Source organism: Quercus suber, unplaced genomic scaffold (genome assembly GCF_002906115.3).
Source record: "Quercus suber isolate HL8 unplaced genomic scaffold, Cork oak 2.0 scaffold_71, whole genome shotgun sequence".
Taxonomy (NCBI): Eukaryota; Viridiplantae; Streptophyta; class Magnoliopsida; order Fagales; family Fagaceae; genus Quercus; species Quercus suber.
This window is the reverse complement of record NW_027069536.1, coordinates 1,779,810-1,846,467: the sequence shown is the minus strand read 5'-3', so window position 1 is coordinate 1,846,467 and position 66,658 is coordinate 1,779,810. Positions and strand designations below refer to the sequence as shown.

Below are 66,658 nucleotides of genomic sequence, written 5' to 3'. Positions count from 1 at the left end.
ACTGCTTCTGCGTCTTTACAATGGCCCTACCCCAGCACGTTGAACTTCATTGAATACAGAACCGTCGAATTGATTTTCAGTTTCGAACTTGGTGGAGTTCCAAGTTGATCGTTGTTCACAGTGATTCGCCTGGTCTGGAGGGCGAGGTGGGATGGTGCGGACATATGCAGCTCTGGCTTCTGCACTCCGAATAAATCTGCTGAACTGGGATGTGCTGTCGCTGGTTCTCATGGATTTCTTCGTGACCAAATTGCCCAACAGTTGTGGCAAAGCAGTTTAGGTCTTTCCTTTCAACAACTGTTTCCACCAAGTCTTTGAAGCTTGAGAAACACGGACTGGGATCAAATTCTCCACGTATCAAACTGAGTCATGCTGGGAATGGATGGGCATGACAAGTGCGTGAAGCACATCCTCTGGCCTCATGACAGTGGTCAGCATTCTCCATTAGAACCATACGCGCTAAGATTAATTTTGTTGGAATGGAATTCCTGATGGCCTCCACAGGAAGTTGGACCTTGGGCTGGACATGCATTCCACACCTTCTTCATAATTTATTTTCCTCGGATGGTATTCTCCAAAATCTAAGCTTCTTGAATTGTGGAGAAATCTATAACAGACTTCACGGTTATGATCCAGTTGGAGTAAAAGGCCACTAGAGCATCTTCACCGGTTTACCACATAAAGGGATTGAAGAATCAGCTCCTTGTCTCTGGGGCTGAACAGCAAGCTGAGTAAATCATGCCGCCAACTTGGCAGAAAATCCAGTAGAGTATCCACAGTGCCTCCTCCATTCGGCTTTATTGGAGATGAAATAAAAGGCATGAAGTTGGAAGGCAGCCACGGGTCAAACAGATTCGGATTGGGAACCATTACCAACCCTCCATCTTCATACCTTCTTTCAGCACTTCCTTCCTTCAAAGTGTGTTAGCTTCAATGGCAGAGAGTTTCCATCTTCCTTTTTCTGTTGCTGCCGTGGAGGGGATTGCAGCAATGAAGACCATTCAATTCGCCAAGGACCTAGGATTGACGTCGTTCATCCTTGAGGGTGACTCAAAGAATGTTATTGAGGGCCTAAAATGTAAGAGTTCTTCACTTACTGAATATGGTCATTGTTAGCTGAAGCTAGAGAGGTGGCTTGTTAGTTGGACTTTGTGGAGTTCCAATTTGTGCCAAGACAAGCAAATAAATCAGCCCATAACATTGCTAGACATGCGAGACATGTTAGCGAGTTTACGGTGTGGATGGAGGATGTTCCTCCACACATTGTTTCTGTAATTCAAGCCGATTCGGCTATCCAGCAATAAATTACAGTCTCCTTTCTCAAAAAAAAAAAAAAAAATTATGAGAAACCCAAAAAAACCCATAGTCAGTAATAATTTTTTCTAACAAAAATAATTAGGTAAAGCGGTAAAAGTAAGAGTAGAAGTGTAGCCACATAAGAGCATTAGCATTGGAAAATGTTAATGTTACTCTATTTTACCATTTAAAACTTTATTATTATATCATCCAATTTTACAATACGTCTTACATCCCAAACTTCTATTTCACTCTTTTCCTCATTAAAATATTATTTTTTAACCTTTCTTTATTATTTATTTTCAACTGTTTTTTCCTGAGCTTTTCAATAGTCACACACACACAGCCACACACAGAGCAAACCCACACACAAAGCCACACATAGAGCAAATCCATTCAAACCCACACACACAGCCACACACACACACAGCATCCTATCACCACACACACACCGATCAAAAAAATCATCATCGGAGCAAACCCATTCAAAAAAAATCATCACCGGAGCAAACCTATTCAAATCCATTAAATCATCACCGGAGCCACCGGAGCAAACTCATTCAAAAAAAATATCTCCAAAGCCACCGGAGCAAACTCATTCAAAAAAAAAATCATCACTGGAGCAAACCCATTCAAATACATTCAAAAAAAATCATCACCGGAGCAAACCTATTCAAAAAAATTATCACCGGAGCCACCATCGAAGCTCGCCATCAACCGATCTCAGCCCACTGATCCAAACCCAGCTCGCCGATCCATGCTGATCCAACCTCCAACTTCAAAAATCCAAAACCCAGCACCGGTGCAATGAGAGAGAGGCCGTGCGATGAGAGATGAGAGAGAGGCCATGTGAGATGGGTGAGAAATTTCGGAGATCTGAGTGAGAAATTTTAGCAATGAAGCTTCAGAGATGAGAGAGTAGATGGAGAAACAGAGAAGGAAGAGAGAGAAGAGAACAGAAAAAATGAGAGGGATGAGAGAGAAATTTCGAGGGAAAATGAGTAAAATATTATTTTTTTTTGCAATACTGTGAATAGTACAATTCTATGTTTAGAATTGTACTGTAGCAGTATTGCAAAAAAATTTGCAATACTGCTGTTTACAATTCTCTGATGCAAGGGTTTTTGAGGCTTAAAATGATAAATTTTTCTTAGATTTTGCATTAGCATTCACCAATGCTAATGCTCTAAGAAAGTAGAAATATCATATAATATTCTAAGAATCTAAATATCGACAATATTTCCTAAAGGTACCTCATATCTGCAGTAAAAGAGTAGAATAGCATATTATAAGTTTAAAATTTTGGAAAAATTATTAGTATTCCTTGAGATACTATTTCCTCTCATGTGAATGGTTAATTCCACAATGAATTTAATTATGAATGTCACATATCACACATCCGACTAAAACTAAAAAGAAGCTGAAGGAAATTATTCTTCACCATTAAATACTAGTTTAGAGAGAAACTTTTTAAACTCTTTCTATATCTATTTATTGGATATAAATTTTGAAAATCTAACTATTGGATTGCACTCTCTTATTATATCTTTAATGCTTAAAAAATTCTAATAAGATCAAACATCAATAACTATGTCATCAATCAAATATTTAAATATCAAAATTTTGAGATCTAAAATTTAGCATAAAAATTAATTTTATTAATTGAATAGTAAATAAAATTTAATTTAAATGAAATTTGACATGTATGTTAAGAATATCTGATTCAATAATTAGATTTTTAAAATTCACATCAAATAAAAAGTTATATGAAAGATATAATAAGAGAGTGCAAGAAACAAATTGAAACCGTGCAAAGCCACAGCGGCAGGATACATGCAAAGAAACAAGATAAAGTCACAGCGGCAAGAAACACATGAAGAAACAAGACAAAGCCATAGTGGCAGAAAACACATGAGGAAACAAGAGAAAATCAAAAATGGTAGGAAACACGTGAAGAGGAAACAAGCCAAATTCAAAAACCGTAGAAAACGCAGGAAGAAGAAGAAGCAAAGAATGGGAAATGGAGCAGTTGGAGCCTTGTTAACCTATAACTCAACCAATGCAAGGAAGGTAGGGCCCACAACTAAAGAGGAATAGATGGTGTGGTTTGCTGGGAAAGCTTGTAATTTCCCCTTTTTATTTCATTTTAGTACTATTACCTTGGCTCCGCCTATAGTTGTGGTTAAGGAGGAGGCGATGGAGGTCAAGTAGTGGTTTTTTTGGAAGATTGTGGGTTTTGGTGATTTTTTTTTTTTTTTGGGTGTGATTTTGATTGATTTTTGGGATAATTTTTTGCAAATTTGGTAGGATTTGAGTTGTGGTCATGAAGGCCAGCAGTTATGGGCGGATTTTGGTTGTTAAAAGTTTTTTTTGTGGGGTTTATGGGTTTAGACTAGGGATGATAATTTTGACCTGCTCCTCCCTACTTCACCCCACATAGGTGGTAGAGTGGGAATGGGGTGAGATTTAATCTCCCACCACGAGATGGGGCAGGGATGATTTTAGATATTTTAGCCCCATTGTGATAATAGCTATAATTGTAAATTTTCATACCCTAAATCTCTATTATTTAAACAAACAAATCAATACTACCTATATTTAAATGCATGGATATTAAGATTTTTCTTTTTGTTGTGATATTGTCTTGTTAAAACACTTGGATAGTATTATTCAGTTCTTGCTAAAAATTAGTTTAACTTGATGAAATTCATTTAGTTGTAATTTCAAGTATATTTATATTAATGAAATAGGTTTTATTAAAAAATGTTGCAATAGTTGTAGGGAAAATTAATATAAAGTATAATTTTTTAGGGTGGGGTGGGGATGGGGCAACGAAGTTTTCGCCATCATATAGGGTGGGGCGATGGTGAAAATCCCATCCTTTGACCCGACCCCTCCCCATTGTCATCCTTAATTCAAATACAGGGAGAAGAGAGACAATGAGAGAGACAACAAAATCAATAATTTTTAATTTATATGATATATTATTTTATTGTGTTGAATCTTAAAATAGAAGATCTGATGTATTGTAAAGTGGTATGTGAAAATAAATAAAGTAGATTTTGGCGTGTTAAAATAGCATTTGGCATAAAACAGCGGATGCGCTCTAACTATTGACATTTAGCACAACCTATCTCAGACATTAGGGGGAATTTTGTCATTTAACATGATTTTAGCAACTATTTCGTTAGTTGACATGTTTTTGAAACATTTTAGTAAACTAGCATCTCGAGCCTTAAAGACTCGAGTTCAGTGAAGAAACTCGAGTCTCTCAATGAAGAAACTCGAGTCTTAGAGAATCGAGTTCCAAGCTAACTGGATAAATAATCCACGTGGAACTCGAGTCTCAAGTTCCATAGAGCATATAGAGAAAGAAGCAATATCCAATGGCAGGACGGCAGAAATTTGAGTCTTAGAGGCTTGAGTTCCACACGAATTTTTTCTTCCACATCAGATTTCCATCACTTGAAACTCGAGAAGAAGAAGAAGAAGAAGAAGAAGAAGAAGAAGAAGAAGAAGAAGAAACCCATATCCAACAGTAGGACAGCAGGAACTCAAATCTTAGAGGCTTGAGTTCCATGTGAATTTTTTCTTCTTTCACGTCAGATTGCCACCACTTGGAACTTGAGTCTCGAGGCTTAGAGACTCAAGTTCCTTCATTGAACTTGAGTTTCATAGCCTCAAGATACTAATTTGCAAAATAGTTTTGCAAACTTAACAGCTAACTAAATTGTTCCAAAAATAATGTTAAATGTCAAATTTCCCCAATCATCATATGTATAGTTACTAGAAGAAGAGAAAGTTTTGTATGTTCCTGAAGCATTGTTTGCTATTGTACGCTCGACTTTGTACAGCAGCAATAAAGTCAGACAAAGTGGATGTGAAGGATAGCTTTGAACTCAGAGAGGACTAGTGGAATGAGATGAGTTTTTTTTTTTTAAATATGGCTGATATGGAAAAATGTAAAGTTACGAGGCAAGTTTTAAGGGAGTAAAAAAAAAAAGTCAAATATTGGCCAAAAGTTTTAGTTTTATAGTATATAAAATAAATAAGTAATAAGATGTAACCAAAAATCCTCAACTTGGCAAAAATTTTATTAATTTTTTTTCAACAAAAAAGTTTAGGTACAGGGGTAAAACCGTAAGAGAGCAGAATAGCATATACAATTATGAGGGCATTGACGTTGGGAACTAGTGGAATGAGATGAGTTTTTTTTTTTTTTTTTTTTTTTTTTTTTTTTTTAAAATATATTATTTATTGTATAAAAATATTATTTTAATATATTGTATTGTAAAATAAAAATTAAGATGTGAGAGTATTGTAAATAATATGATATAATTAATAAAGTAATTTTATAAAATGGTAAAATAAAATGAGATAAATTTTGACATATAAATGCTATAATTATCCATAATGATTTTCCCTACTCAGACTCATCCATCTGTCACATCGGCGGGTATCAACTATCAACAGTCTACTATTATTGAAGTTGAAAGTTGAAACAGCAGCATTAACACACAATAATTATTTTTCTTTCAACAGTCTTTGCAAGCATAAAATACAAGTTAAGAGGAATTCCTAAATTTTGGGCCACTGAAATCATATTAAAATAATAAGAAGATACTAAAGCACAATTGATTATGATTTTATGGGTGCATTTTTCACATTTATATCATGTGGTCTAGGAAGTCTCAACTAGAGAAACTGTTACGCCCCAGGCCACCCTCCCCTGAAAAGTCTACTAATATTTTGTGATGCTGAGAGCCGGGAATAATAGTTATAGACTTGTAGGTGAATTGTTTCCTTGTTTATAGGCTTATACCGAGCAGGTAGGTGCTATTAAGCTTGTATTCAGGTAGGAAAGTTACTCTAATCATCATCTTCTACCCATTTTTCCAGGAAATAAAAGTAGAGAAACTATTACTCATGAATTTAAGGAAGGTAATTGGAATTAATATATATANTTTTTTTTTTTTTTTTTTTTTTTTAAATATGGCTGATATGGAAAAATGTAAAGTTACGAGGAAAGTTTTAAGGGAGTAAAAAAAAAAAAAGTTAAATATTGGCCAAAAGTTTTAGTTTATAGTATATAAAATAAATAAGTAATAAGATATAACCAAAAATCCTCAACTTGGCAAAAATTTTATTAATTTTTTTTCAACAAAAAGTTTAGGTACAGGGGTAAAACCGTAAGAGATAGAATAGCATATAAATTATGAGGGCATTGACGTTGGGAATAGCATATACCGCATAGAGAAAATTTAGCATAAAAGTCTTAAATTCTCCACACATTTGGACTTATAAAAATTAATTATTGAAAAAATTTGCAATAGTGCTACAGTCGTAATTCTAAATGTAGAATTGCGTTGTAGCTAATTCTAAAAAAAAAAAAAAAACTAATATTTTATTTACTTGCTTATCAATTCTTCTGTCGGATTTTTGGATTTTGAATTTTTGTTTTTATTTGGGTTTGGAGATATATTATTTTATTGTATAAAAATATTATTTTAATATATTGTATTGTAAAATAAAAATTAAGATGTTGAGAGTATTGTAAAATAGTATGATATAATTAATAAAGTAATTTTATAAAATGGTAAAATAAAATGAGATAAAATTTTGACATATAAATGCTATAATTATCCATAATGATTTTCCCTACTCAGACTCATCCATCTGTCACATCGGCGGGTATCAACTATCAACAGTCTACTATTATTGAAGTTGAAAGTTGAAACAGCAGCATTAACACACAATAATTATTTTTCTTTCAACAGTCTTTGCAAGCATAAAATACAAGTTAAGAAGGAATTTCTAAATTTTGGGCCACTGAAATCATATTAAAATAATAAGAAGATACTAAAGCACAATTGATTATGATTTTATGGGTGCATTTTTCACATTTATATCATGTGGTCTAGGAAGTCTCAACTAGAGAAACTGTTACGCCCCAGGCCACCCTCCCCTGAAAAGTCTACTAATATTTTGTGATGCTGAGAGCCGGGAATAATAGTTATAGACTTGTAGGTGAATTGTTTCCTTGTTTATAGGCTTATACCGAGCAGGTAGGGTGCTATTAAGCTTGTATTCAGGTAGGAAAGTTACTCTAATCATCATCTCTACCCATTTTTCCAGGAAATAAAAGTAGAGAAACTATTACTCATGAATTTAAGGAAGGTAATTGGTATATTAAAGTATATAAATATAATATATATATATATATTTTTTTTTAAAGTTCAGAAGAAATATTGATATTCTTGGAAAGGTTAGGGGGTTACTTTCAAAATTTTATAGTGGAAGGGTAATTTTGTAAAATCCAAAAAGTGGAGGGACCACGTATTTTTTTGGGTGCCGCTGCTATTGACCAATAGTGTTTATGATATTCACTTAATAGTGTTTTGTTGATAAATTCCAATTAGCTAGTAAAATATTTTCTTGTCCAACATGTGTTTTGGGATGATAAAGAACGATTATCATAAAATAAATGACATAAATTGAAAAACTATTGTATCTTAAAAAAAACGATTAAAAAAAAAAGAAAAAAAAAAGAAAGAAGGTGTTTCATTGTATGTGGTGGCTATTAGGGAGTACAGAAAATGGGGCCGGGCTGATTATATTGGCTGAGGCTAATTTATAATGGGTCAGCCTAGGCAAATCGGGTTGAATTTTGGGTTTATTTGGGTAAGAGATTGGCTTGGATTGTGTGAATCGGATTGACCTGGGCATTTGCAGATTATGTTTGGGTATTTCTATATTGGGTTTTGGCCTTTTTAATTGAGCTTGGGCTTTGGACTAGGTGGACCTATTAAGTGAACTAGGTTGGGCCTAAATACATTAACAGGTGCCACTTGAGTTGTGTCTAGGGCAATCGGTTTGAGTTTGACTCAAACCCAGTTTAGGTTGGTTGACCAGGCCCGATAATGTAATCAATTATTTATTTATTTATTTTTGGCATCCTCTCTCTTTTTTCTTTGAAGATTAACTAAAGCTTAAAGGGATTTTAGAAATCTTCATTTTTGTTTTTATTGAAAATTCAATTTGGAAAACCTCTTTTTTCTATGTAAAATCACCTTGAGAAGTCTTCTTCGTTAGCCAATTAATATCTATTTAATTTAGAAAATTCAATAGATACCTGGCTTTCCCCTCCCCCTTTATTTTAAGGTATGAGTAATGAAAAAAAATCTTGATAACTCCAACTCCAAAACCAAACACGGTTTGTTTCTTCATCAAAACTTGAGCTTCTCTCTAATATCTATATGCCTTCAGCAATATAAAGGTTTATCCAAACACCTAGACTAGCTAATTCTCCAAAAAAACATAGATTAGAAGGTCAAAAGTGTTGTTATTATGGTATGGGTAGTAGAAAAATGTTGATTACTCCAAATCCACAACCAAACGCAGGCTATAGCCCTGGCCCTTAACTTTCCCCTCCCCTTTATTTTAATACTTTTTTTTTTTGCTAGGTGAAAAACAAGGTCAAATAATTTAGAAAGAAATTCCAAATTTTGGCTACCTTGCACGGAAACCATACTAAAATAATAAGAAGATACTAAAGCACAATTTATTATGCTTAATTATGATATCTTACAAAGGTAGTTTCAAGATTGATTGATAGTAGTTTAATTCCTATGCTGGCAAGCGTTATTCTATATATTTTTTTGTCAACAGTCTTTGCGGGCTTAGTACACATAGGTACTTGTTTATCTCTTTAAGGATAAATCTCAATGACGGACTTCATGCCAAACGATGACACAATTTTGTAGTAGCTAAAGCCAGCCTCCAAGAACAGCTTCTCCCATTCTTTCTTGTTTCTCTCTTTTCCAGTTAGCAAAACCATCATTAGTGCATCAAAGAGGAGCTTTGTAGTGGTAACATCATGTTCATCCTTCTCTTGATTTATTACTACGTCTATGACAATTACCTTTCCTTCCTTACCTTGGCTCGTAATAGCCTCCTTGCAATTTTTCAGTATGTTGACACATTCCTCATCGCTCCAATCATGCAAAATCCACTGCCAAATAGTAATATAACAATCAAATTTGAGAGCTTCATATCTCTAGCATTTTTAAATTTAGCCAACCACAAAATTATGTTAAATAATTCTTCGAAAGTCTTTCACCTATGGAAGTCTTGAAATTTATCATTTATATTGTTCAGATTTACCTACCTAATACCTACTTAATTATCTTTCTATCTAACTGTTTGTAAACACATATGGAAAGTAATTGTGGTTAAAAAGCTTTTTTACATCATATGAATGGTACATCCACACACACATGAAGAAAAATTCCTATTACCACCTTCGAGCCAANCTATCTGGCAAGTTGGCAACAACATGTGGGAGATCAAACACAGTGCATTTCATGTGAGGAAATGCCTCAGAAATAATCCTTGCCACTGTCCCAGTACCACCTCCAACATCAACCAATGAACCTAAACCCTCAAAAATGGGCTTGTAGTCCTTAACAACCAAGTTCATCAGTCGGGAATCACTGGCCATTCCTTCATTGAAAATGTTATTGTATTCTGGGTTTTGGTTGCAATAGTCCCAGACACCTTTCCCGTGTGCTTTCTCAAAAGGTGTAAGCTCACTCCCCCGAAACCAATCTCCCAAGAACTGCCATGGGCTTACAAGTGCAGGATCAAGCATTGCCAGAACAAATGGTGATAAGCTAGTGGCATTATCTTTGAGGATAAGCCTAGAAGAAGGTGTGAGAGTATAGGCTTCTTCTTCTTTTTCTTTTTCTTGATTTTCATGAACTATTGTTTTAGCGAAGAAGCCAGAGTGCACCAATAGACGCATAAGCCTATGCAAGCAGCTAGTTTTTTTGGGGTGAATATGAAGCTTAGAGACCAACTCTTGGAGAGTAATGGGTTGGCCATGGTTGTGGATTGTATCAGGAATGCCTAGCTGAATTGCACATTTAAGTGACATGGAATCTATGTAGCTAAAAATGTGTTTATACAAATGACATTGAGCCTGAAATAACTCACTCACTCCCTCACCATGAATGAGATCCATCTTAGTGCTGACCTCCTTAATTCTAAGCTTCTTTTACTTCTACATGAGGTCCAACTGCCTTCTTATAGATAGATTGGTTGTAGATTACCGCTGCATTTCAATGTACAGTAGGTTGGTGCCAATTCATTACAGGACAAATAAGAGTTGGGTAGAAACGTCGTTTTGGGTGGGAGTTTCAATGTACAGTACGTTGGTGCCAATTCATTACAAGACAAATAAGAGTTGGATAGAAACGTCGTTTTGGGTGGGAGTGGGGCTTTCCGAGTTTCGCATGTGTGAGTGTGTACGCGCGCGCAATGTATGCGTGCGTGTGCTATAATTTTATTGCTATTGGTTATGATATGTGGCTTCTTTTTTGATGAACTAAAAGGGAGAACATGTGTGACTCACTCCCTTAGGCGTGACTATAGAGGCACTCCCATTAAGGAATGCTAGATTGAGTCATAACTACTATGACTAGGGTGCCACATACCTCACTTTAGCACCTCAAGAGAGCTAGTAGTAAGGCGCAAAGCGTGAGTGCTCCCATCTCCCATCCCTGGTACCCGCCAGGGTTTGAACGAGGGATCATTGCGCATGCACGCGAGATCCTTACTGCTAGGCCACCCCTCCTAGGGCCATGATATGTGATTTCTCACCTAAGTTGTTGCTACAAAAATTATTTTCATGATTATTAAAAGAGTAATACTACCATCACAAATTTTTTAATAACATTTTTACAAATGATTAAGGTGACAAATATTTACAGGTTCTTATTTAAGCCCACTACTTAAAAATCATTTTTTTTTTATCAATAATCAATCACCACATCCAACAAATTTTATTATATACAATAATAAAGTTGAACAAATAAAAATATCTTGCTTCTCATGATCAATTCACTAACTTTGTCTCGAGTAAAACAAATTAAGACCTTTATACATGTGTTTCTATGTTTAATTTTTACACCATGCTTTAGAGCAAATCAAAAGTTGAACTAGTGTAAAGTTAAAATATCCATTTCTTTACATGTATTAATCAAAGAGAACCTTCACATGCAGATTCAAAAGTTGACTTAAAATTTGAAAGTATATGATTAGACGGTTAAACTATGATTGTCGACCATGTTTTTTTTGAGGATACACGGCAGATTCTCGACCATGTTTTTTTTTTAGGATACACGGCAGATTGTCGACCATGGTTTTTTTTTAGGATAAGGATAAACGGCAAAATTGTCGACCATTTTTTTTTTTTTTTTTGGATGGGAAATTGTCAACCATGTTAAACACATGTAAGTTCTCTAAAAATCATTTACTTGAATGAGGTCCCAAAAATCAACACTATTAAAAATATACTTTTTTATTTGGATACAACTTATTTTGTTAAAAATTGAAAATTGAAACCTGTGTAAGAAAAATAATTTTTAAATGTGTGAATAGTGCCGTAGGACCCATTTTTAATGAAAAAGTTGTTGAAAAGTGAAATTTGTGAGTCCTATAAACAGTGCACAGAGCCCATTGATGTGCACTGTACACGAGAGAAAAGTCAACATCTGCAGCTAAAAAGAAAAAGAGGAAAATGCTGAAAAGTGAAAACGCAGATGCGCAAACGTGGATCCAAACGCTACCTTAATGTCTAGTAAACCAAAAACTAAGAAAGTGTAATTGAATTTTATTTTTCAAAATTTGGTAAACATTATAAAATTAATAGGGAACTAATTCCTATATATATTATTTTTTTAAAAAAAAATTAGAACTAGAATTAATCAAATCATGGGTTTTTCAAACAGAAAAAGCAATTTACTCTTTAGACAAAACAAATTACATATGAACCTAAACAAATCTACAGCTAAATTGATTTATTTATTGGAATTAATTTGAAAAAAAATTCATGAGTTGCGAAACATTCCATAGAGATATTTGGGAAACGAAAAAGATAACTTTGGTTCGAGTTTCAATTTTCCTATCTACATTTTTTTTTTTTAATGAACAAGAATGGTAGGAGCCTAGGAGGGGCAACTAAAGTTGCTTCTCTACTTGGGTGATTGGCCCATCCACACAGGAAACCAAATTATTAGATTTTTCATATGAAAAACAAAAAGAAAAAGAAAGAATGACAAGTAAAACCCCAAGTTAGTAATAAAGAAAAGTTTTTCTCTCTGGAACTCGTCTACTCAATTACGAGAAACCCAAAAAAACTCCAAGTCACTGGGATGGCAATGGGGCGGGGCGGAGCAGGAGGATGGGATCTTCATCCCAACCCCGCATGGTTGTTGCCCTTCCCCGTCCTTGCCTCGCCCCGAGGTGCGGGGCAAACTACCTTATCCTATCCCTGCCCCTAATACAATTTTATATATATAAATAAATTTTTTGGTACAATAATATAAATCACAACAAAACAAAATGTTTTAAAATTCAAGCATTTAAATAAACCAAGTATTTAAATAGTCAAATACGTAACAACATAATTCAAAATTTCGTACAACAAAATAAACATTGTCTTTGCATGAATAGAATCATCTAGGATAATTGACTAGTTTTTTAACAAAATAAACATAGAAAAATAAACATTGTCTTATAACAAATAAAAATTGACTAGTTCTTTAAGAATAAGTTTCACTTTCTCCTAATGTAGTGACACCACTTTCTTCTTCATCATCAAAATCATCAAGGATCTTTTGGAATGTATTAGCTTCAATTCCATCTACAATAGATGAAAGGCCTAAAAAAAGTAAAACAAATTCAATCAAACAATTGAAAAATACAGTGAAGAATGTAGCAACATAAATCATTAAATAAATTAACTAGTAAATTTGATTACCTTTGATTTCAGCCTATAACCAATTTTGAGCACACATCAATGCCTCCACGGTCTTTGCATGAAGTTTACGGCGATGTGGACTTAGAGCAACCACATCAGTCCATGGATAATCTTGCAAAATACAGAAGGCAGCTCTTTTTACACATTTTGACCAAAAAAAACACCCACATTGTAAAATTGTGCAAAATTGTGCATAAATATACAAGAGCTACAGTAACCATGCATATATACATGGTTACTGTAGCTTTTCTATACATTATTTTAATAATTTCTAATTTCGCTCCTTTTTTTCTCTCTCTTCTCCATATGTAAAACCAACACCCTCATCATCTGCTTCTTCCTTTGATGCACACACTCCCACAGACAAAATAAAAAAGCAACCCCAAAAATAAAAAATCAACCACAAAATCAACAACAGACACCACAAAACCAAACACGCCCATACATGGACACACCAACGGAGACAGAGAGAGTGGATCGGCGCTTGTGGCGAATCAGCGTGCTTGGATCGGAGTTTCAAATTAGCGTTCTTGGATAAGAGTGCTTGGATCGGCGTGTCTGGATCGACGTTCTTCTCGTCATGCTTGGATCGGAGTTTCAGATCGGCGCTGTGTTTGGATCGGAGTGTAGCTGTGTAAATAATTTTTTTAATAGTTTCAAATTGGTGCTTGTGGTGGTTGATTGGCTGAACCCATAGTGTTCGGCCATGGTGGTCTAGGCTAGGTCGGATTCGGGTTTAGAGAACTAGAAAGAGTAGGGGTTTAATTTATGTGGGTTTCTGCTTTTGTGATGGTTATGTGATGTTCGATCATGGCCATGGAGCTCTAGCCATGGAGGTTTGGCTTTGTGATGGTGTGTTCGTGTGTGGAGGCAGGGGGTTTGGGATGAGAGAGGGCAGAGATTTGAGACGAGGGAGATATAGATATTAACGAAGAGTTATATAATAAAATAATAATAATAATAATAATGATTATTTAAATAAATTGACGTGTATAATAGACAAACTGATGTAAGTGCTTTGTAAAAATGAGAGTGTAAAATAGAAAAAGTAGGTTTTAGATGTGTAAATTTACAAAAATTTTGCATCCATTGATGTGGATACTCTTAGTAGCCTACCACTTGTGCTAAATGCTGACTCTGAAGCAATAGTTGACATTGGAATGGCTAGGATATCCCTTGCAATACATTGCAAAGTAGGATACTTAGGCCCATTAGATTTCCACCATGCCAAAATATCAAACTCCAAAGTTCTTGGCATTAGATCATCCTCAAGGTAATACTCCAACTCCAATTTAATATTCCCACCCTTTTTTTTCTGACTAAGATATCTTTCAAATTCCGTAAGGGAGTCATCAACTTGTGGATCCTCACTTACACATGTGCCACGAATACCTTCCCTACCCATTCTCCCAGAAGTATAGTCACGAATCATTTCATAGCAAGTATCTCTAATTCTTTGAATTTCATTTTCAGCTTCATCACCATAAATAAGAGGAAAATAATATTCCAACAATTTAATCTTATATCTTGGGTCTAAAATGGTTGCCATAGCCATAACACCATGAATCACATTCCAATGATAGTCAAATTTTTCTAACATTTTAAATGCCATACTCCTAATTATATCACTTGAGCTTGTGAACGAAGAATTCAGAGCAATTTTTATTTCACACACCTTAGGAAAAAAAGATTAGCTGTAGGATATGAGGTACCTGAGAATAACTCTGTAACCTTGTAAAACAATGCCAATCTCTCACGTATACTACTTGCCATCTCCCATTCTTCCTCTTTTGGAATACACTTATAAGATGACTCCCTTTGGCTCAATCGAAAAAAAGACATCTCGATACTCTATAACAGTAGAAAGCATAAGATAGGTTGAGTTCCAGCGAGTCTTACAATCAAGGGCTAGTTCTTTGGTACATTCAACATGTAATTGTCAAGCTGTATCTGTAAATCGTTGCCTTCTTTTTGTTGATCCAATCCAAAATCCCACACTCTCATGAACCTTCTCAATGCATGATCCAATAACATTCAAACCATCCTGAACAATCAAATTAAAAACATGTGCTACACAACGCATATGCAACATTGATCCACTCATAAAAAGGGTACTACGTTAAAGCTTGTCTAGTATAATATTTATAACTGCATCATTGATACTACAATTGTCCACTGTCATAGTAGATAACTTCCTATCAATGTTCCATTTCAACAAGGTTTATAAAAGAACATCAGAAAGCACTTCTTTTGTATGTGGAGATGGCACATAAATAAACCTAAAATAAGAAATTTAAATTATTATAACTAACAGTGAAATAAGTTCATACAATATTTGAAAAAAATTTAAATATAAAAAATGAATATATACTTAAAAAAATGTACCTCACAACTCGGCTTTGTAATCTCCAGAAATCATCAATGAAGTGTGTCGTTATAACCATAAACCTTCGCTTTTTGTTTTCTGAAGTCCACATATCAATGGTAATAGCAATTCTACTCCGATTCTTTTCTATTTCATGCATTGATTTCTCCCTTTCATGATCATAGATGCTCATAATGTCCTTGATTGTGTTCCTACAAACCATCTTGAACAATGTTTGAAGAGAAGTTGAATATCTTCTAAAGCCAATGTGATCAACTACAGAAAGGGGATACTCATGCAAGATGATCATACATGCGAGTTCTTTTCTTGATTCATCTTGATCAAAATGATAAGCATTCACACCTACCATTGAGTCCACGTTATGTTGATCCCTCACCAAAATTTTTTGTTTCATATCCCTAATGTCCTTAAACTTTTTCCTAGGACATATTTTTAAGTGGTCATGAAAAATGTTTAGCACCATTTTTAGACCCCCCCCCCTACAAGCAATCTCGTACAATAGTTGCACTCAGCTTTGTCTTTCCCATCAACTTTCCTTTTCTTAAAATGATTCCACACAACTGATTTCAACCTCCCTTGTTCCTCAGTTATCTCATTGTTAGGTTGGGCTTGGGCATCTTCTGGCCTATCCAACAGAGTTGAACAAGGAGCTGTATTATCTTCATCTACCATCATTGGAGATTGATGGCTGCCGATGGGTGTGATAAATGGATTGGAGCTACCATTGTTTTCACTTGAAGTCATTCCTAAAAATTTTTTTATGATAATTTAGTAACTTAGCAATCATAAAAAAGTAATATACATACGCCAAAACCTAAACCAAAAGTCTCCAATACAAACAATGTAGAACAATGTAAAAGATAAACTTATATCACTTATGAAAAAATTCAGGTAAATTAAACCATGTGTAATGCTTTCACACATTTCAAGGAAAAATACTGTTGATAGAAAGATATAGATATAAGTATTTAACCACATTAACAAAGATAAAGTCTTTAAGATTATCAATCAAATAAGTTTTAAAAACTATGACTCTATCACATAGTAAAGAAAAAAAATAAGTTGGATATAAAAATATAAATATAACCGAATAGAAGATCCCCCCCCCCCAGTGCAAAATACGTAATGAAACAATGTGTAAAAACATGAAACAATGTGGGGCCGAATATATCAACAAACCTACTGCCTACTATAGTCAAATATATGAAACAATGTGCAAAAAACATGAAACAAACCTACTACCTATTGGAAGTCTGGAAGCACTATGTACGGTGACTAGCCTTTTTTCCTTTCAACTGTGCTTCTTCAATAGCTATAAAAAGAAATACCAATTTTAGATAGAAAAAAATAACCAAAATTTAAATTGAAAAAAAAAAAAACTGATTTAAGAAACACTAAAACAAAAGGAAGATAGTGAATGAGATGAACCTTGAAAAACACGTATGGACTATAGAGAAGAGGGATGGGTTAGAGGCAACAATAGCAATAGGGTTTTAGAATAAAAAATATTTTATCTCATGTCTTTTACTCTTGTGTTTCGCTTTAAATAGTAGTGATTTAGGGTTTACTAAATTTACAATTATAGTCCTTATTAGTGCGGGGTGGGGCAAGGCGGGTTGGGGATAAAAATACTAAACCCATCCCCACCCCGCCCCGGGGTGCAGGGACAAAATATTGCCCCATCCCTGCTCCACCACCTTTGCGGGGTGGGGAAAACCCACACGGGGCAGGGTGGGGTGGGGTGGGACAAAATTGCCATCCCTATACTCAAGCCTTAGTTAGCTGCCTTGTGAGTTTTTTGCTCCATCATCGGCCATTTTCTGCCCCCTTGTGGGTCTCCTGTCTCCAGTTTGTGGGTTTTTCACTGTCCTTTGTGGGTATCTTGTTGTTTGTTTTTTTGCTATAAATTTGTCACTTTAACAATATTGTTTAACCAATCTAATTCTTGGAGCAAAAAAATACAACGTTAATTGGCAATTGGTTAAGGCTCTATAAGTGGGAGGCGTTGAGATTTTGCAAACTTGGGAGCTTTCTGTTCTATTCTCAATGGTCTTCAACTTGGGCATAAATAGTTCCAAAGAGGTCAATGTATTTGGTTTTATTGTGATTGTCCTTTCTTTAGCTTAGATAAAGAGGTTGTTAAGTCCAATCCTCGCCATGAGAGCTTTAGCTTGGAACTGTTGGGGCATTGGGAATACCTCAATAGTGAGAGTTCTCAAGGTTTTAATAATAGAGAATCAACCTAATTTGGTCTTCTTATCAAAAACAAAAATTGACGAAGAGAAAATGGTTGTTGTGAAAAAAAAAAAAAGAAGTTAGGTTTTAAGAGAAGAGAATACATAGCAACAAAAGGAAAAAGTGGGTGGAATTATGATGATGTGGAAGGAAGGATTGAGCATTGAAATGGAGGATGATTGCAAATGGTGGATTAAAGTGAGAGTTGAAGGAAGGATTGGGTTTACTATCCCCTTTACTACACAATGTTCAAGTCCAGTTGATTGTAGAAAAAAGGAGTGTGGTTCTACCTTGCTCAACTGATCGAGAATTAGGCTCGACCGATCGAAAATCGCAGGTCCATTTTTTTTGCAGAATTTTAAACAAGCCCAAGCCCATGAAAATGTTTAGGGTTTCCTCTCATCTTCTCTACATATAAAAGGAAAAACCCTAGCCACGTTTCGAAGACTTTTGGAAGACTTTTGTGTTACTCTTTGTGAGATCTGAGAGGTTTTGTATCTTCTAACTACACAAGAATCTACGAGCCAAAACTCCAATCAAGCATTGGTAGAACATAGTTGCTGCATCAAGATCATTACTGAAAGTGATTTGAAACCTTTGAGTGGGATCTCAAAGTCACAAGCAAGGCGGCCTGTGTTGGTGTAAATCAAAGAAGAGAAGGAATCCGTGGATTTGGAGCTTGCACGTGATTGTGTCAGTAAGTTACTACATGAGGTAACAATAGATTTAGGGTTAAATTTGATTGTAAAAACTTTAATTCTCTTACAGTGGATTTACTTTACCTTGAGGAAAGCTAGGTCAAATCCTTCCTAAGTTTTTACCTTGAAACGGTTAGTTTCATTGGTTTTCCTGGGTCATCATATCATGGTGTTATTTACTTTTCTGCATCTTTGCATGATATGATTTATTTGTGTTTAACCTAGATCTAAAAATAAATCTAAGTAATCACTTGGTTAATATATTAGATTAAACAATTTGTTTAAGGAGTCTAAACGACCAAACAAAATCATTTGGGACATTGTGTTTTTGCTTGGGTGGGAGTAGATGTGACCTACTTTCTACAAACAAATGATGCTAAAGGGGATATAGAGGCGTTGGGCAATAGAACTGATGCTAAAAAACTAGGATTAAGATTCGAAAGTCGAGGACATTAATGCCTTAGGTGTGAATTTTGAAAATCTAACTGATGAATTTCATGTTCCTTATATTCTTAACATGCATATCAAATTTTATTCAAATCGGATATTATTTACTATTCGATCTATAAAACTTATTTTTTATACACAATATTAGATTACAAAAACTTGAAATTTTAATATTAGTTGATAATATGGCAATTGATCTTTGATCTTCTTGCAATTTTGCAAGCATAAAGGATATAATAAAAACATGCAATCCAACGGTTAGATTTTCAAATTCACACTTAATATAAAAATATATAAGAAGTTTGAAGGGTTTCTCTTCAAACTAGTTCGGAAACTTTGTTCAAAGTCTCTTTGTTAGCAAAGTGGGGAAAGTCCAGCTCTGGACTAGGTTTACTTGCACCTGAGGAGCTTCCTCCCTTTATCTTAAGGGTCCGTTTGGCTGGAATGGTGGAAAAGTGGGAGTATAAAAAATGGTCAGAGGATGGAAAAATAGGAGGATAAAAAAGATTTTAATTTCCCTCATTTTTATTTGGTTAGGAGTGGAAAAATGGAGAGATGGAAAAAGTGAGTTTATATAAATTTACGCATATACCCTTGTTAAAAAATGGTGCCCAATTAAAACCAAAAAAGCGATAAACAACCCAAAAAAATCAATCACCTAAATTTATTAAAAAATAAAAATCATGTCCATAAATAATTAAAAAAAAAAAAAAGAATACTAGACAAGCCTGCCTAGTAAATAAAAATAAAAATAAAAAAAAGTGTGAAAAAAAAAAGCAACGTGGATGAGGCCCATGTGCAATTGCACATGGACATTTTTGTCTAAAAATGATGCCCAATTTCTCTCTTCAGTTTTCTCTTCATTTTGGAGAGAAAACTTTTTGATGGGCCCGGGTAGAAAACACATGGGTCCCACTATTTATTTTCCTTCCTTCCCACCCAACCAAACACACTCTAAAAAAGTTTTCATTTCCATTTTCTCTTCAAAGTTTTTCATCTACTCTATTTCGCCACTAAACAAACACACCCAAAATGTGGTTACTTTTGAATGTTTTATCTCCTAGCTAGGTTTCTGGGCTTTTGTTCTAGCATGCTAGCTAGTTTTTTGTGTCCAGTTGTTGGTTGTTTTGCTGGCTTTGCCTTTATCTGTTGTTGTTTTGTTATTGGTTTTTTGTTTGTTTTTTAATATAAAATTTTTATATTCACTGAAGAGTGCTCAAATCACTATTAGCTCTTATATAATAGAGAAATAATTACTTTTTAGCCAACTAATTCCAAAATTTACCTACATCAAGTTATACAAAATTTTGTATAATATATATATATATATATATTAAAACATAGTTGCTAAAGTAATTTTGTAAATTTACTCTAGTAATATTCATTTGTGTTTAGTTTTTTATCATTTCTTTACATGTCTTGAGAATGAAGGAAAAGAGTGGGTAATGATTGTTGTGTGTGAAGAAAAATAAATAATTAAATAAAATCAAGAAAAAATATATTTTAATGAAATGTAATATAAAAATAATATAATATAGAGTGTTTTGAAACATGAATATGTAAACTAGAAAAAATAGTTCTTACGTTAAAATTATAGACATGAATTTTTGCATGAGCTAATGCAAATGTTCTGACGTCTACTCTTCATCCATTGATTATAAGACAAATCCATTTAATTTCATTATGTATAATAGATTTTAAATAGGATTTCATGAATTTTTGTTTTAAAAAAACTTATTTTGATGAAACAATTGTCACAAATTTTGTTAATGTAATTTCTGTAAGCATAAATGCACTTGAAAAATCATTTAATTTTTTTATATAGTCAAATATTATTATATGACAATTTTATCATTTTTTTAACGTTATATATTATGATTAATATTGCCTCTGTAATCTTCTCATTGCATTACTTCTTTATCTTCTAATTCGGTTTTGATAAGGTTCTAACAATAAAAAAATAAAAACTCAATTTTTATATATTTTCATTGACTTGTAAGAATTCATATTAATCTTTGTTGGATTTTGCAATGTCACCTGAATGAAATCACTCACATTCTAATCAAAATTAGTATTATTTATATTTTATCAATATCTTAAGTAGTGCAAGCCAACTGTAAGCTAGAGGTAGCTTGTAAGAGGAGCTTAGATATTATCTTTTTTTGGTAAACTAACTTAGTGCTTGCTCACTCCCAAGTGCAGGAGATCGTAGCAATATAATTCTCAGAGTACCGAGATCGAATCACAAGGAGCAGGATAGATTCAAAGACAATATAATTAAACAAAATTTGGGTAAAGAAGAAAAATACTTTTGTTTGGTGATTGTTAACAAGAATAATAATAAAAACTGATTTAAATCAATAATGTAAATAACAGGGTATCAGAGTGTTTTCCTATATCGATATGAAATTCTTTGTGATCTAAAAAATTATATATTTCATAATTGATTGTTCTTATACAATTAAAAAATTATAATTCGGTTGAACTGAGACAATTCAAGAACGCATGATAACCTCGATTAATAATGTGGTTAGAAAAGTTTTCATAAAAACTCATTCACTTTAAAACCTGATTTCTATTTGAAACTATTAGAAATTCATCTAAACAATAAGAAAAACATGATTGAACTTATTGAAAGCATGGAAGAACTAATACATCAAAAGAAATCTAATTGAACAATCAAATATATCGTTGATAAAATCCTAGAAAGAATCACATTGAATATTCATACCGTATAGAAGAAACATAACCCCTAGCTCTAGCAAAGAGTTTAGGCTGCCATTAAAGAAAGGAAAATACAAGTTTCTCTCCCCAAAATTCGTTCTTACAGCCTCCCTTCTAAAACCCTAATGTCTAAGTGTCCAAAGAAAATAAAACTTTTACTATTTTAATTTTCATCCAAGTTTACAGCAATAACTTGTGAGTTAATTTCGGCCTTCCAAAGTTGAGAATTTGGAAAAACTCAAAACTGGAAAATTGTAGATATTTAGGTCACAGTTCCAAGTCATCTAGCCTTGTGTCAATTAGATTTTTGAGGAAAGAGATACGCCCAAAATACTGATCAGTGCACAAATTAGATTTTTCCTTTTCAGATTCTGCCTCTTTAATTTCTTTCCTTATTTAAAGCTTCCAATCATGGTAGACGATCCAAGCACTCCAGCTGCACCTCCTCAAACATTTAAGCATGGTCTTTTAGCTCTACTTTAATTCTAGTTTGACCTACATTCTCTCATAAATTCCTGTAAACTCATCTTTCTTACATGATTTCCTGAAAGTAGAAAATTACACACAATGAATAACATCTTATTCAAGAAATTATGTAAAGATAAATAATAGGGACTAATGCAAATCATGGCTTAATTATACAAATTAAGCGTACTATTAAGGAGATAACGCCCACATAATTATATAACAAGTATACATTTTAAGGCGTTATCACTTAGATATTATCACCAACTACAATAAGATATATTCTCATCACTCACGGCACATTCATATATAGAGATACATATACAGATACAGACACAAATAGATACCAGTTACCATAGGAGCTAGTGACAGAGCCAGAATTTTGATTTAGGAGGCGCGGTTTTACTGTTGGCTATGTGCAGCGATTTCAACCTCTAATTCTGTTACTTAGCTGCTGTGACTTTTTTTTTTTTTTTTTTGTAGGTAAGAACAAAATTATTTTTGTTTAGAATTTTTTAAAGGGTAGGGTTATTTATTTTGGATAAAATTAGTTAATTGAGCTTAATTTTGTTTTTAGTTTTACTGGTAATTTTTGTTGTTGAGCCTTTTTTTTTTTTTGGCTTGTATATTTTGTTTTAGATTTTAGATCTATAAATTTTTTATGTTCACTAAAATAAGGAAAATACTAGAGCTGCAAGTTTTTTATAAATTACTTATGTAATAAGTGATTACTATTAAGTAAAAAAATGATGTGAGTGATGTGTCTATATGCAAACCAATAAGAATTTGTTACCAAACAGTTTATAAAAATGTTATAAAAAAGTTTGTAAGTATAGCATTATTCTTAAAAGAATCAATGAAATTGTTAAAGGGAAATAAAATGTAATTTTATATAACAAAATTGCTAAAATTAATACACATATATATAATAAAATTTTTTTTTTTTAAATTAGGGGGGCCATTGCCCCCCCTAGTCCAAGGGTAGTTCCACCCTTGATAGGAGCCACACAACCACCACCTTCAACCTCCCATCATCAAAAAAAGGTAAGTATTTTTTTTTCCATGTGTTCACTCACTCATTCCTTATAATTCTCATTTTATCACATCTTTGACCATCTTAATTAATCTTCTGCTGGTATGTAGACTCCAATGAATTCCACCTCTTTTTCCACTCACCGGTGGGAGTATGATGTCTTCTTGAACTTCAGAGGTGAAGATACCCATTACAATTTTATAGGCCATTTATATAAGGCTTTGTGTGACAAAGACATTTACACCTTCATGGACGATAAACTTCGAAAGGGAGAAAAATTTCAGAGGAACTTCTCAAAACCATCAAAAGGTCAATGATATCGGTTATTATGTTCTCTGAAAATTATGCATCTTCCAAATGGTGTTTGGATGAACTTGTTTGGATTCTTGAGTGCAGGAATTAACTAAAGAGTAAAAAACCAACTCTTTGCCATTAGTTCCCCCCGGCCCCCTTCTTGGGACCCTATCTTGGCCAATTTTACCAGTTTTTTATAGCATAGATCCATCGAAAATTCGTAAGCAAGAGGGAAAGTTTGGGGTAGAATTGCCTAAACATGAAAAAAAATTTCAAGGATAACATTGGCAAGTTGCAGATTTGGAGGGCAACTCTAAAAGAAGTTGGCAATTTGTCTGGATTCCATTACGATAATGAGTATGTATCTCATGATTACTCTCATGCTTTCATGCGTTTTGTGTATTTTAATGGTTTGTCATAACCACTATATGAAATTGTTCTATTTTGATAATATATTTAGCTATGAAGGTAGTTGCCAGTAAGGCTACAAAGAAAATTTTAATCATACCAATTAAGAGTTTCTTCCATGTATTTTTTTGAGAAAAGTTTTAAGAAAAATTTCTTAATCGTTTTGATCAGGTATCATATGTGGGTTTCTAATAAGTTTGGTTCCTCACCTAAGAATAAAACTGATAAGTGGGGTTTCATGCAACTACTTGATATAAGAATAAAACTTATTCCTATCCAAAAAGACAAACTAATAAATTAAAATATAGTTGGTTCCCAAGTCTATGAATTATGTACTTACCATTTACTTTAATTAAAAATGTACTACTCACTTTTCTCATAAAGGAAAAAAAATGTACCACTTGTTAATTCTAACGCCCTAACCCCCTCCTCCTCCTCCCCCCTTATTCATGTAGCAAAAGGGAAAAAGATGAAAAAAAAAAAAAAAACTATATACCTAGAATTTTGCTTATCTTCATACTTACTGTTAGGTTTTAAAAACTTAGGATTTGATATATTTAGAACTCTAATGTGTAATGTTGGCAAACCATGATCAAAACAATATGTTTATTCTTGTTTAGGCTTGCTCAAAGTTGTGTAATTCATGTAAAGTTGGAATCGAGAGACTGCAAATGTATTAGTGCATTTCAGTCTGGCTTGATCAATCGAAGGTTAGACTCGATAGAGAAAGTCTGCCAGAATGTTTTTCTGTAGAATTTCCAATTCAGCCCTATCTCATTAAACGTTTATGGTGTTTTTGCCCTAGGTATATAAGGCAAAACCCTAGCCACGTTTTGTGAGTTGCTCTGATTGTATTGTTGCTAGTATTTTGCAGTTTGTGTGAATCTCTTGTGAGATCCTTGAGGAGCTTTCCTTTACATAAACTTAGGGTTTTCAAGGTAGAGATATTATCAACACCTTGATGATCAACTCAATTGCTACCATTGGAGCTTAAAGAAACACAAGCAGGAGTGCTTGTACTTGATTGGAGAATCCAAGAAAGAAGGAGTCTGTGGATTCGAAGTTTGTACATGGTCATGTCAGTAAGTTCTATCGATGGGTAGTATTAGGAAGTCGAGCATGGGTGTTTGTAAGTCTTATTGTATGAACTTCAATTCTTTCAAGATAGTGGATTCAGATTTACCTTAAGGATAGCTAGGTTAAATCCTCCCCAGGTTTTTATCGTATGGTTTCCTAGGTCATCATATCTTTGTGTTTATTATATTTTCGCTGTTATATATTTGATATGATTGTTTGATTGTGATAACCTAGATTTGCATAATTTGACTAAGTTAATCACTTGGCTAATTAACTAGATTAATCTGGTTGTATTAAGGAGTCTAAAAACCTAACAAGTGGTATCAGAGCGGGTAGCTCTCTTGTTGTAAATTTTTTGATCTCTGAGTTGATCCTTGACCCCTGTTGTCATGGAACATGGACAATCTCTTGTTGTTCCTCCTTACTTTGATGGGAATAACTATGCTTATTGGAAAGTAAGGATGAAAGCATTCCTGAAATCTATTGATGAAAGGGTTTGGAATTCCGTTGAATACGGATGGGAGAAGCCCACTACTCCTGTGAGTGAGTGGCAAACTTCTCAAAAAGAAGTAGCTGGGTTCAATAGCAAAGCTACGAATGCCATCTTTAACTCTGTTTCTATGGAGGAATTTAAGAGAATCTCAAATGTTGAGGTTACTCACATTGCTTGGAAAATCCTCCAGACTGTGCATGAAGGCACAAAAGCAGTTAAGATTAATAAATTGCGGCAATTAACTTCTAGATTTGAAAGCATTAGGATGTCTGACGATGAAACTGTTGATGAATTCTATGCTAAGCTGAATGATATTGTTAATTCTGCATATAATTTGGGTGAAATCTATGATCAACCTAAAATTGTTAGGAAGATTCTTAGATCTTTAACTGAAAACTTTAGACCCAAAGTGATTGTCATTATTGAGAGCAAGGATGTGGACTCCATCCCTGTTGATGAGCTTGTAGGATCTCTTTAGTCTTATGAGCTAGACCTATCTAAAGCTAGCAAATCCAAGTCAATGGCTCTTAAGCCAGTTGATGATGTTGAGGATGGTGGATTTGATGATGAGCTCTCTACTATAGAGATTGCTTACCTTGTCAAGAACTTTAGAAACTTTCTTAGGAACAGTAACAGAAAGGCAAGAAATACAAATACTGTTGAACCTAGAAATTTTAAGAAGAATGATCCCGTTAAGTTTAGCAACACTGAAAACCTAGAGAAAAAGTAGGTCAATCTTTCAATAATTCTTTGGGTTCTTAATGTTTTGGATGTCAAGGGTATGGTCATGTTAAATCTAAATATCCTACATTCTTGAGGTCTAAGGGTAAAGTTATGGCTGTAACCTTTAGTGATAATGAGGTTTCTGATGATGAGTCTAGATGTGACGAGGATGGAAACTTCATTGCTTTCACTACTACTGCTGTAGTCAATGAAAGCATTTCTGTTGAAGAGAACCCTTCTAATGGGGAACTCTCTGAGGATGCAGATCTTCAAGAGGCCTATAATAAACTTTGCAAAGTTGCTGCAAAGGATGCTATGAATGTTGAACTTGGCCTGAAGAAAATTGAATCTCTTGAGCTTGATAAGAAGAATTTGCTTGTTAAACTGTTTAATGCTAATGAACTTTTGAATAATGTGAAAACTGAGAATATACTGTTGATTAATAAGGTTAAGAAATTAGAAATTTATCTGTTGGTAGATCTGCTAGTTCTAAACTTGATCAAATGCTGAGTGTTCAAAAGTATCCTTCTGACAAATCTGGTTTAGGTTTTGTTGATAGTGTCTTTGTATCTACACCACATTCCACGAACTTTGTTCCTTCATCTTCTTCTGAACCTTCCGTGAGTGCGATTGTAAGTGAAACTGTCAAACCCCCTATGAGTGAGGTTGTCAAACCTATAAAAGTTTCACCATCTAGGAAGATTATGATTGATCTGAAAGAGTCTAAATCTAAGGAGTCTACCCTTTCTCAGGACAGGATGCATGGTAAATTTGCTTGGGTTTGTCATTTTTGTAGAAAATTTGGACACATTCATCCTAACTGTTACAAGCTTCAAGCTACTAAGAGAGCAAATAAACCAAAAGTGTTTGTGCCTCAAGCACAAGATCTTATGGCACTCATTGGTGAATTGGTAAAGGCTTTAAACCTTTATTCCAATCCTAGAGTTGGAAATCACTCGAACGTGAATAGGAACTCCAATGCTCGTGGTGCATCTAAAAGGTTTTTGATGCAAAAGACTCAATCTAATTAAGTCTTTCTGACATGGTCCTTGTGCTTCATTGCTCTACTCTTTTGTGACCATTGTTCTTTGGTTTTTGTGTTGTTTTGTTTCTAGGATTTGCATTACATAACATTCATGCATTTCATTCTAGGAATTATTTTTGTTTTCTCTTTTAAATTAAAAAAAAAAAAAAAAAAAAAGGAAAGCAAATTGTGTTTGACATTATTTTTCTTGGTTTTTGAAAACAAAGTTGGTCAATTTATTTACACATAACATGTCTTGTGTACCTTGTTTAGCTTTGTAAAGTTGTGACTTACAACTATGTGTTCTGTTGGCTTTTATTCCATGCCAAATTTGATTGTAATTTCTATCAATTGTTTATACCCTGTATTTGTTGTGGGAATTGTTGTAAGGGGTGAGTGATAGAGAGTGTGTGAAGACTCAAGCAAGTTGGAAGCTGATGGAATCTCGCGGGTATCTCGCGACTAAGCTTCCCGCGAAGTGAAGCATGTGCCCTGCACATGCTGGAATGCGAAGAGTCGTGACAGATGGAGACAGCTGTTTCTCGCGAGTATCTCGCGGGTAAGGCCTTCCCGCGAGACACCCGCGAGACATGCTGTTCTGCCAGCCTGTACTGACTGACTCACACATTTTGCACCTATCCTATATATACCCCATTACCCACAAATGTTGAGGAATGCTTCAGAGAGAAAACCCTAGCCAAACACATTTGCAATTAGAGATTGTCATCCCCACCTTTCTCTATACACTTTGCTGTTGGNGAGAGCTGATAGGATGAGAGAGAAAAAAAATGATTAAAAATGATATAAACATGCTACAGTACCCGTGTATATTTACACGAGTACTGTAGCAACTTATAAATATAAACAAGTATACACCCACTGATGTGGGTGGTTTTTTTGCTCAGATTGTGTAAAAGTGATGACTTTTTCTATTTTGCACATTTATACATAATTATGCAAACACTGATGGGAATGCTCTAAGAGAGCAAACAAACCAAAGGTGTATGGGAAAGATGCAAAAGACTCGATCTAATTGAGTCTTTCTGACATGGTCCTTGTGCTTCATTGTTCATTCCTCTATGACCATTATTCTTTGGTATTTGTGTTTTTGTGTTTTTTTCTAGGACTTGCATTGCATTACATTCATGCATTTCATTCTAGGATTTATTTTTTAAAAAAAAAAAAGGAGAAAAGAAGAAAGCAAAAATATGTTTGACATTATTTTTCTTGGTTTTTGAAAACAAGGTTGGTCAATTTATTTACACATAACATGTCTTATGTACCTTGTTTAGTTTTGATGAGCTTATTTATTGCACTTTACTAGTTGAAGCTTTGTAGTGCATGTTGTATGGGAAAGATGTTTATGGGTTTTGATCACTTTGTCTTGATCTTGAAGTCACATGTCTTTGACTGTCGGACTTGAATCTTTGAAAAAGGCATAAATAACCATCTCACCACTGTTTACTAGCCAATCATGAACACCTTAGTGCATATCATAAAATTTTGTGCTCGAGAAAGTGTAGCACATGCACAAAAAGAACATAAGGTGTAGCCTCAGTTTAATTGCTTAATACTTAAAATTGGTGTGTACTATTAGGCTTGATGCCAATTCACATAATTAAGAGGCTAAATTCAAGAAACTTACATGATTGCAAGCTTATGTTCTAGGAGATATGGAGTTATATGATGTAATTCTTTAGGTGATAGTCTCTTTTAAATTCTATGTGATGAATTTTGTAGGCTTTGTGATTGATTTCTATTCATATATCACCTCACTTGTATCTCAAGGTTTGCTAGTTGCACACACTACACAAGTTACTCTTTACTAAACACTGTACATGTTATTGTGTGTGTTTTTGATCTGACCAACCAAGTTTGAAAATATCTTGAGAATTATGCAAAACATTTTTTTTTTGCCTGAGAAATTAAAGAAAGAACTGGCTGAACCTTTCTTTGGAGAAACTGGGATCACAAATTTGGTTTTTGAAAAAGCATTCCATTTCATCTCATACTCATGCATTGTGTTTCAATGAATTTATTGATTTGAGGAGTTATTTTTCAAAAATTGGTTTGAGTTTTTCAAAACTGTAATTTTTCTCAAAATACTGTGAGCCGCTGCCTGTTTCGATCGATCCATTCTGTTTTTGATCGATCGAAAATACTTAAAATCTCTTTAAAAATTTCAGAGTGATTCGATCGATCGAAAGTAATTTTCGATCAATCGAAAGTCGTGAATCAAGTTTTTAAAACAGTGTTCTTTGACTGATTCAACATTCCTTTTCCAAAAGTTTTTCAAACTTTCTTTTCTCTCTCCGATAGGCAAGGTTCTACAGCGATTTTTTGTCGTTTTTCTCCAAAAGTTTTGCAAAGTTTCTCTGTCCTCAAGCCGGTAAGTCTCTTTTGCTCTTCCTTTTTGGTTTTATTTACATATTTCATGCATTTTTCATGCATTTATCCTTAAATTTTCGGACCTCTCTCTTTTTGGGATTTTTGTTGTTTCAAGCTCAATTTTGTGCAATTGATCAATGGGTTTTTGTGGGGACATGCTATAGACATGATTTTGATAGTTTAATTTGATCAATTTTGGGTTTTGTGAGAAATTGAAATTTCTAGGGTTTATGTTAGTTCCGAATTGGGATTTTGTTCAATTAGGTTGAAATTGATGAAATTGGCTTGTTGATTAGATGTAATTAGGCATTATAATCTATATGTTGTGTTTTGTAATGCTTAATTCATCAATGTGCTTCAAATCTCTCTCATCCTCTCTGCTCTCTCTCTCTCTCTCTCTCTCTCTCTCTCTCTCTCTCTCTCGGCGCACAACTCTCCCTTTCTCTCATCTCATCCATTTTTCTTCCTCTAGCTTCCGTCGATTGCCATCGCCGCTGATGAGAACGAGGTCAAGCAAGCCAAGTCGCCGAACAAGTCCGTCGCCTACAACATGAACGGAGTTCTCCAACGGGTCAGTCGCCTAGAATATCATGGGTTTTGATCCATTTTTGGTTGAGCTTGAGGCCGGCGGCCATCGCGAGGAGGTGGCGGTGCTGTGAGGCACTTTGGTTGAGGCCGGCGGCCGTCGCGAGGAGGTGGGTTTTGATCCATTTTTTCTGGTTTTTTGGTTGATTGTGGGTGTGGGTTTTGATCCATTTTTGGTTGAGCTTGAGGTCGGCGGCCATTGCGAGGAGATGGCAGTGCTGCGAGGCACTTTGGTTGAGGCCGGCGACCATCACGAGGAGGTGGGTTTCAATCCATTTTTTCTTGTTTTTTGTTGATTGTGGGTGTGGGTCAATGGGTTTTGATCTTGATCGGCTTGGCTTGAGTGGGTTTTCCTTTTGATGATGCTGGTTGGGTGGTGATGATGGTGGTTGGGTGGTGATGATGGTGGTGATGGTGGCCGTGGGTCTGTGAGAGAGAGAGGGGCAATGAAGGAGTGAGTAATAAAAAAATGTAAAATAATGAATATTTTATTGAATAAATGTGTAGAATAGATAAACTGATGTGTGTGTTTTGTAAAATTGGATGTGTAGAATAGAAAAAATAGGTTTTTCCGTGTAAAATAGACAAAAAATTTACACGGATTGATGCGAATGCTCTTAGCAGCTTAAAGCTTGTAACATTTAGAACGAATGTGTCCAGATTTTCCACAATAATGACAAACCCAAGCAGGTTTACCATGCATCTTGTCCTTAGAAATGGTAGAATCCTTAGGTTTAGACTCTCCTAGATCAACCCTAATCTTCTTAGGGGGTGAAACTTTTACAAATTTGATAACCACACTCACAGGTGGTTTGACAGTTTCACTCACAACCTCACTCGCAGAAGGTTCAGAAGAAGAAGAATGAACAAAGTTCGTGAAATGTGGTGCAGAATCAGAGATGCTTTCAACATATCCTAAACCAGATTTGTCAGAATGATACTTTTGAACATTCAACATTTGATCAAGTTTAGAACTAGCAGATCTAGCAACAGATAAATCATGTTCTAAAGTTTTAACTTTATCAAGCAAGAGCATGTTCTCAGATTTAACATTGTTCAAAAGATCATTAGCATCAAACAATTTAACAGGCAAATTCTTCTTTTCAAGCTCAAGAGATTCAATTTTCTTCAGACCAAGTTCAACATTCATAGCATCCTTTGCAAAGTTTATTGTAGGCCTCTTAAAGATCTGCATCCTCAGAGAGTTCCCCATCAGAAGGGTTCTCTTCAACAGATATACTTTCATTGACTACAGCAGTAGCAGTGAAAGCAATGAAGTTTCCATCCTAGTCACATCCAAACTCATCATCAGAAACCTCATTATCACTAAAGGTTACAGCCATAACTTTACCCTTAGACCTCAAGAATGTAGGACATTTAGATTTAACATGACCATACCCTTGACAGCCAAAACACTGAGCACCCAATGGATTATTTGAAGATTGACCAACTTTTTCTCTAGGTTTTTCAAAGTTATTAATCTTAGTGGGATTATTCTTCCTAAAGTTTCTAGGTTCAGCAGTGTTTATATCTCTTGCCTTTCTGTTCTTATTCTTAAGAAATTTTCTAAAGTTCTTGACAAGGTACGCAATCTCTGTAGCAGAGAGCTCATCATCAAATCCACCAACATCAACATCATCAACTGACTTAGGAGCCATTGATTTGGATTTGTTCACTTTGGGTAGGTCAGACTCATAGGACTGAAGAAATCCTACAAGCTCATCAACAGGAATGGAGTCCACATCCTTACTCTTAGTAATGGTAGTCACTTTGGGTCTAAAGTCCTCAGTTAAAGATCTAAGTGTCTTCCTAACAATTTTAGGTTGATCATAGATTTCACTCAAATTAAAAACAGAATTAACAATATCATTCAATTTAGCATAGAATTCATCAAAAGATTCATCATCAGACATTCTAATGCTTTCAAATCTAGAAGTCAATTGCTGCAGTTTATTGATCTTAACTGCCTTTGTGCCTTCATGCACAGTTTGGAGGATTTTCCAAGTAGTGTGAGCAACCTCAACATTAGAAATCCTCTTAAATTCCTCTATAGAAACAGCATTGGCATTCATAGCTTTGCTATTGAAGCCTGCTGCTTCTTTTTCAGAAGTTTGTCACTCACTCACAGGAGTAGTGAGCTTCTGCCATCCGTATTCAACGGAATTCCAAACCCTCTCATCAATAGATTTTAGGAATACTTTCATCCTTACTTTCCAATAAGTATAGTTATTTCCATCAAAGTGAGGAGGAACAACAAGAGAGTGTCCATGCTCCATGACAACAAGGGTCAAAGATCAGCTCAGAGATCAAAAAAATACTTCTTTGAGCTGCCCAAGCCAGATGGTCAGCTCCTGGTTATGAACCTGCTGCTCTTCTGCATCCAACAACACAGCTTTGACGGTGGACAGGGTTTTTTCAAGTCTTCCCAGATCACTTTCAGCAACCCATATCAAGCGAGCTTCTTGGAAAGCCAGGGATCCCAATTTCTCCAACACTTTTTGTGCTATGTTGAATACAAATGTCTCCGCTGCAGCCATCTTAGAGAGAGAGAGAGAGAGAGAGAGAGAGAGAGAGAGAGAGTTGTTCTTTGGCGAGAGGAGGTGTGAGACTGGAAAAGAGATTCAGACTTTAGAGGGTGAGAAAATAGATGGGATATATGAAGACAATTGGGATTCCACGTGGGCAAATAATGCGGTTCTCAAGGCCCACCCCGCCAAATAATTAATAAATGAGATAAACAAGTAATTTTATTATGGTAATAAAGGATGCTTAAATCATGTTTATATTATTTTATTGTAAAAGAAATATAGTTGACTTGAACTTGACTTTCACCCTTTAGAGGTCTTTCTGTTGTCTTTATTTGTTTCATGCTTGCAAGCTTCAACACTACCGAAGCATTTTCCAAACTTTAACATGGCAAAGAAGTTTAGATTTGTCCTCTTAGCCATACTCTTCCGCCTTATTACACTATCCTATCCCTGCTGGAGCGAACCTATCACAAACATTAAGTCCTTAGGGAAGGTTCCTCATGAAATTCAACGCGTTCAGCTGCCAACATTTCATGGTAACCCTTTGATTTCATCTGATGGTTGTGAACAAACCTACGGTGTTATGCCATGCGCCAACACTGTCCTAGGAAATGGCTTTCTAATTCTTGTATATGCTTATTGCATTTTCTGGGCTGCTAAGATTTTGACTGATGGAAGTGAGATTTTGCTTGAGATTCTTGGTCCGGGCATCATTGGTGGTCTCTCCTTGCTCATATTCAGCTCACTTCCTAATGCTATTATCATCCTCGGTAAGTCTGACTTGCTTTTATTCTTTGTTAGTATTATTTGAAACCAGCACTTTCTGCGTGCTACAGTGCTTGTATGGGCATTATTGTCCTTCAATTCTTTACTTCTTCAAAGATTAAAGGTCAGAAAGGGCCAGGGGTGCGGTTCCAATTTCCAAACCATAAAGTCCATGTGTTAATGTCATTTGTAAGGTCTAACTGTAACATTATTATAATTCAATTTTTGTTTGAATGATTATAGATCCGTTTGTTCTTTAGCCAGAGACCTTTTAGCTTAAAGTACTAATGTTCCTACAAGAGGCAAATTCCATCCATTTGCCAACAACCCGTTAAGAGATGGGTACCCACCCAGCAGTCACGGATTTTACCCGGCCATTAGTGGTTTGGATATAGGGTATGGGTATTTCCTGTACCAAATCTGGAAGATCCGGTAATGCCTTGACTGAATTTGTTTAACATAGAAACAACTTGAGTCAAGTCACTTGGAAACTTCAGATTTATGGTTGTTTTCATGTTAAATCTTGTTATTTAAATCAATTTGTTGTTTCAAAAAGGTGAATTAAGACCCATTTGGTACATGTTAAAAACAAACAATATTACATGTATTTCTATACATTTTTTCACCCACGCACTTTTTTAAACAAAATTATATTTTTTAAAACAAAATTATATATATTTTCACGTACTTACCACTATTAAGTACCTGTTACAGTGGTCTGCAATAAATGAAGATACATTAATGCTAATGAACTTTTTTATGTTTTTCTAGCATCTGGACTGTCTGAGACCAAGGAAACTGCTCAAAGTCAGCTCTCCATTGGAATGGGCTTGGTGGCTGGAACAGCTGTTAATCTTCTGACATTACTTTGGGGATCCTCTGTTTTATTTAGCAGGCATGACCTCGAAGATTCTGCAGATTCAACAAATACAAAACGCTTTAGCTTTACTGGTATTTTCTCATACTTCACATAGCAAGGCTGTGTATGAATGCGTGTGGGCGTGCATGCAAGTTTTCTTTGAAGATATGCCAGCTTGTTTTCAATGAATTGAGAGAAAATGTTCAAGCATGTTTTTAATACCTGGCAGTTAACTAAATTGATTATAGTAACCTAATATATAATCTTGTTAGTGTCTATTTTCAAGCTTCTCAACAAAATTTTCTAAAATGATCTAGTTCTATCATCAATGGCTTCTGCCAAAAGTTCTGCAGAGTAACCTGAGTCTTAGACTCCATTCACCAAGAACTTAGATGTACTATTTATGAGCTGAGACCTAATGTACCACCCCTAAAATTGTTAATCCCTATTCATCGAAATGTTAAATCATCTCTGAATGACATAAAAAATCAATGTCAAATAACCAAGTCATCTAAACTCAAAGATCAAGCATAACCAAAAACCTTTAATAAGTCTTGATAGAACTACTCCCAAGATAATATTACAACCTATAATACATGAAATTCTCCAGACATAAATGTTTGCTTGAAATCTTAACATTAGCTCACTTGAAAGCAAGAATGATTGCATCCTAATAATCTGTTATGACTACGACCTCATGCAACTAATCTGAAAATTTTTGAAATAATATAGTGAGTTACACAACCTAGTAAGTAGAAAGTCACACACCATTGAACAAGAGAAAGAAGGCAACTAGGTAAGTCAATAAAATTTTGTAGAAATAATCAAATTGCAAGGAAAGAATTATCAATTATAAACTGTATCAATTCAAAACAACGATAAATGATAGTAATGCAATCAATAAACTATGAGGTAAGCAGATCTCAAATGAGTATAAAATAAAAGAATACCTTATCAAGTGATTCAAGTTCGTGTAAAGTGAAAGCTCAATTAGTGTGAAAACACTAATACTTGTTTAGACCCTCAATTTTAAATTACGGTTTACTTGCTTTTACTCTAACTTAACTAAGTGCGGAACAAGAGTAAACTACGCGTTATAAACCAGTAACACTACTCTAAGCCATAAGCAACCACAATGAGCAATAAATGTAAAGCTTAAAGAGTAGGGAAGAGAGATGCAAACACAAGATAATACCGAGACATATTATCGAAGAGGAAACCAAAGTTAATTAAACTCCCTACCACAATTTCTCATGCTAAAGCAATGTTCTTTCCAATACCCATATGATGTTAATTAAACTCCCTACCACAATTTTCCTCTACCCCAAGAGTAATCTACAGACATTGTTTTGTTATCAGTAGTTACCACAATTTTCCTATACCCCATGAGTTTTCTTGTTTCATCTTTTCAATGTAATCCGTAGTTACCAAAAAAAATAGAATGAAAAATATGTTTAAAGTTATCCATAAGTATGATAAATATTTACATACAAATAACAAATCTAAATACTGAGTTTATCTATGAATTCTCTCATGTTCACTAGTTTGTTATTTGTATGATACATGAACAAAGCAACTACCTTCTACTGTTATATATGATATAAAAATCTATTGTTAGGAATAAAATATTCCCAATCTAAGAAAATTTTGAACATGTCATACAGATATGGCACGGAATTGGTGAAGATAAATATGTACATTTGGCTTAACTTGGTCCTTTAATGCGATTTAGAACTAAAGTTTACACTAAAAAAGTCAACTTTCATTTCTTCACTTTAATGCAACTATATACACTAAATATTAGCAACAAATTTTTTGTCAATGAGTATGCTTGTGGTATGGATGATATGTTTCACAATATAATGCATGTTTCTTCAATTTTGTAGGGTCAGTTGTCAAGACTGATATCCAAACCACCTATGCTGCAAGGATCATGGTTATATCTGTTATCCCAATTATGGTAGTCTTACTACCACAAGCGTTTAAAAAAACATCTCAGAGTCGCTATGCTTTATTGATTTCAGTCATTGTCTCATTTTCTTTATTGGTTTCCTATGGAGTCTATCAGGTAGTTTAATTACTTGAATTTACCAGTGGTTCTTATTTGCTAGCTATTGAAGTATCTTTTATTAATCAATTGCCAAACTTTTTCATCCATTGTAGAATATGACGTAAACTTTTCCTGCTCCTTTTCTATACTAATGCCAGCATCTCCATTTGGAAACATTGATGCAGATTTTTCAGCCTTGGATTCAAAAGAGAAAATTGGACTATGCAAATCAAAAGCATGAATTGTCAAATAAACATTCAAAAAGCAACGCAACACGAATATTTTATAAAGAAAATGGTGAACCAGACGCAGCTGCCATTATAAAGTTTGTTCTTTCCTCTACTCTTAAATCTCTTTTTCTTTTTCTTTTTCTGTTTTTTTTTTTTTTTTTTTTTTTTTTTTTTTTTTTTTTTTTTTTTTTTTTTTTTTTTTTTTTTTTTAAGTTCTTAAAATTTTTGGCAAGATAGGCAATCTCTGTAGCAGAGAGCTCATCATCAAATCCACCACCATCAACATCATCAACTGACTTAAGAGCCATTGATTTGGATTTGTTTACTTTAGGTAGGTCAGACTCATAGGATTGAAGAGATCCTACAAGCTCATCAACAGGGATGGAGTCCACATCCTTGCTTTCAGTTATGGCAGTCACTTTGGGTCTAAAGTCTCAGTTAAAGATCTAAGAATCTTCCTAACAATCTTAGGTTGATCATAGATTTCACCCAAATTAAAAGCAGAATTAACAATATCATTCAGTTTGGCATAAATTCATCAAAGGATTCATCATCAGACATCCTAATGTTTTCAAACCTAGAAGTTAATTGCTGCAGTTTGTTATCTTAACTGCCTTTGTGCCTTCATGCACAGTTTGGAGGATTTTCCAAGCAGTATGAGCAACCTCAACATTAGAGATTCTCTTAAATTCCTCCATAGAAACAGCATTAAAGATAGCATTCATAGCTTTGCTATTGAAGCTTGCTGCTTCTTTTTCAGAAGTTTGCCACTCACTCACAGGAGTAGCGGGCTTCTCCCATCCGTATTCAACGGAGTTCCAAACCCTTTCATCAATGGATTTCAGGAATGCTTTCATCCTTACTTTCCAATAGGCATAGTTGTTCCCATCAAAATGAGGAGGAACAAACAGAGAGTGTCCATGCTCCATGACAACAGGGGTCAAGGATCAGCTCAGAGATTAAAGAATCTCAAACAAAAAGAGCTACCTCGCTCTGATACCACTTGATCGGTTTTAGACCCCTTAAAACACACAGATTGCGTAGCCTAGATTAATTAGCCAAGTTGTTACTTAGTCAAATTAAGCAATTCTAGGTTAAAACAATCCAAACAATCATATCAAGATATAATGCAGCGGAAAATAAATAACACAAGATATGATCACCCAGGAAACCACACGGTAAAAACCTGGGGAGGATTTGACCCACCGATCCTCAAGGCTAACCTGAATTCACTATGAAAGAATTGAAGTTCGTACAAAAGGACTACAAGCTCCCCGCTCGACTTCCTAATGCTACCCACCAGTAGAACTTCCTGACACGACCACGCGCAGGCTCCGAATCCACGGACTACTTCTTTCTTGAATTCTTCAATCAGCTACAAGCTCCCCGCTTGCTTTTCTTTTAAGTTCCAATGGTTGCAACAATAATGATCTTCAAGATGTTGAAATAATCTCTACCATGAAAACCCTAAGTTTTGTGTAAAGGAAAGCTCCTCAAAGATCTCACACGAGATTCACACAAAACAGCAATGTATGAGCAACAATACAATATGGGCTACCTCCAAAAACGTGGCTAGGGTTTTATTTATATACCTAGGGTAAAAACATAAAACCCTAAACGTTTAATGAAGTAGGGCTGAGTTGGAAATTCTGCAGAAAATTCAACCTGTGCGATTTTCGATCGATCGAGTCTATTATTCGATCGATCGAGCCAGGCCGAGAGTCCCAAGTACTTTTGCAGCCACTCGATTCCAACTTTACAATATTAAACCAACTTTGAGCAAGTCTAAAGAAGACACCATACAATGTTTTGATCATGGTTTGCCAACATTACAAATTAGAGTTCTAAATACATAAAATCCTAAGACCTTAGAACCTAACAAAATCCGGTAAGCTAGAAAAGAAAAAGGTTCGGCGTAACCTCGTTGGAGCAGGAAGCTTGGAGGGCTTAGGTACCTGGGTAGATTAGGCTTAGAGGGTCTATTGCTGTTTATGTATCCCAACTACATTTTCTAGTGGATTATTGATCGCTTGGAGGGCGACGGAGAGGTTTTACGCCGAGGACTTCGGTTTCCTCTTCCATAACACATTGTGTGCTGTCCGTGTGTTTGCATCTTCCTTCTCTTTATCTTTGCCTTATATTTACTGTTGTGGATGTATTTATATTTGGCTTAGATTGTTTATCAATTCTGTTATGAGCTTGTTATCATGTTCCGCACATTAATTGTTTGATATAAAGCTTGAATTGGTATCTTTGTAATTGGGGGTCTAAACGTTCAAGGGTGTTTTATACACACATTGAACTTTCACCTCTTACTCTTTCTCCTTTTAAGACAAGGTTTATGAACTAAATATTTTGTAATTTGGCTTTCGTAATTAATGGTTTTCAGTTATCTTTTGCTGCAGATTTATAGATTAGTGATTGTGAGTAACATCATTGGCTTGTCGATCTTCTTAAGCCTCATATACATTCGCAATTTGGAGTGGTATTTCTCAATTGAAATGCTGACCATTGTGGTTGTATGCACTGCGATTGGTCTTCTTGCTAGTCTTCGGACCACCTTCCCCCCTTGGATGTGTGCGGTGGCATACACACTTTATCCATTCTCCCTTGTGTTGATTTATGTTCTCGACTCTGTTCTTGGATTTTCTTAGAATTATTTCTCTTTATAAATTTATGTATCTATGAAGGCAACTCCTTTAGAAACTTTAGCTTATGGATAAATTTGATACTCCATACCAAATCTTAGTTGAATTTATGCGAACCTGTTATATGTGCATTGTCTCTCTACTTGTGAATAAAAATTCACATTTGCTTTGATGTTCAAAAATGTGTTCTTTATGAAATAAATCAAAATAGTTTTTGTGTTGTATTTTGGTATGGGGAGCCAATGTACAGATATGGTATTGTACTTACAAGTTGCTATTGCTACATTTTCCTGTCATGTAAAGTGTGCTCTTTGAAAGCAAAATTGGAACTCTATCCCTACAATTCCACGTGAGCCATAAACCTATAATTTCAATTTTTTAATCCTCTTCTAGCTTTGTGCATTTAATATGGCATACATCCCAAAAATTTGTTATTCAATTCTTTTGTGGTACCAAAGTGAATTCATACTCTTCTAGTGAAAATGTAGATAAATGTTAGGTTTAGTTTAATGAATTCATTGAATTTTGATGGTCATATTTTTTGTTTGAAGCATTTACTGCCAAAGTCTCTTCCAAAAACTAAAAAAGGCTTTGTCTCTCTTTGATACTTGTGTCTATCTTTTGGGCTTTAATTACTTTTTCTTTTCCTTGCCAATCAATCGATAGATTCTGTACCACTGGAAAAAAAAGGAGGATGTGTATTTTATTTATCTCAAATTAATTAAAATCTTTAAACCATATATAACTAAATATTTAACCTAATCTAGTGCACTCTTTTGAGCCTTTTCCTTTATTAGTTTGAAAAAAGTATGTTTTTCCTGACGTCTATTGTCTTTTTGTATCTTCTATTTATCTGCTATCAAATAAAAAGAAATTCGTTCTTTTTTATTTTTTTTATTTATTTATTTTTTTTAAGTGAGTTTTACCAAGGATACTATTAAACTATGATAATGAAGGATGAATGAAGAATTGCTTAAACTACAAGTAGTTTAGAATAAATGAATATAAACGACATGTAGTTTTATATGTAAATAGTTAGTTAGAAATCTGTTTTGACACTTGTCATCTTTGTCTTGGTTAGCTTAGGAGTTAGTTATTTTTTGTTTTGGTTTCTCGCCTCTCTGCTCCTCATATATAAAGGACAGAGCTTAAGATATTTAATACCTGAGGATTATTCATACAATTTCTCTCGCTTGCTTTCTCTCATTCTCTCTCTCTTTCAGTGATTCCCAACCTCCATTGTTGGAGCTTGATCTTGATTGAAAGATTTCAACATGGTATCAGAGCTTGAACTAGTTCAGAATTTCCTCACTAGTACTCACTGATTTCTTGGTTCGTTCCTTCTCTGATTTTCCAATTCAATTATGTTTTCCTAGTGTTCTTTCTTGTCAAGTAGAATTCGTCACTCTTCTTGATTGTTTGCACTATTTTTTATCAGAATTAAGTTTCTTATGGTACTGGTACTAGTGCTTCCACTTCAACCACATAGACACAACCCCCTCAACTTTGGGAGATTCCTTCTAGTCCTTATTACTTGCCACACAGTGATAACCTTGGCTTGTCTCCTGTGGTACAACACCATACTGAAGAGAAGTACAACACCTGAAGTAGGTCAGTTCTTGTAGCTTTGGATGCAAAAAGTAAGCTGGGTTTCATAAATAGTTCTACACCAAAACCTCAAGAAACAAATCTACATTATACTGCTTGGTGCAAATGCAACAGTATGGTCTTGGCTTGGTTGTTCAACTTACTCACTAAGGATCTACAATCTAGTGTTATATACTTCAAGATTGTTAGAGATGTGTGGCTTGATTTACAACATAGGTACTCTCAGGGCAATGGCCCTAAAACTTTTGAGCTAAGAGAAGAGGTCAATTCTTTGGCTCAAGAAGACTAAAATATCAATGCCTATTACACTAAGTTCAAGAGTGTTTGGGATGAGTACTCTAACTACAGATCTTGCTTCTGTGGACACCAAGTTAAAGATTGCACCATGTCATTCTTAATGGGGCTTAATGACACTTATGCAGCAGTGAGAGGACAGATACTTCTCATGGACCCAATTCCTTCCTTGAGCAAAGTGTTTTCTCATTTGGTTCAAGATTAGAAGCGAAAGAAAATTGGTGCTGGAAAGAAGCTACAAGTTGACTTAGCTGCTTTGACAGCAAAGAACAAGCCTGCAAAGGGTTCTGCTAAGGGCAAATCTAGGTGCCCCCAATGCACCCACTGTGGTAATTTGGGTCATGTGGTTGATAAATGCTATAACTTGCATGGTTACCCCCTTGGTTATAAGTTCAAGTCCAAGGGTCAACAAGCTAGTTCTTTTGCTAACAATCCTGTTGTTGTTGAAGACAACTCAAATCAAGGTGTCAATCTCACTCATGCAAAATATCAACAATTACTTTGCTGAACTCCCATGGTCACTTTGGTACTCAAGCACCACCAAAAGTAGCTTCAGACACTCACCAAGTTGCCAACATCATTACTCAATCTTCCATTGGTCTTCAAGGGAATGAGTTTTCAGGTATTTGGTCCACTCCTTTAGAGTATTCTGTTTTCTATTCAAATGTTGTTACTACTCACATTGCTTCCACTGATTGGATCCTTGATAGTGGTGCAACTGATCGCATGGTCCATTCCACTCAATTCTTTACTTCCATTACTTCCATAGTCCAAATCTCTATTAGATTACCTAATGGAGATATGGCTAAGGTCACACACATAGGAATTGTTCAAGTGTCTCCTACTTTAGTTTTAGAAAATGTGTTTTGCATTCCTAGTTTTTCCTTCAATATGATTTCTATAAGCAAACTAACCCAAAATCCATCTTCTTGTTGTATTTTTCATTCACAATACTGTCTCATTTAAGACTAACAGCTTTGGAAGATGATTGGGTTGGGTAAGAAGCAAGGAGAACTCTACACATTGCAAAGGATCTTTGTTGAATCTCTACCACCATCTGTTTCTGATATTCTTTCTAAACTTTCCAAGTTTTCTTCCTTTTGTCGCATTTCTTGTATTTCTACAGTAGATAAGACTAGCCTATGGCATTGCAGGTTAGGTCACTCTTTCCCAGTACGTGACTAACCAATGATGCATGAATCTCAGTACGTGACTAACACACCAACTTGAAGAAGATGTTGGCTGCAAAATTTTTCAGTTCATCCAACAATAAAGATCAAGAAGCTCCCTGGTTACAAAATCCTTGGCACAAAGACACAGTAGCTTATAGAGAGAATATGATGAACTAGGGCGAATTGTCTCTAGTCACAATATGCATGCAACAACAAGTGCAACAACCTTTGCATCACTTGAGATGACCTTTAAAATAATCCTTATATATGTCTAGGGTTGTGAGAAAAGAAGCCCTACACAGATACACATAGATATGTGCGAAATCAGATCTGAAAATTCTAATTTTGTAATTCTCGATAGATACAACTTCTATCAAGTTGCTGTCAAGCTACATCATTAAACCTCAATATATATTATTCTGTTGAACTATCTGTCGAACTTTAATGAACAACACTTCTTCACTTATTTCTTAGACAGATTTGCATGGCTTCAATACTAAACTTGCACTCTTGTTTCTTGAAGAACTAAACATATCCTAGATCTACCCAATTACAAGTAAAGTGCATTTTGTCAAAAGATTAGCTAATATACATAACATATGTCTCTAACAATTTCACATATGTCCTAACAAAAAGGCATATATGGAGAGTCAAAATGTTTCATAAAACCGTTCACAAAACTTGTTACCTCTTCAAACATTCAGAATAGTTACTAGAAAATTCTACAGAAAGTCCTGTTTTATGACTTTCGATCGGTTGGAAGTTCCTTTCGATTGATCGAGTGCTTTTTTCGATCAATCAATCCAGTGCTCTTTTCGATCGATCAAACAGGAATCGAATAACGATCAATTCATCCAGAGACTCCAAGATTATTTTCTTACCATTTCAATCGTTCAAGCCAAAGTTTCAACCGATCGAAAATGTTGAATTTCGAATTTTCACTTAGAAAATTTCAGAACTTGAATTTTCACTTTAACAACTTTATGAAACAATAATCTCCAAACTCAAACATCCTTATTACAACATATCCATGTATATACTATATATACAACACTCCCACCACCACCAACTGCCGGCAAGAGACCCCCACTACCACCACCAACCTTTGGATGATGATGTAAGAAAGGAGACTGATCCTTCTTGAATCTTTATCTCCATTGTCCTCTCCCTATGTCTCTTTGCCTTCTATCACACACCCGCCAACAACATCCCAAGTATTCCAATTGATGAAATTTGAAATTTCTAATTCCCAATCAAAAGGAACAAGACAAGTATGTGATTGATATATTGGACTTATCTCTAAGGTTGTGTTTGAATACTTGAATTTGAATTTGAATTTTGAATCAATAGATTTGGATACTTGAATATCTGATTGTATGGCATGCCATTAACTTTTCATCTAAATCAAACTGTGTAGATTCAAATGAAATCCACATAATGGATTTAATATCTAATCTAAAGGATACAAATTATTAACATTAAAAAGAGTGTTACTAGCAGCTAAGTACAATGTGTGCTTTTGCCAGCAGGTTTACATACATGGTTATTAAAGATAAGATTGTTATTGGTTTTCCATTTCAGGGGCAAACATCCATAATTCATCGACAGATGGGGCATGATGCTGTTGTGCTTGGGCTTGGCCTAAAGGTCGATACCATCTTTCACGAACATAACGAAAAATAAAGGCCAAAAGAGCAATGGTGGACATTCCTCCAGTGATGACAAAGAGACCCCAGAAACTATTCAGTCCAAGACTATCAAGATTATCGTCAGAATTAGACGCTAAGCAATTGTAGGAAGAGGATAAAAAATCCTCAAGCTGTCGCAATTTTCCACTTTCAGATAATTTTAGAACTGCTTCAGAAATATCAGGTAGATATGGGGAGCTCCTTGGGAAAGCCTGAGAAGTGAGAAATGAAAATTATCTTTTAGGCTCTACATCAATAAAACTTTGAAATGTTGAAGTATTGTACCTTTGAATAAAATAATACCCTCACATCCGCTCTTTTACAATCATAGTTTTACATCAATTTTTTATGTTTAAAAATGTGGACATTTAAAAAAAAATTAACTTTTAAAAATGTGGATATTTTTGTATAAATTGTGTATAATTGTGCAAAATAGTAGATAGAAATGAGTGTATGAGGATATTTTTCATATTCCTCCTATAACATTTTCACATGAAAAAAAAAAAAAAAACGTCTTTCTAAAAGAGAATTATATGTCTCCTCTAGCGGCTACTTCAATGCAAAGTTCTAGTGATATTCAACTAAATAATGTCGTAGAAAAATAAAATAAAAATTAAAAAAACTTTAATAATCACGAACTAACGCGACAGAATACATCTTCTTGAGAAAAATCAAATGCGAAAACACAATCTAGAATAATGATTTGAAACGGTATTAAACTGTGAATGAGTCAATGGATACTCACAAATCCAAAACCTCCAACTTTAAATGCTGGTCCTGAAGTGACGAAACCTTCACAATATTTAGCGAGAAACACTTTAACATATGGGGCCTCAATAAAGGCTGCTGCAATCTCTCCACTTTTAAGAGCCTGTGGATAATAATCTCCCGAACTTATTATCCTGATGTTGTTGGGTTGAAAACCTAAGACCACCTCCAAATATTTTCCAACAAATGAATTCGCGTCACACCCAACTTTGGCTCCACTCTTTTTAAGTGTCTCAATGTCGATCGTTGTTTGATCAAGTTGTTGAACGGTGAGCAGTGATGTTAGACTGGCCGTGAAACTTTGTGTGATAACTAACGCCACAAATAGCCATACAACCATAGTCATCCGGGACAGGTTGCTGTGTAATTTCTCTCCTACAAGTAAACACACAATAGTTACTAACAACAATTTTCTGGGTTTATATATTTGTACATATATATGAGTGACCTCCAAGTAAAGAGAGTATATACAACTTAGGCCCGTTGGTCTTATATATATATTCTAACAATAGTATTCCTCATGTTCCTATGCTAATGCAGTTAGATAAAAAATATGTCATATATGAAAAGGGGTATCCTACGCACTGCATAACATGGACAGGAAGAATCAATTTATTGATTCTCCTATATGATTTAACTTGTTTAAGATGCATTGCATTGCATGCATGCATAAAACAAAGATTTTTGTGTTTTTGATAATTTAATAGTAGAAGAAGATGTGTTATTTGAACTTTAGATATCTCTATTAAAAATATTATGAGATATTAGTTAAACTACAAAACTCTTGACCACAAAGACTTTAGTTGATATCTTTAAGAAGGGACATGACGAGTAAATTGGTTACAAACTCTCATAACAAATGTCGATTGAAGAATCCTTCATGATTTAATCCAAGTAGTTACGAAATGAAGAAAGAAATGAAATATAGTTACCTTGTAGTGAGAACAGCGTTGTGAAGGCTAAGGTAAGCATGGTTCCAATTTGGTTCCATATACTGCCCTTAAAATCTGGGTTGTGATTCCGCTCTATCAACCATACAACAAATCCATTATAAACATTAATGACCCCTGTAAAAACCCACATAAAGGTGGTGAACGGCTTCTTGAACAACCAAGCTCTTTCTACCCTTTTTGGCTTGAAATATATCAACATCTGGAGACCTGAGTCAGAATAGGGTTGCGTGAATTCTACATATTCACTACGATTGGCAATTATGGTAGTATCTCCAACAACTGCATCAAAAGTCTTCTCAAACACAAAGTAACATATCAGTTGAGCTAATCTAGTAATACTTACAAGGTTGGTGCTTTAGTGGTAAGTTTTGCATTTCATTCTCCCTAGATTCTAAAGACGTAGAGTTTACAACTTGAATTGAAATTATCCTAAGATGACATATTCATATACTATAACCCTAAGTCAAATTAACATAACTAGTTTTTTTTTTTTTTTTTTGGAGTGAAATATAACTAGTTTATTGAATGTGGAACAAACTAATTAGAATATGGTAGTTCTATCAATTTTCATAAGTTGCTTTTATATATTTTACACTATAATAATTTTTTATGTCGCAAATGAATTGATTCAAAACAATTTGGGTGGCAAAATAGGACAAACCTATAGTATACTTTCTAAATCGGTACTACAAAGAAGTACTGTAGTTGATAAATATTACCTTAAGATAAACTTGCTGGACCAGAGAATCATATGTGCCGTTAAATGGAATAAATTCATATGGCAAGTGATATGGTAGAAGATCTAAGGCAGCTTCAAAGACAGCAATGGAAAATCCATTAACGATTGGTTTGTCCCCAGGACGATCATATCTCACATTCACAAATTCACTAAAAGCGGTCGCTGCTGGTACTCCTATTTTCAGTGGTTTTGCATTAATTGGTACCCCCCACCCTTTTGGCGCCGACCAAGGCCCTCCTGGCCAAAACACTTGTCCTAGAATACTCATTGACCTGTTGTACTTGCTAGCCTTATGGATGTTCTCTGAGAAGCCTAGTCCCTCCGACCAGAATCCAAGTTCCCTATAACTTTTCCCAACCACATTGACCATTCGAAAAATGTGTATTGGAGCCAATTTTCCCTCTTTAAAATTGAATGCACCAGTTAACCCCTCAAAATTGCTTTGCAAGATTTTTCCAAGCAACTGTTGTCCATTCATTTCATGCATACAGGCAGCATCATCTGTCAAATTTGTACAGCTTTTCAAATTTGGCTTTTCCATCAAAGCGATAGCCACAGCCCGTGCAGCATCATAGGCCTGCATTGCAGAAGTCCCTGGTTCCGGTACTGGCTCACCAGGATATTGCAAATGAAACATGGCCCGAAATCTAAAGTGGAAATCTTTGTAGTGAAATCTAAAGTGGAAATCTTTGTAGCTTTTAGGTGTGGTGGAAAAGTAGCTCTTGACTCCTAAAACACCTTGCATTGAGGAGATAATTGATGCATTAAGTGAATCAATTTGACTTGTAATGGCATTGGTGGTGATCCAAACATAATCCTTATCCATCATTCCTATACTATTCGCTTCCATGAAGATTTTAGTGGCTAAGGTAATGGAAGTGTGAACAATGAAAACTCTGCACGACCCATTTTTCAGGTGCTCCAACTTTTTTGAGAGAGAATGATATGGAGGAAAAAGAGAGAGAGGCAAAAGGTCGTTAATCTCCGCGTCCACTTCTTGTATAGCCGCAATGAGTTCAGGGCTAATGCCAGTCACAGCTGGGTTCATGTCTTCATAGATAATGTTCACTTTCCTCCATTTCCAACTTTGAATTATAGCTGCGACAGCTTTCATTTGAGCATTTTGGCTGCGAGCTGCATTTACAAGGAATGGCCAGTGGCAAGAGGCCCACTGTGGGACTTCATTTGCCAATGACAGGATAGGGACTTTGGATTCATTGCCAAGCTGAGCAACAAACACAGCCTCTTGCCATGTTCCAAATCCTATTATTGCTTTCGCATGTTGCTTCTCAATGAGGGTCTTAACTGCAATCAAAATTTTATCATCTATAAGTCTAATATAGCTTACTTTAGTTGAAATTTAATTTAAATCCGTTATGCAAACAAATACCTATTAATCTAGAACCGATAAACAAGTTCATGTCCTATATTCATATATCCATGTCAAAATCTGTCAAGATAACTCAAAGCAGTTACATAATAAGATTTGTAGTGAGAAATTAAAGATCACATCTCTACCGACTAACTATTAAAATTTTATTTCGAACATATATATGGGGTCCTATTAACGTAGGAAAGAGTAAATTTACTACATCGTATGTAGGGGTGTCCATGGGTTAGGCCGGGTCGGATTTCAAGTTGGTGTCAGTCGGTTTCGGGTTTTGCTGTCGGTGCCAATATTTCGCCGCCAGTGCCGATATTTCACAGGATCGATCAAGGTCTGGCCGATATTTGGCCAGATCTGTCGAATCTAGACTAGATCTCGACAAGATCTCACCAGATCTGGTGGATTTCAAGTAGCTCTTCGTCGAAAAATCAAAAATATTGCCGGATCTGGCGGATTGCAGTGGATTTCAAGTAGCTCTTTGTCGGAAAACCTTTGGATCTTGCCAGATTTTGTTGATTTTATGGTCAGGTCGGGTGGTTGAGGTTTTTGGGGAGGAAACCCGCCAGCCGACCCGAAGGGATCGGGTTTGGTGGGTGGCGACCCACTGCTGACTGTAGGATTGGTCGGTTTGGGTGGTGTTGGTTCGGTTTCGTGCAGGTCCGGTGGGTTACCGGGTTGTGTGGACACCCCTAATCATATGCATTGATATAAATTTCCATGATTCCATCTAGCTACCCGAGTCATAGATTCCTGTTGACTTTCAATCTTACCAAAGTGATAGAATCTCATTAATCGAATTAGGAGGAAGAGTAATTAGTTTAACTAGATAATATCCCACGTGATGCGTGGACTACTTTACAATTTAATTTGAAATCATTTTTATGTATATTAAAATCTACATATAATACTTAAACTTATTTTTTTGTATAATATTTATGTTTGCCAACAAAATTTTTAATTTTGAAACTTGATCTTTTTAATTCATATTTTCTTTTAAAAAAATTGTATAACACTGTAAGATTATAATATATTATGATATTTATTGTTCAAAATAGATTTATTTTTCAAACTGAATAAATGATTTTGAAATCTACAAATAAGAATTTAAAGTATATAATACTTTTATATCCTAAAATTACCTAAATTTTAGCAACCTACCAAACATTTTCTCAACCACTCTATTCTCACAACCAAATATAGAGACCTTGATCACAAACACCCAATTAATTATCTCAATGAAATTAAGGAAATCATTTGTAAGTATTAACATAAAGAGAACGTGATTAAACAAAGAGAAATTTGCTAAAAAAATATTCATTTATCAAAATTCAATAGTCTTTAGTTGGGCTTTCGTATCCTTAAAAAAAAAATGCGAAAAACACTTTTAAATCACCATCAATCTTTGTTTTTATCATTATGGCTCACACCGCACAAAATAGCAGTAATATAAACTTACAAGGAAACATATAAATTATGAATTCTAACACAAAATTTTATAAAAAAAATAGGCAACTTCATAAATAATCAATTAGAATGTTTCTCTTTATTTTTCTTTAGTTTTTTTTAAAAAAATACATTTATAACTTTCCCAAACCAAAATCTCAAACACCCAAAGACTCCAAGCGAATCATAATCTTCACAAAGTCTACAATGTCTTACTTGAACATTAAAACCGTAAGCCACCATCACTGAGTAAAAAACGCAAGCCCCCTTCCTTGGTCATAGCCTACTCATATAGGTTACAATCAAATGATAATACAATGTTAGAGTTATGTAAGTGTCATTGAAAGGTTGAAAGTAAATAACATCATTTTTTTTTTGGTCTAAGTGTGTTTGAGATGGGATGGTATGAAAGGCTATGGACATATGTATATAAAGGAGTAGAAGTGAAAAGGGTGAATGGAAATGCAAAGAGTTTTTTGTGTATGTGAGAGATGAAAAGTTTTGAAACATTGAACCAAATAAAATAAATAGTAGTCTTAAAACATTGAATAATAATGTAATAAAAATAGTCTTGAAACATTGAATCAAATGAAACAAATAGTAGTCTTAAAATATTGAATAATAATGTAACAAAAATAGTCTTGTAACATTGATTCAAAGGAAATAAATAATAGTCTTAAAACATTGAATAATAATGTAACAAAAATAATAGGCTTAAGGGTATTTCAATTCTCTTCATAAAGTGGCAGAACCTCATGCGAGAGAGCATGAGGTTCTGCTTTTATATATATATTGATTGATTGATTAGAAGACACACAATTTTTCATGTAACCTTACAAGAGGGATGATAAAATATCTCTGGTCTCATTAAACAGGAAAGTTCTTTATGAAAATTAATATTTTTAGTATTGGTGTTTACAATATATTCTAGTCATCTTAGTGGTTTAAATCTTCACTTAACAAAGAAAAAGGAACAACTTAATATCAGTTCTTGTTGGCTTGTTGCCATGAGATTGAGTTAATTTTAACAACTGTAATTAAATAATACCTGATGATATCTAGATCTAGCCTGCCTGGCATACTTTCACTTATTATTGGGAAACAATTTCAATGGACACAATTCTGAATGAGTTACGAAGCAACACATAAAAAAGTTCTCACCAGAAGAGGCTGCTCGGAAAGGGTCTCCTCGAGAGTTTTCCACATGTAGGGTGGGGAAGTTCTGGTGATTGGCATGAGCATATATATCCTCAATTGCCATATCTATCGCTACCTGCTCTTTTTTGCCAGCAAGAGAGGTGCAATCTACAACTGCACCTAAACTGAGCATGTCAGAATGTTGTTTCTTCAAAGCATCATTCAGTGCATTAGACATGCGACTTGATGAACATAGTAGCAAGAGGAAAAAAAACATAGAGAAACAGTGGGATGTAAACATTTCTGCTTGCCCTTTTGGGCGCATTTCATGCGGGTTTAGGAGACTCAGATGCATATATTGGCTTTAGAAAATTGTGAAGGTTGCATATATAAATGCAAGTTGACTTGAGGAAAGTTCTTGGATGCTATGTTATACTGACTAAACATTATATAAATGCATGGAGAACCATTCAAACCTATACGGGGAGGGGAATAGAATGATAATATAATAATTTGACTTCAAGCTTTTCATTGAAAATTATTGATCATGTGCTATGGACATTGGTGGATTCTAATCCCCAACGTCACTGCACTTTTGCGGTGTTATTCTCTTGAAATGACAATGCCTAGATTGCCGACTATGTCAATTTTAATACAGCAACTGTACTGTTGATTTTAGTAGACTTAGAATAGGGTTATTGACTTAAAAAAAAAGACTTGGCTAAAAATTATGATTATTAATAGTCTTTGGTGGAAGATTGATTCATGTGCAGTAGGATTTCTTTTTTTCTTTTTTTTTTTGGCTGAATAAGAAGGGGGGCGGGGGTGACCATGTGTGACTCACCCTCTTGAGCGGGATCATAGGGGCACTCTTCGCTAGAGAATGTTAAATTGAGCCATAGCTACCGTGATTAGGGTGCCACAGACCTCACCCTAGCACCCCAAAAAAGCTAGCAGCAAGGCGCAATGCATGAGTGTTCCCACCTTCCATCCCTAGTACCTGTCAGGGTTCGAACAAGGGATCATTGCGCATGCACGCGGGCTTCTTACTGGCTAGGCCACCCCTCCTGGGGCTGTGCAGTAGGGATTCTCATGGCCACCACCACTCCATTTTTACCGTGCTAATTTTTCTTTAAATGTCAATGCCTAGATTGCGTAGTATGGCAAATTATAATAGAGCAACCATATGGTGCTGACTTTAATGGGAAAACTTGGACAAAGATTATTATTTTGTATTTTATTTATTTTATTTTAATAGTAGTTGTAGTATTATTATTGCTGGTCTAACATGGACCTGTTCAAAGAATACGAATTTGATTTCATAATAATTTTGGTAGGCAACGCAAGAAGTAAAATCTAGAAAATATTCTTTGTAATTCTAATCGCAAAAACATGTCACACGGTTACAGTATTTCTGCAAGGGCAACATTATAGAAAATCATATGCCTTTGAATTTAAAATCTTATCTCTGGCAAGCTTGTTTGCCGCTTCCTTCCCTGCAGATATGGTTTGACATCATGTACAACTTCAGGTTTTGCCAACTAGCTCATTGTGGAGATATTGAGATCATTTTGCGTCAACCTCCACATAAAGCTGCAACCATTATTTGTTTCTCCCACATGGAATTATAATACGAATGAATATTTCATTCATCAAAAAACACAAACTGTTACACGAACAGTTAAAAAAAAAAAAAAAAAAAGCAGCAGTGTTATATTTTATGTAGGAGAATAGGATGAATGATATAATAATGTAAAAAAATTGTCATAAATCAAAATTCAAGAAATTTGGAAATTGAGAAGGCACTACTGTAAATCTTCATAAAGTCGGTAGCAAAATGGTGTGTCATACGTCACTTTTCAACCAAATTCACTCATTTAAGCCTCCATTTTGATGAGTTGTATATTTTATAGTAATTTTTCATTTATTATAACTTTTCTTTGTAAGTTTGAAATTATTTTTGGGATATTTCCTATAGTTTATAGTATTAACTTTTTTGAGATATTTACGCATTACCCAATCGTGTTTTGGTTAGTTTCATTTTGATTATCTGTGATTTGAAAAGTATTACTTTACTTATCCAAGGCAAATCTTTATAATCAAAGATTCATTCAATAATTTCTCAAAAAAAAAAAAAAATTCATTCAATAGTGTTAAGTCAATCAATGAATTCTACCAACTGCAACTTTGCTTCAAATTTTGGAATATCCATCTTTAGACCATAATCTTGCTAGAAGTGGAAGTTTTTGAACCTTTGAGGATAGGGCGGGGTAGTGTTATGCAGTGGCGGAGCCAAACAAAAATAATTATTTTTCTTTATAAATATCAATTATATTCCTATTATGTATAATAGTTTCAAATGGTAATGTAAATACAATTCAACATTTAAGTTAAATATTTTATAATTCAATGTGTGCTAAAAATATGTATTTATTAAATTAAACAATCAAGAGAAGACAAATTTGAGAAAAAGAATGAGTCAATAGTTTTTAATTTGCCTATAAACCTAAAATTTCAAAATAAATTAGACAAACAATCACTCAAATTTCAATAAAAATCTAATAAGAAACAACCAATTTGCAATACAAAAATCTAAATATAGTACTAGTATATTTTAATAACAAATAAATATATGAGAAGAAAAGTCTAATCAGAAAAAAGATGAGAAGAAAACGTACCAAGAAATTCTACACCAGTACACTTGCTTTTGTAGACTTTTGCTTTTAACCATACACGTGTGGAGCATTGGAGCCTCGGAGGTAATAATATATCTATTTGGACGGTTAGATCAAAACTTTAAATGTTACATAGCTAACAGCTTCGTAAATAATGCAAGAAGTAAAGAAGTAAAGGAAAGAAAAACACAGGAACAAAAACAGGCAGATCTTGAAAGTTGAGAGTCTTGAGACATTGGAGAGAGATAAAATATCAAAGAGTCACATGAACTGATGGTGTTGCAACAGTGTGGTGGGCGTGCAAATAGGTGCCTTTTCTATTAAGATTTTAGAGGCGAATCATAGTCTCATCTCCTACCGTTGCAGCGCCGCTTGCTCTATAGTAAGACCTAGGATGAAAATTAGAAAAAAAATTTCTCTCTTTTGTTTGTTGGGTGAACATCTAATTATTTAAAGTTTTTGATATATACATTTATCACTAAAGTAAAATGAAAGTTGAAAGTAATTTTAGATTTATTTACTTGCACAATATTTTTACAACTTTTTTACGGCAAATTACTTTTTTGTCCATATATAACAGAGAATAATATCATACTATTTAGAATTTATTGTGAAAATGAAGGATTGTTGTAAAAGTATTATAAAAATGTTGCATAAAAAGCATTTTTCAAATATTTATCTGTGATTTGGGGGCAAAAGCATATCTAGTCCTTGAAAATGGTTAAATTGGTTGGAATAACTCATATATTAATATATCTACTCATTTTTTTTTCAAAAATTTTAAAAAAAAAAAAAAAAAAAAAAAGGGAAGCAAATTGTGTTTTACATTATTTTCTTGGACTTGAAATCAAGGTTGACCAATTTATTTTTGCTTAACATGTTTATATACCTTGTTTAGCTTGGATAAGCTTATTTTATTGCACTTTACTAGTTTGAGCTTTGTAGTACATGTTGTGTAGGAAATGTTTATAGTTTTTGATCACTTTGTCTTGATCTTAAAGTAACATGTCTTTGATTGTCGAACTTGAACTTTTGAGAAAGGCATAAATAATCATCTCACTACTATTTATTAGCCAATCATTAACACCTTAGTGCATATCTTAAGATTTTGTATTCGAGAAAGTGTAGCACATGCATAAAAAGAACATAAGGTGTAGCCTCAGTTTAAATGCTAAAATTGGTATGTACATTATTGGACTATAATTAAATCAATCAAATAAAATTGGTGTGTACATTATCCCATCTATTTTAATAAGTTTCTGCTCAATTAAAATTGGCGTGTACAATATGAGGTAAATCAAGAAACTTACATGATTGCAAGCTTTTATTCTAAGAGATGTGGGAGTTATATGATGTAACTCATTAGGTAATAGTCTCTCTCAAATTCTATGTGATGAATTTTGTAGACTTTGTGTTTGATTTCTATTTACATATCACCTCACATGTATCTCAAGCTTTTGCTAGTTGTACACACAACACAAGTTACTCTTTGCTAAACTTTGTACATGTTATGGTGTATGATTTTAGTTTGGCCAACCAAGTTTGAAAATTCTTTGAGTTTTTGCAAAACATGCTTGATGGTTGAAAATATAAGGGTCTTGATTGAAAATCTTAATTTTGGGAAATTTGGGTTCAAAACATGTGTTTTTGAAAAGCATTTCATCTCATACTCATGCATTTTATTTATAAAAATCAATGCTTTGAGGAGTTTCTGTGTAAAAATGCTGTGTTTTTCAAAAAACTGATTTTTCCAGAATTTTGACTGATCAAACCTATTTTTCGATCGATCGAAATTGCGATTAAAAATTTTGGTTAGCCTTTGTCTGTTTCGATTGGTGCTCGATTGGTGTTGGATCAATCGAAGCATTTTCAACCGATCGAATATGTTTTTCGATTGATCGAAAATCGTGTAGAGAATTTTTTAAAAACTAATTTTCACATGTTCAAACTCACTTTTTCAAAAGTTTTTCAACCATTTCTCTCTCTATATGACTCAGTCAAGGCTCCAATCTAATTTTTTGTCGTTTTCCTCCATTCTTTTTGCAAGGTTTTTCTCTCCCAAGGCTGGTAAGACCTTTGTACCCTTCCTTTTTCATTTATTTTCACTTTTCATGCATCCAATCATGCATTATTTGGGAAATTTTGAACCAATGGATTTTTGGGGTTGTTGATGAATTAAACCTTTTCTTTCACAATTAATTAATGGGTTTTTGTTGGGGGATGTTATACATATGATCTATGGTGTTTAATTTGATCAATTTGATGTATTGTGAGAAATTAAAAATTTTAGGGTTTGAAACTACCAGATCTGGGGATTTTGTTCAAATTGAGTTTAATTGATGAAATTGGCTTGTTGGATTAATTAATTTGATCATTATAAACTGTTTTCTAACTTGTGTGATGATCAATTAGTCAATTTAGTACAAATTGAACAAGTGGTTTGTCAAAATTTTGGGGGTTTTTGTTATAAACTCAATGCTCAAGCCAATTTTGTGATTCTAAACTTAAATTGAACATTTTATCACTGCATTAGAGCATGCATCATGACATTTATCTATTCATGCATCATATAGATTGTTATTTATTTTATTTTTTTTTTGGTGCTAACTTGTAGTCTACCCTTGATTTTTATTTTTGTTCTTTTGGTTCTTTCTCTTATTTCTTTGTCCTTACCCTAGCACCATGCCTAGGAAGACTAGAGCCCAGAGGACATCCTCCTCTTCTTCTGCTCCTTCCTCTGTGGGCACTTTGTTATGGAGTGAGAAAAGTCGAGAGCTTTATGAGACTCTAAACCTTAAGAGAAAGATTTGGGCTGAGCGAAAGGTTTTGTTAAATGAGCTTGATCCTGCCATTAGGGTAAACTTTGAGCATCAGAGCTGGTTGCCACTTTTGGATATTGATTATCCTTCCCCAACTACCCTAATTCGAGAGTTTTACTCGAACCTCTCTATCCACATCTATGATTCCAAAACTTTGGTAAAGAGTTGGATACGAGGTGTAGAGTACACCATTATTCCTAGAGTAATGGCTGATGCTCTTGGAGTACCTATGGTCCAGCATCCTGTCTGTCCCTATGATGAGTCTCCTCCCTTGGACGATATCATGTCTTACATCACTGGGTCTTCAATCTAGCGGGGTTCTGATCCTCGGATCACTACTGCTGAGCTCACCGAGTTACACTATCTTTTCTTTAGGATAGCTTGTCATTCTTTGTAGCCTATCTCTCATCTACACATCATTCCTTTGGAGCGATGTGCAATTTTGTATGCTCTTGTTACAAATGCTCCTATTAGTTTTCCTCATCTGTTTCTTCATTCTTTGAACGAAGTTCATAAGAGTTCCTCTACCGCTCATGCTCTCTTTCATCCTGTTTTCATTTATAGGATTTTGTTGTTTTTAAGTTTAGATGACTTCCTCGCTCCTGAGCCTGTACACATTATTGCTCCCATAGATGCCACTTTTCTTAGACAGAGGGCTGCTCAGATGAGAGAGAGGTTTAAACGTCCTTGTGTTGAGCCTTTTGGTACTGCACCCCCTCTTTCTTCTACAGGTTCTACTTCTGGTGAGGCATCTACTGAACCTGTTGGTGCGGCTACTGCTGCTGTTCCTCCACCATCTACTTCGGATGACTTTGACGTTCGTCGTACATTGGAGACTGTCATGACCATTCAGGTAGTTCATGGTCAAATTTTGGTGGACATGCTTGATGAGCTTCGTACTTTGCGAGCAGATTTAGCGCATCTTAAACGTTCGCCTTCGCCACCTCCTTTTGATGATGGATTCTGATTGCCCTTTGGCATTCTGTCATAAAAATGGTGACTACATTTGGACACTTGTAAAGGATTTTTGTAGTTAGGGGGAAGATTTTATTTGTTGGAGCTTGTGGAGTTTAGATTGTATCTAGGTGTTTCACTGTGTATGTATCCTTTTTCGCTCTTGATGTATTGTTTTTGGGCTATTCATGTTAGGGGGAGATACTTTGTTATCTATATTTCTTGTTTCACTACTCATTGATTTATATTTATGAGTTATTCATGATATATGTCTTTGTTTTGTGTTTTGTGAAGTCAAGAATTTATTTTTGTTTTACTTGTATTTTCCACACTTGCATTTATGCCTTTGTTGAGTATTTCAAGAAATATACAGATTGATTCAATTGTACTGCTGTTTACAGTTGCAACTGATGGATAGTAGTTAGGTTGAATTATTTTGTAATGGGCATTATTTTTGTAAAGGACTTTTACTTGTAACTTTGAGCATTGTGTTTGTGTTTTGTCACAGATTACCAAAAGGGGAGTTTGTTAGGTTCTAAGTACTTAAGAACTAATGTATTAGAACTCTAATTTGTATTGTTGGCAAACCATGATCAAAACAAGTTTTTAGTCTTGTTTTAGACTTGCCCAAAGTATGTGTTTTATGTAAAGTTGGAATCGAGCTGCTGCAGAATTCATTATGCAATTCGGTCTGGCTCGATCGATTGAGAATTAGACTCGAACGATCGAAAGTCGAGCAGAATGTTTTTTATGCCGAATTTTCAACTCAGCCCTAAGCCCGTATGACGTGTAGGGTTTTATGTTTTGCCCTAGGTATAAAAAGGAAACCCTAGCCACGTTTTTGAAGTTGCTCTACTTGCTGTGTGTGTGAATCTCTTATGAGATCTGAGAGGTGGTTGCCTTCACACATACTTAGGATTATCAAGAAGGAGAATTCATTGAGAGCTTGATGATCATTCAGTTACTACAATCAGAGCTTAAAGATACACAAGCAGGAGTGCTTGTATTTGCTGGAGAATCCAAGAAAGAAGGAGTCCGTGGTCTCGGAGCTTGCACGTGGTTGTGTAAGTAATTTTTCTACATGAGGTAGCAATAGGATGTTAGTGGTCTAAGTCTTTATTGAAAAAATTCGATTTTTTCATAGTGGATTTAGTTTTACCTTGAGGATAGCTAGGTTAAATCCTCCTCAGATTTTTTACCGGTTTGGTTTTCCTGGGTCATTATATCTTTGTGTTCTTTATATTTCACACTTTACATTGATATGATTATATGATTAAAGATCTAGGTTAACACAATCATATGAAGCAACTAACAATGATATGAAGCAACTAAGTAACCATGCTTACACCAAAAGGTTATACGACCTTGAAGTTCTGTTGCCTAAGTTGAATTTATCCATTAGATCTTAATCATGCAACCTATCATATCTATTAGGTTCTAAAATTTTATAACAATTGACAAATCGTGAACACAAACTTGTCTAGATATAGACCTAGAGTCTATAGGTATTATTAGACAATGCTTAATGTGATTCAAGTCAAAATTCAAGAACAAGTAAGCTGTAGAAAGAAGAATTCAGAAACTGCCTGGTTCGATCGATCGAAGAACAGGCTTGACCGATCGAAACACATATCTACAAAATTCTATTTTAGCCTAAACTCTACTTAAACGTATTGGGTTTCAAGAAAAACACTACTAGTATATAAAGGAAACCCTAAGCACATTTTTATAAGGTTTTTTAGAGAAAGAAGAGTGTGCCTCTTTTGTATCTAGGGTTTTGTACCCAAAAAGCTCTCTTATGTCTTCTACCGGTATTATTCCTTGAAGAATCTCAAGATCCGGTATTGTAGAAGTTGCTACCTTCTCTAGTCATCAAAGGTTCTGATGATCTAAACCTTCAAGGGTGGTCTTGGAGTCATAAACAGGAAAGTTTGTGTTTTTTAATCACAAGTGTAGGTGCTTGTGTTGCAAAGGCCTAATAGAGAAGGAATCCATGGATTCGGCGTTGATACGTGGTCGTGTCAGTAAGTTCTACATGTGATAGCAATAGGATGTTAGTGGTCTAAGTCTTATTGTAAATTTACATTCTTTATAGTGGATTTGCTTTTTACCTTAAGGATAACTAAGTTAAATCTTCCCTAGGTTTTTTATCGATTTGGTTTTCCTAGGTCATCATATCATTGTGTTATTTACTTTTCCGATACTTTACATGATATGATTGTTTTGTTTTAACCTAGATCTGAATAATAATCCTAAGTATTCACTTGGTTAATTAATTAGGTTAAACAATCTAGTTTACAGGGGTCTAAAAACGTACAATATCTGTTCGCATGCAAGGACAAGTACAATGAGTTTCTTGAAAAAGTTAATAGTCATATTGATAAAGTTGGTATAGTTTTGATTTGCAAGTTCCCTTTGTTAAGAATTCCTAACATAGTTGGTCCTAAGTTGAGCATCTGTGGTGAATTAAGATTCCTCAACAATGGAATCGCATTACCTGTCTTGAAATAATCGTTCCTCTTAATGCATCTTAGAGAAATTTGTAGTATTTATCAACTTAAACTTTTGGGATATATGATAATTTATTAGTACTATATATAACAATTCAAGCCTCATATTCAATTGCATAAACACGAAGGAAGAAACATTTTATCATCTTCATCATCTACCTAATTCACTTGTTTATTATTGGTTTTAAATGTATGAATCACCTATGGAGACGCTGCAGTGAAAAAAGGGGTAAGCTATAGCACTTATAAGTAATTCTAACTTAGCTTTCTTATGGTGCCAAATTTTTGGTCTTCAATTTAAAAACTTTGTGTATAGAGAAAACCAGTTTAATATAGAGTGTAGGATTGATGACCTCATAGATGTTAAAGTTGGCTACAGTTCTACAAGAATTGTAATATCTGTGCCCATGGATATTGACTTGGTCCGTTAACAACTAAAAATGCAGAAGAGAATACTATATTATATTCAATCATTGAAAGTCTTTTTCTAAATTTGGGTCTATTGACTTTCATATTCAAGAAATCTCTCAATAGGAAAAATTTAGTTATTTGCATAAATCAAGTCTTGACAGTTGCAATTAGCAATTATTATGGCATCCAAAACCAAGATTATTATCAGAGAGGGTCCCATATGCTAAATTGGTACACAGGAAAAAACTAACATAAATTAAAAAATAAAACAGAAGTACAAAACTAAAACCAAATCAAAATAGGAAAAGAAAAAAATATATATATCAAAAATTTGAGAAAACAAACATTTTCATGGAGAACTCAAAAACCCGAAACAAAAAGGAATCAAAACCAAAATCAAATCTAAACCTATCCAACAAAAAAACTAATATTTCATACCCAAATCTATAAAATAAATAAATAAATAAAGGAGAAAAATGTACCGGAGCCGGTTCCAACGATCTGGTGGTGGCAGATATATAGCCTAACGGTGTTGATATCATAGATTTTTCTTTCTCTACGTGCTTGCAATTCCAATGTCTAAGTCTGGTGAGGGAACGACTTATGAACTCTATCTCCTTCTCTCTGTATCCTAGGTTTTTTTTTTTAGTATTGCAATCATTGTTATTTAACCGGTTATATTTATTTCTATACTGATAGACTATCAAATAGTGGTTTAACATTGCGAAACAATATAATTTATCGCTTGTTAATTGTGCCTCTCAAATAGTGTTTTAATCTTGTGAAACAATATAATTTATCGTTTTTTAATTGTGAAGGTGGCAAATCTTTAGATGGGTCTTTTTTCCTATGTGGCAACACCTCCTTAATTGCAGGAAAAAGCTTTTACTTTTATATATAGTATAAGATTAGATTAGTAAGTTGCTCGTGTGATGCAAGGATAATTTTGTGATATTTTATGTAAGACGGTTTTGGAGAATGTTGTACATATATTATAAAGAAAAAGTAAGACTAATTTTTTTTTTTTTAAGTCATGAAACCAAAAATAAATGCAAAAGAGTATCAGGACCATGAAAATCAACTATTTTGTGTTGTGTTCACAGACTGCATACCATGAAATACAAGTATGTCAAACTCTCTCACCATTTTCCACTCATCGATAGTGTGACATTAAGACATGGTGTGGGCAAGTGCATATGTATGTGTCTTATAAATGATTTAAAACTATGGTAGAATATGGCTTTATATTATGTACCAAATATTCTCTCTATACTTATATACCCAAAACAAAAACTATCCAACCAAATTACCTAAAACTAAATCATATTTAAGCCCTAATTTTAAAAGAAAAAAGAAAAAAGAAAAAAAAATTAGGGGTTTAAGTGGCTTGATTGTGATGGGAGGCCAGTATGACGGAGGATGCTGAGATTCCTCTTTCTCTCTCTTACAAATGCTTTGTTAATCTTAATCTCGGGTCTTCTATTTTGGTAATATTAAAATAGTGCATTTCATTTAACAATCCACAATATTTTTGTGTCTCTCTATCTTTTCCTAGGGCCTGATGTACTTAGTTATTACTATTAGTCCTTAATTATTATTACTTTTGTTTTGTTTTTAATACTAAAATGGTGGGTATACTAAAAGATATAAAGAAGAGAGAAATGTGTGGTTTGAGCTTAGGCAATTAATGATAAATTGATAAGATAATAGTAAAAATAAGTTAATGTGAACTACAGTGGGGTAAAAAGGGAGACCTATCCCTAGATCAAGTCGGTCCAATTGCAATCCACTTTAACCAAGTGAGGCGTGATTAGGGATACATCACCTCAGAAGAGCCCGCCAATGAAAACCTGCCTCTGTTGAAGATATGGGTTGATATCTGGGAGAACCTGCCTACTAAGCATAAGATTTGGCTTCAGACACAAGTTACTAGGTGATATTTTCAATAGCAGAGTTTCGGACCCCACCTTTGGTAAATGATTTGATAGGTAGGAACAATAGCATAGATTCAAGGATCCACTTAGGTCTTAAGGGTGGAGGGGCCCACACACATGTGGAATATTCCACAATCATGAGGGCTTCAATAAGAGGAGGGTATAAAAAAGGGAAGGGAAATTAGAAAAGGGGTTGGAACAAAAAAAAAAAAAAGGAGAGAGACACACGAGAGAACAATGAGAACACAGTGTTGGGGAAAGGGAAGTCCTGCTCAGACTTCAAAAATGGAACTCGGCTGTTTGAAAGCCTCCTCAACTAGGTTGAGTCTTAAGCAACCTAGTACCAAAGTACTACTAAGACATTGCCCATTACAATACAAACCACTTCTGGGACCTCCCATTGTGGGCTAAACCTAACTAGAATACAAATTAATTCGGGGTTTTGGCCCAATCAACCTAAGGTTGTTAGGAATGCACCACCACAATTGGCACCTTTAAACACCGCATTTTGTACCCTTACACTCGAGCCCCCATTCCCCAATGATGTTGGAACTCTAAAGTCCAAGGTTGGTTTAAGGCTCAATCAAATTGAAATTAACTTGAGGAAAGTGTTTTCAAAAAATATAACTTTTTCATGAACTAAATAAATCTATTTTTGGAAAATTAAGGTCAAGAAGCCCTAGGGCATGCGTATGCATACACTCGTATGCGCATGCATGTTCTAGACCTACACTGGCTGTGCACGCATGCTTTATGCATGCGTACACATACACAGGCATGTGTATGCATGTTAAGGTTTCAAGTTGTGGCCTTGATGTTCGAGTTTCAAGTTTACTAATCACTTTTGTTTTTTATTGTGAAAAGATTGACTGAGGGGAACGGTCAAAATCAAGCTAAGGAGCTTTGTTGCTTTGAGGTATAAGTTCTAGTCTCTTTTCTTTTTCTGTTTTGATTCTTTTTTTCCTTGTTTTGTTTATGTTTGTTTAAGCTTAGGTTTTCTTTGTGTTTATTTATGAGCATGTTAGGTTGTTAATTTCTTTATTTTTGTTTTTCTGTTTAGTAGTTTATGGGTTAGGGTTCTTTAGGGCGTGTATGCATGCGTATGCTACTTGCATGCGTATGCATACAGCTGGATTAATATGGATAAATTAGAAAATAGATGTCTATTGCTTGTATAGCAAAGAAGAGCACAAACTAATCTCAACAAAATATAAATGTAGCCGTTATACAATATTAATAAACTAACTACTCTAGCCAATGGTTACACAGCACCTATTTGCAGAACTACAAGTCGTATAGTACGGTGTTTCTTATAATCTGTAAGTCGTTTTATACACACATGAATTTCTGCTGTTTATCATATTCTTCAGTGTCCATATGACAATTTCTAATCTTGGCATCAGCGAGCACCATGAATTTCTGCAGTGTATCATATTTTTCATTACCCTATGAAGCACGGGTGCGTTTCGGGACTCGGGTGCGGGTGCGGGTGCGGGTGCGAGTGCAGGACTCGGCAATTTTTGAAAAAGGTGGGTGCGGGTGCGGCAGGACTCGGCAATTAAAAAATCATTAAAAATATTTTTATTTATATTCTTAATATATTGCTAAGCATACTTTTTCACATTATATAAATATATACCAAATAAAAAATTAATATTATCAGTTTTTTATTTTATTTTATTTATATATATATATATATTTCTTATATAATTTATTGAAAATATTAAAATTATAAGTCTATGTTTCAACTAGTATATCAATATTACGCTTACTTATCTACCTAAATTATAATTATAATAATAAGTTGATAACAATTATCACTTTTTAAAATATTAAAAGTTTAAAACAGTAATATAATATTTCAGCAAAAAAAAAGAAAAAACAGTAACATAATATGTACGTAGATAATGACAAAAAAAAAAAAAAAAGGCACAAGTTAAAAATTAGAAAAGAAAAAGAAAGAAAGATAGTGCATTTACGGTTGGGAAGGGTCAGACTTAATAAAAAAGTTTGCTACTTTCCAATGCTTTGCCACGTGACTACTGACTAAGCTCACAAAACTAAAAAGAAAGATAAAAGAGAACAAAGCAGAGAAACTAAAAGCAGCATATGAAAATCAGGAGACTAAAAAACACGAAGAACGAAAGAGTAAAGAAGAAACAGAGAGAAGAACAAAAGAGTAAAGAGGAAACAGAGAAGAAGAAGCCTGATCTACGATTCTGTGTTGTCTGCGTCGGCATGAGTCTGGGGGAAAAAAAAAAGCAAGTGGCAGGACGCGGCCTGACACGGCCCGACGCGGCACCGACGCGCGGTCAGCGGCGTCCCTCAAGCGTCGCCGCGTCGCGCCGCATCGGACGCGGGTGCGGCTCCTCTGGTGCCGCGTCCGTGCTTCATAGTCATTACCCCATAATTATTTGCCCCAAGGCAGATTTTTTTATTTTGTTTTTTTTTTTTTTTTTTTTTTTTTTTTTTTTTTGAGTTTGGAAAAGTGCGAATTTTCAAGAAAGAAATCTTATGATATGTTAAGAATCTTTTCTGATAATCATCCATACAGTTGAGACCACCACAAAAATTTTAAATCCCAATTCATCGAAATGTTTAACCATCTATAAATTGAATCTCAAGTCGACTTATAAAAAATTGATTCAAGATGAAGTAGAGTTTACATATCAACACAACAAATCATAATAAGAATTATATTCTGTATCTAATTCATAGTATTGTGTCCTGAATATTTGTCTTCTTAGGAGTAATGTCCATTGTATTGGCCCAATGGGAGAGGGCCACATAAAGATTCCATAATCACCACCACTGCAAGCAGGACACAACATGTAAGAATAATGTAATATGGATCACGGCCCATGTATTGACCCCATGGGCGGGTGGTAGTAGTATAATCCGGGCTATAAACTACATATAGCATTAAATATACTCAAGAAGGACCATGACATATATACACAATTATCAGGCATGATATAAGAATATTTAAGGCCAAATACAAGCCATATGTTATAAATTTCATTGAAGTGAAATAAAAGGAACATCTCAAGGCATATACAAACAAATAGAAACCTACAGATACAAGTGAGAGGCAATAAGTAACAAGGTTATGAGTTCTAGATAATTTGTGAAAATATAATATTTTAAGGATCTGTTTGGATTTCGCTTATTGTTGAAAATTTAAAACACTGTAGCAAAATAATTTTTAAATATGTGAATAGTGCCGTGAGACCCAGTTTTAAAGTTGTTTTTGCTGAAAAAGTACTTACGAGTCCTATGAACAGTGCATGAGACCCACCATTTTTCAACAAAACACTAGAACGCACAGAAAACGTGCGTTTCAAACGCACACTAAAGCGCATGTATAAGGAAGGAAAAGAAGAAACCGTAATATTTCCAGAGAAAAGCTTCCTTGTGGCACCAAACATTTTTCCCATCAAAAAAAAAAAAAAAAAAAAAAAAAAGTGCTCATAACCAACTCATTCACAAAAATCTCTCATCCCAAAATTTGCCACCATGATTCTCGGAACTTAAGCCAAGCAAGCATAATATCATCGAAATAAAAATATTTTTGATCTCACATTTACATTATCATCACACAAGAAAATATCTCTTAACTCCAAGATCACCAACTTTTTCTTTAATCTATTACAAGCTATTGGGATTATTAAATTAAATCTAATATAACTTTAGCTAGCTATAATTAAACAGGACTTAAGTCAAATGGGACCTTAAATTTCATTTAGGAGGTGTCTGTTCAACTTGAAAAATCAAGCCTAGTCATAAGGGTTGGCAATGGGCATGGGCTAGGCCGACCTGCCTGCTTTTATTCGGCCCAAGGGCTATGCGGGTTGAGCTTGGAGCCCTGTTGACCAATCAACGGGCCAGGTGAAGCCGGTTTTGAAGAGCAACCCTAGCCCATGAACAATGCCCATTAGGCATTTAGTCAACAGGGCAAGTGGGCCAAACCTAATGGGCTACATATGGCCTTTTAATGGGGATTTTAACAAGCCATTTAATGGGCTTATGAAATTTAATAAAAATTATAATCATATTAGGGTGGCACATGAAAGACATGTGTTATCTTTTAAGTAAGAAAATTAAAATAAAATTTATATTTGAAAAAGTATGAAACTATATATGTAAAAAATGTATGTCATACAAAGTTAATTTATTCATATAAGAATTTTAATTGTTAATCACACACAAAGTTATGGTAGCTATTTAACATATAAATATCTATTTTAATATAATAATTTTTTAGTACTAATTTGTTAAAGGCAATATCCACTAACTAAAAACTTTTAAGAATGAAAATGAATATCATTATCATCCAACAATAAGCAACTTACTTATACTAAGACATTGTCACAATATTTAAATTTTCGTAATAAATGATGTCATATGCTACAATTGAAGTTTTTCATCAAATACCTTCAACCATACACAATAAATTTTTTTTTTTTCTTCATACTTTTGTCTTTATCGTTCTAAATGAGTCTAGGTCCAATGTTTGGCTTACTTAGTTTTTAATGAACACCTATTTTAGGCAAAAAAAAAAAAAGGCATGTGTCATCAAATTTCTCATTAGATAAATTATTAGTTTCAAAGATTTAAACCTAGAAAATCAATGTTCTTTAGGTAATAAATAAAACATTTTATATCACCATTCTAACTTCCTAAGCATTACTACCATCTAAAACTCAAAATATGTGAAGAAAATTTTTGGAATATTAAAATTTAGTAAGAGTATTTTAGACATTACACAATGTAAAGAATTATAAGTTTTCATTAGGGTTTAATTAAGAGAATAACAATATGACATATTTGTTCTTTTTCAAAATATTAAGGGAAAATTGCTTGATTTTAAAGTTTTAAGGAGAAATTGTGAACTATCCCAAACTTAAATGCAAAAAGTCAACCCAAGAAAACTGTACGTGAAATAGTGAATTTTGGGTTGACTAAACTAAAAAAAAAAAAAAAAAAAAA

General features: G+C 34.4%; 3 protein-coding genes across 3 annotated transcripts; 1 reads left to right on the top strand and 2 right to left on the bottom strand.

Moving 5' to 3' along the window:
• Positions 1-8,908: 8,908 nt before the first annotated feature.
• LOC111988269 (trans-resveratrol di-O-methyltransferase) lies at positions 8,909-10,339 on the bottom strand. The gene is given in 2 exon segments (XM_065773262.1): positions 8,909-9,352; positions 9,545-10,339. Coding segments are annotated over 2 exon segments (1,122 nt in total). The 5' UTR covers positions 10,319-10,339; the 3' UTR covers positions 8,909-9,004.
• A 22,607-nt stretch (positions 10,340-32,946) lies between these two features.
• LOC112040061 (sodium/calcium exchanger NCL1) lies at positions 32,947-41,587 on the top strand. The gene is made up of 6 exons (XM_065773259.1): positions 32,947-33,395; positions 34,162-34,341; positions 36,136-36,317; positions 36,485-36,624; positions 40,900-41,047; positions 41,285-41,587. The coding sequence occupies exons 1-6, from the start codon at positions 33,011-33,013 to the stop codon at positions 41,585-41,587; spliced, it is 1,338 nt and encodes a 445-aa protein (XP_065629331.1). The 5' UTR covers positions 32,947-33,010.
• Positions 41,588-43,680: 2,093 nt separating this feature from the next.
• On the bottom strand, positions 43,681-50,604 carry LOC112040066 (glutamate receptor 2.6). Its single transcript, XM_065773258.1, has 5 exons — positions 50,391-50,604; positions 46,380-47,704; positions 45,640-45,952; positions 44,685-45,082; positions 43,681-44,151 (listed from the first exon to the last, which is right to left on the bottom strand). Exons 1-5 carry the CDS (start codon positions 50,602-50,604, stop codon positions 43,813-43,815), a joined length of 2,589 nt encoding a protein of 862 aa, XP_065629330.1. The 3' UTR covers positions 43,681-43,812.
• Positions 50,605-66,658: the final 16,054 nt, after the last annotated feature.

Excerpts from the sequence above, each read along its gene's own strand:
- LOC112040061 (XM_065773259.1), top strand. The coding sequence starts at position 33,011 with ATGGCAAAGAAGTTTAGATTTGTCCTCTTAGCCATACTCTTCCGCCTT. Across the intron at positions 36,318-36,484 it reads TTTCCTATGGAGTCTATCAG|ATTTTTCAGCCTTGGATTCA; the intron begins GTAGTTTAATTA and ends ACATTGATGCAG. Across the intron at positions 41,048-41,284 it reads CTTTTGAGCTAAGAGAAGAG|AAGCGAAAGAAAATTGGTGC; the intron begins GTCAATTCTTTG and ends GTTCAAGATTAG.
- LOC112040066 (XM_065773258.1), bottom strand. The coding sequence starts at position 50,604 with ATGTCTAATGCACTGAATGATGCTTTGAAGAAACAACATTCTGACATG. Across the intron at positions 45,083-45,639 it reads AACGCTGTTCTCACTACAAG|GAGAGAAATTACACAGCAAC; the intron begins GTAACTATATTT and ends GTTTACTTGTAG. Across the intron at positions 44,152-44,684 it reads AAGTTGGAGGTTTTGGATTT|GCTTTCCCAAGGAGCTCCCC; the intron begins GTGAGTATCCAT and ends CTCACTTCTCAG.